Source organism: Physella acuta, unplaced genomic scaffold (assembly GCF_028476545.2).
Source record: "Physella acuta isolate Inbredline_101_S28 unplaced genomic scaffold, ASM2847654v3 ptg000508l, whole genome shotgun sequence".
In the NCBI taxonomy this organism is placed as follows: domain Eukaryota; kingdom Metazoa; phylum Mollusca; class Gastropoda; family Physidae; genus Physella; species Physella acuta.
This window is the reverse complement of record NW_026732027.1, coordinates 529,634-580,417: the sequence shown is the minus strand read 5'-3', so window position 1 is coordinate 580,417 and position 50,784 is coordinate 529,634. Positions and strand designations below refer to the sequence as shown.

Sequence of the window (50,784 nt, the reverse complement as noted above, 5' to 3'; positions counted from 1 at the left end):
CCGTCGCGGTGTGTAGTCTGTCTGTTGCTGTCATCGGTACTTTGGTACAACACACTGAACACAATACTGTCGCGGTGTGTAGTCTGTCTGTCTTTTAACACATTCAGCTGACACTGTTACAGCACACGGACTGTGTGTTCCTAGTGGTGTATGTTTTATATGAGTCTTTAGCTCTATAATTAAAGCTAGTCGGTTTAAGAAAGCAGGTATGTATTAAGCTTTAATTATTATTTTCAATTAATGATCCACAATTAATCTAGTGCCTATACAGTTTATACAAATTAATAGTCTGTTTATTGTGTGATTACTAATATGTACTTTATATATAATTTTAAATAACAACTGTTACAATTATAAATAGTGTTTCTTTATACATGCATTTAATTTAAATACGAAATCTTACATAGATTTGTTTTTTGACCTAACACATCAAAGCAGACTAACTATGTCACAATGTCAGGTGTTTCCAGTTTCAGTTTGACTTGTCAAATTTCCCGGAAAAACAGACATGACGTCCCAGAATTCCCAGCGACAAAACAACTTCATCCAACAGAAACTGGAGCTTCTGGAGACAGAGAAACATCATCTGCATCAGAAGATTGATGCAAGCGTCGACCAGGTGAGGGGGGGGGGGGGCGTTTAGGCTCAGGTTAGGTTAAGGTTAGTTGGTTGTGTCATCCATGTAAAGAAAGTTTAGTTAGGGTTAGTTGATTGTTATCCATGTAAATAAGGTTCACATATGGCTAGTTGACACATCTGTTAACCACGTATTGATAGTTAGGTTAAGGTTAGCTGACACTTAGCCAACACCTGGCTGACACCTGGCAGACACCTGGCTGACACATGGCCAACACCTGGCCAACACTTAGCTGACACCTGAATGACACCTGGCTGACTCCTAGCCAACACCTGGCTGACACCTGACTGACACCTGGCTGACACCTGGCCAACACCTGGCAGACACCTGGCAGACACCTATCCAACACTTGGCTGACACCTGGCCAACACCTGGCTGACACATGGCCTACACCTGCAGGGGTGAACTACCTCTTTCCAAGAGGCCCGGGAGATTTTTAAAAAAGGCCGCCAACACCATAAATTTTCATTGAGCATTTCATTCTATTCCATTTTATGACTTGTTAAAACAGAATTTAAATAAAGGAAGAAATACAAACAATAATTAAAAAAAAAAAGTATCGCTCCCACCGGGATATTATACTAGGGGAGGGGGGGGGGGCAGCGGGATTTTTCCACCCCTTGTCACCAGTGGCGTAACATCCATGTAACCATAACACCCACGGCGTAACATCCATGTAACCATAACACCAGTGGCGTAACATCCATTCAAGCATAACACCAGCGGCGTAACATATATGTAACTATTACACATGTGGCGTAACATATATGTAACTATTACACATGTGGCGTAACATCCACGTAACTATGACACATGTGGCGTAACATGCATGCAACTATGACACATGTGGCGTAACATCCACGTAACTATGACACCTGTTGCGTAACATCCATGTCACTAAGATAGACAAAGACCACGAACGCCCGTGCTGTTTAGGTAAAGAAATCAAGCCCTTGATATAACCGTCGCTCTTTGAAAGTTATTTTTACAATTACTAGTTATAGAAAGAAACGTGCGATCTAGCCCAATTATTTTTAAAACAAAGGATCTTTTATAAAGAAACGTGCGGTCTAGCTCGTTTATTTTTCATAACAACGACTGGTTTAAAGATGAGCGCTTTTAAAGTATATTGCGTCATTAAATGGAGCTACCATAACGGTTTTTTTTTAAATACTTTTATTTTCAAATAGAAATAATTAAATCAGCATTCAAATGAGTGTGAGTGTGAGCGTTAGTCTGTAACATAATTCAAACATTTACAAAAAATATTATTACATGAAAAAAATGGTGAACTGAACTAAAAAAAGGATTTGTCGATAAAGAATAAAGAAATACAAAAATGGTATTTTTACCATAATATTATTAAATGTTATTAGTTTTGTTAACAATTTTTACAATATAAACATCGTGAGAAATTAATAGGAATTATTAACAATATGAAAATAAAAAGGTAGAAAGTGACAGAGCAGAGATGCGTAGTAGATCGTAGTTGATAACAATTGGGAGGAGGGAGTGTTATCTTTTTTTTTTTTGAATGGAGGGAAAATAAAATAAACTTTCAGCGCAAATCAAACTTTTAAAAACTGTTGTATGAAGAGTGCAACATAATATCAATTTATTGTCTTTTAATTATGCCATGGTTAACAATTTTAGCATATATATAATAAATCTATTTAATTTTTAATGCAAAAAAATAAGTTTAAACAATTAATTAGCAAATAATTAATTTTATAAAATGTTATCAGTATATTCTTTAATTATATAAAAAAAGATGTAATCAAATATTTATACAAAACTGTTAAAGAATCTAAACTTACCTCCCCTACTTTTGAATCTGTCGCTCCCACTAATGCAGAATCCTTATGTCCATGGCCCCCTGCTGATCAGTTCCGCCACTGATGGACACCTGTGTTGGCCTTCATGAGGGTCAGTGTAACATTGTCTAGTTCCTAGTGTTGTTTATGGAGATTCTACTACACAAGGAATGTAGTCAAAAGCTGGTTCAGTGTAACATTGTCTAGTTCCTAGTGATGTTTATGGAGATTCTACTACACAAGGAATGTAGTCAAAAGCTGGGTCAGTGTAACATTGTCTAGTTCCTAGTTCCTAGTGATGTTTATGGAGATTTTACTACACAAGGAATGTAGTCAAAAGCTGGTTCAGTGTAACATTGTCTAGCTCCTAGTGATGTTTATGGAGATTCTACTACACAAGGAATGTAGTCAAAAGCTGGTTCAGTGTAACATTGTCTAGTTCCTAGTGATGTTTATGGAGATTCTACTACACAAGGAATGTAGTCAAAAGCTGGGTCAGTGTAACATTGTCTAGTTCCTAGTTCCTAGTGATGTTTATGGAGATTTTACTACACAAGGAATGTAGTCAAAAGCTGGTTCAGTGTAACATTGTCTAGTTCCTAGTGATGTTTATGGAGAGTTTACTACACAAGGAATGTAGTCAAAAGCTGGTTCAGTGTAACATTGTCTAGTTCCTAGTGATGTTTATGGAGAGTTTACTACACAAGGAATGTAGTCAAAAGCTGGGTCAGTGTAACATTGTCTAGTTCCTAGTTCCTAGTGATGTTTATGGAGATTTTACTACACAAGGAATGTAGTCAAAAGCTGGTTCAGTGTAACATTGTCTAGTTCCTAGTGATGTTTATGGAGAGTTTACTACACAAGGAATGTAGTCAAAAGCTGGTTCAGTGTAACATTGTCTAGTTCCTAGTGATGTTTATGGAGAGTTTACTACACAAGGAATGTAGTCAAAAGCTGGTTCAGTGTAACATTGTCTAGTTCCTAGTGATGTTTATGGAGATTTTACTACACAAGGAATGTAGTCAAAAGCTGGTTCAGTGTAACATTGTCTAGCTCCTAGTGATGTTTATGGAGATTCTACTACACAAGGAATGTAGTCAAAAGCTGGGTCAGTGTAACATTGTCTAGTTCCTAGTGATGTTTATGGAGATTTTACTACACAAGGAATGTAGTCAAAAGCTGGTTCAGTGTAACATTGTCTAGCTCCTAGTGATGTTTATGGAGATTTTACTACACAAGGAATGTAGTCAAAAGCTGGTTCAGTGTAACATTGTCTAGCTCCTAGTGATGTTTATGGAGATTCTACTACACAAGGAATGTAGTCAAAAGCTGGGTCAGTGTAACATTGTCTAGTTCCTAGTGTTGTTTATGGAGATTCTACTACACAAGGAATGTAGTCAAAAGCTGATTCAGTGTAACATTGTCTAGTTCCTAGTGATGTTTATGGAGATTCTACTACACAAGGAATGTAGTCAAAAGCTGGGTCAGTGTAACATTGTCTAGTTCCTAGTGATGTTTATGGAGATTTTACTACACAAGGAATGTAGTCAAAAGCTCTTCAAGCGATTTATTTGATGAGTACTCGGCTTGAAAAGTCTACGTAATCAGAGTTTCTTACAGGTTACCAGTGTCCGCCCCACCCCGGAAAAAAGTCTGGAAGAAACACTGTACGTAATTATAGTAAATTATTTTAAACAGTCTTTGAAAGATATGGCAAGTGACAAAATTATAGTTACATTTGAAAAAAATTAAAACCGTTTGGGGACCATCGATTACCCCCATTTTCATGTTTTGTATTGAATATAAATGCAGTTAAAAATCATCTTATCAATTCAAATATTAAAAACAAAGTTCCCAACCCCTCCTTGTAGTCAACCAGAGTGGCCAGGGATAGTAAAACAATGAAAGTCACAACAGTTGTTTTCCGTGATAAAATACACAATAGCGGTCAATGGGGTATAGCCTAGCAGTTTAATTATATTAAATAATACAACATCCCCCATATATATATATATATATACACAACACCTTACTTTACTAATCCAAATTAAAAATGACAGTTTCAGCTAAACTACTATTATATTGCAAGTAATTATTTGTTTGAATATTTCTAGCCTTAGGAAAACAGGAATTCATTTTGTACTTGTTTCTCAAATGTTTTAAAATATTCAATTTTGGTTGAAAAATATGCTTTCTGGCAACAACCATTTGGAATCAAATAGAACCAGCTTTTCAAGCTTATTACAGCATGAAAAACCACTATAGAGTGATGCTTGATAAGCATTAGAGCATTCTATCAAGTTCCCATAGTAGGGTGAATCCGTTAGAAAATGTGGGATTCGTTGGAAATAATTCGCGTCACCTTGTGATTAATTAACTATCGCAATTTTTAAAAGATGGCTGAAAATGTGAAGCAATGGTTGGAGGAGCATGACGGAAACCAGGCCAGATTTTTGGAAATCTGTAGCGAAATTGATGCCAGGGTGGCACAGTTGATCTCAGAGAATGACCAGTTTGTATCAGGTACGGCTGTTAGAAATTTCATTGGCAGGTAAAGTAAGCAATGACATTATTCCTAACGTAAATTCTCTGTTTCTTATGTATTTATTTTAGAAATAAATGATACATTGCATAAAGATGTAATTTAAATATTCATTGTTTTACCATTGTTGTATCTAAGTATAATCCCTTTTATTTAGTATATTTAATGCCTACTAACGTACAATTACTATAGGGATAAAGAAAATATTTTTTATTGACGTTGTTGAAATAATTTTATTAATTAATTAAACGTTAGTTTATTAAGGATGTAATAATATTGCAAATTCCATACCGTGTTGCAATTATCAATATTAAACTTTTAATTTTTTTTTTTCAGAAAACAATAAAGAATAACATTGATACATATATTTGTCACGTGTGATATTGGTGCTGAATTCGAAAGTAATCGTACAAAACATTGATCACAAAAAATGATTGTTTTAGTTTTCTGTTGGTTGTATGTTATAAGTTATATTATTAATTTTGCCCTGTTGTAACAATAGTATATTAAGTGTATGGATTTAGTGAAAGTATATCTTTTATTGAAAAATACACGTACAATATTTTCTTTTGAGAATATATATATATATATATATATATATATATATATATATATATATATATATATATATATATATATATATATATATATATATATATATATATATATGCCATAACTTGTACGAATAAAAATAACCTAACAACTTTAATAGAAATAAACTTTGATTTAATATTTAAGTCAGAGGTAAAATAAAATGTATACAAACCAAGTCTTGACACTGTTCAGCATTCGAAATAAAACAGACTGATAATGCAATCAAATTAACAGACCAACGTTTTAAACTAAAAAAACATCACCGTCTAATCCTTATAGCACTTAAATTAACACTGCTTAAAGCAAACATTATTGCGCCTGGTGTCAAACACATACATGAAATAAACAAATATTTAGATTTATTATTTTAAATATTTTTTTTTTCGATCCCGATAAGAAACATTAAAAAAGTTTATTACACTTGAGTGAATGTGTTTCTATTTTTAACTGGTTTCCCTAAAGTTAAACAATATAACTGTCTCATAGTTACACATTGTTTTTCGTTTATGTTACAAACATATTCATTTCTCAGAAATTTAAACACAATATGATGACATGCCTACTACATATATCAAACAATGCAAACTGGAATAATAAGCTAAGGTTTGTTAAGCATTAAAAATAATATTTAACTTAAAGTGGTGCATTTAAAAAAATACACCTTTAAAGATATACAATATTTTAAATTGTATTTTCATGATACAATTTGAAGAGGTCGACTGAAATATCTGCCTCCACGAGGCAAGTCTTTGTGTTTGCCGTGTGAGTTACTTTGGTATTTGATACAGTTATATTACACGCTGTGATATGTGCGGTGCTAGTTATGTAAGAAATAGTTTACATCTACAAGATGTTAACCCACTGACGCCCCAGTTTCTAATACTGTCACATTCAGGTACAGAATCATACACGACAACTGAACAATTGAAATACAGTCACATTCAGCTACTGAATCATACACGACAACTGAACAATTGAAATACAGTCACATTCAGGTACAGAATCATACACGACAACTGAACAATTGAAATATTGTCACATTCAGCTACTGAATCCACCAAGACAACTGAACAATGGAAATACTGATCAGTTTTGTGATGATTTTGTGATCTTTAGAAGCTGATTAATTTGTAAACCAACAAAAATCTATCAAAAAACGCAAACCACTTAATTTCATTAAGTAAATAATCGTATTGTCAAAAAAAATAAAAAGAAAAGAAGCATAACTAATTTTAAAAAAATTATTTTTGTATGAAATTTAAAAAAAATACTTACAAAGCTTAACAATAAAATGTATTTGCTTGAGCGATTATTTACTAATTTACAAAACATTGTGATCATTTCACCCAATACATATTTTTCTAAGAAGACATGAGATTTTATTAACAAGCGTTAAAATAACCTATCTGATAATATTTGGACGAAGAATATCTAAGTGGTTTCCTTTCATAATACAAAAGTAATGGTAGAACTAAACTATTTTTGGTAAAAGAAACCTCTGCTTTACATTTAACCAAAATATACATAATAAGCAAGCAATTTGAATAAGTGTATAGACTCTACTACTCATATCCAAAAAGTTTTTTAAACGGCCAGGAAACAAAATTCACGACCTTGGTAAAAAAGCCCTCATCATTCTTCTCTTTAGCCTCCAAGTATTTCCGCTCTAGTTCTTCTGCCCTCTCTTTTTGCCTCTTCAAAACCTTTTGAATCTCCTCCTGGTACTCCCTCTCCCTCTTCTCCTTCTCCTGCCTAAACAACTTCTCCATCTCCTCTCTCTTTCTCTCCTGTTCTCGCTGGACTTCTCGGCGTCGTTGCTCTTCAAGTTTTTCTTCTTTCAGACGTTTCTCATACGCCTCCTTCTGTTTCCTCAACTCTTCCTCAAACATTTTCTTCCTTTCTTCTTCTCTTTGCCTCATTTTTTTCCTTTCCTCGGTAATTCTCTGAGAAAATTCGCTCTCATCGGAGATAGTTTTCTGTAAGGATTCGACCGTCTTGGCTAGGTCATGAAGTGCTCCAGTGCCTTTATCTAGCATTGAGATCTTGTCATGGAGACACATGACACGAACCAGCAGCTCGTCTAGCGGGGTTATCCTGTCCTCTGGCTCAACAGTGTTCTGTATGATCTGCAGCTTGTGAATGACCAGGCTAGTTTCTCTCATCGTCTCTTCATTGATCATCGGTTTCTTGGCTTCGATCATCAGACGTTCTCTTGCTTGCGCCGCTTTGTTAAATGTTTCATCCGTGTATCTGCGGCCGTGGTACTTCAGATCATCCACTACTTTGATTAGATCATCCAACTGTTTTGTTTTCTCATGTTCATCTTTAACCCTATTATTAAACAAGACAATTCTGTTGTTGCATTCTGTCAGCAGATCTTGGAAAACACCTTGCTGCTCCTTACACCAATCCTGAAAGCTGATGCCTCTTTCTTCTCTCTCATGTTCAAAATTATCCCCGCATGTCATGACTAAAATACAAAAGTTTTTGATGAAATTCTTGCCAAATATTTTCTTCAAGAAATCCAGCGTGTCTTTATCTTCAGCAGTGAACCGACCACCAAATTTGACAACTAACAGAAAAGCGTGATAGCCTTTTGGATTGGCAGAAATAGCGTACTGCATGGCATCCGCCACCAACTCTACTGCCTCCTTGTTGTCCATTCTTGTATCACCTACACCTGGTCCATCCACGACCTTGATCTTGCGATTCCTGTGTTCCCCAAACTCGTATTTGACCGCTTTCGTGACCGACGATGAACTTGATTTGCTCTCGAAAGCTTTCTTTCCTAAAATAGTATTTCCTGTTGCACTTTTGCCATTTCCTGTTTTCCCAATCAACAGGAGGTCGATATCTGAGGACTGGTCCATTCTCTATGAAAGAAAAAAAATGTTTAAAAATCAAGAATAAATAAAAATTGCCGATACTTCTCAATTTAAAATAACGATCAACATTGATGTTGGTTATATGATTTATTTGTATGAAACATCTCAAGAATGGGAGAAGTTGCCAAAGGAAAGTGTTCTTTTTCAAAATATTACTCTGCAGGACTGAGTCTACCCAGCCCTGATGGGTACCTGACTCACGTTAAGGAAGTAAATGCGGCTGGGCATAGTTCTGACCAAAACATCTTTTCATATGCAGAGGTCAAGATAATATAAAGTCTACTTTATTCGTTTGGTCTGAAAGGGGGACTTTACATTTGTTTCTTTAAATTATTCTCAGTCATCCAAAAACAAAACACAATAGTTTTTGGATTGCCCGATTGCAGTATACGATTGCTAGGACGAAAATCAAAGTTATAGACCGGCGTTTAAGGACTTTATACGACACAAAGACAACTCCACTGTGATGGCAAATAAAAGGTGCCTGGGCATAACTCGGTGTCTAAAGACAGGGCACTAAGGCTAATAGAAGGACTGTGTGGCTAATGGTAGGACTGTGGCTAATGGTAGGACTGTGTGGCTAATGGTAGGACTGTGGCTAATGGTAGGACTGTGGCTAATGGTAGGACTATGGCTAATGGTAGGACTGTGGCTAATGGTAGGACTGTGGCTAATGGTAGGACTGTGGCTAATGGTATGACTGTGTGGCTAATAGTAGGACTATGTGGTTAATGATAAGATTGTGTGGCTAATGGTAGGGCTGTGGCTAATGATAAGATTGTGTGGCTAATGGTATGACTGTGTGGCTAATGATAAGATTGTGTGGCTAATGGTAGGGCTGTGTGGCTAATGATAAGATTGTGTGGCTAATGGTATGACTGTGTGGCTAATGATAAGATTGTGTGGCTAATGGTATGACTGTGTGGCTAATGATAAGATTGTGTGGCTAATGGTAGGACTGTGTGGCTAATGATAAGATTGTGTGGCTAATGGTAGGGCTGTGTGGCTAATGATAAGATTGTGTGGCTAATGGTAGGGCTGTGTGGCTAATGATAAGATTGTGTGGCTAATGGTATGACTGTGTGGCTAATGATAAGATTGTGTGGCTAATGGTATGACTGTGTGGCTAATGATAAGATTGTGTGGCTAATGGTAGGACTGTGTGGCTAATGATAAGATTGTGTGGCTAATGGTAGGACTGTGTGGCTAATGGTAGGACTGTGGCTAATGTGTGGCTAATGATAAGATTGTGTGGCTAATGGTAGGACTGTGTGGCTAATGGTAGGACTGTGGCTAATGGTAGGACTGTGGCTAATGGTAGAACGGTGTGACTTGTGGCTTGGCTGTTACATCTTGCATACTGCTAGCATTTATATGTGTAAAATGTCGAAAATAGGGTTATAGGACTTACCTGCTCCGTAGCCATTTGTTTCGAATTTGTTTCAATATGTTGGTCTCTCGCTTTTGTAATAGTTCTGAAAGAGTGGTAAAAACACATCTTTATATAATTAGATTAATTTCACAAATTTTATGTTTATGAAGCTTTATTTCAAACTTTCATTATAAACAATGCGAGTGCATACACACGCAAAATATGGTTCCATGAGAAATAAACTCAGACAAAATATCCCAGATAAAATATCTTATGGACAAATGATCTAAGGTCAAATGATCTCAGGACAAATGATCTCACGGACAAAAGATACCAGTACAAAATATATCAGGACAAACGATATCATGGACTAATGATCTCAGACAAAATATCTCAGGAAGAATATCACAACGAAAAAAAAATACTTTAAAAAAAATAGGTTTGTCGTATAGGTGTGTCACATTCCATTAAACGTATTAAAAGTGCAATTTCAAATATAATATTTATTGTAGATTACAAATAATTTTCGCTGGACAGTGTATGTGGCCTTGTCGATCATGATACAATCCTACCAATATAGGTCGTCGAACCTAGATCAAAGGGTTAGCACATCCATTGATGAAAGGGCTATGACAACACACCTTCGTAGCGGACATGTTCTTATGGAAAAGAACTCCGCCCTCCGTGGACAAAACTAGTCCTTCTTAAGTCAGTCGTTATATTTCGGTCACACCTTAGTGATCATGCGACAAATGCTTACTTAAACGACAGTGGTCATTGCGGAGCTAAGTTGTTCGTTATAGTGTGCATACAAACGAAGCTGTATATACAAACATACACACACACACACATATATATATATATATATATATATATATATATATATATATATATATATATGTATATATATATATATATATATATATATATATATATATATATATATATATATATATATATATATATATATATATATATATATATATATATATATATATATATATGTATATATATATATATATATATATATATATATATATATATATATATATATATATATATATGTATATATATGTATATATATGTATATATATATATATATATATATATATATATATATATATATATATATATATATATATATATATATATATATATATATATATATATATATATATATATATATATAATATATATACATATATTTATATAAAGAAATATTTTTTAATTTGTTACCTCTGCACATGTATGATCACGCAGTCTGTTCTTATCTAGATCTAAAAATTAGAAATATAATTTAAAATTTATCTAGACCATATCTGTAGATCACAATTCACAAAGCGAAAAACATATATTTACGCTTACCACGATAGTCAATTGCTGCAAACAGTGTGTATTAGCTGTCCGTTAAAACCGTAACGTTTTGTAGATAGGAATAAAGAAATCCCTATCATTGATTGGCTGTGTATATGAATAGAACACACGAACCAGCACACACCCGCATCAGCTGTGTTACTGCATTTAGAAAACAAGAAAACCTCTATAGCGATTAGGTAATTTCGGGAAAATCCGATATTCGTTTTGATGCCGTTTACGCCTAGCGGGTGTGTAAAAAACACGTAGTTCCTTCCCTGGAAAACCTTATCTGACGTTTTCGGGAAAACTGGTTGGACCTGACGTCAATTATTTTCTGGCATTTGTTTAAAAGTGTGTACATTTGGCTGAAAATAGTGTTCATTTTTGACTGCTGTTGATTTTCTCACATACTTGTATATGCTTACAGAGTACGCCTTCTACAGTAGCTAATCTACGACGTACATTGTTTACGATATTCAGGTACGTTCTGTTAGTTTATTACTTGCTGTTAGCTAACGTAGCAGTATGCAAGTGGTTTGTATGAACCCGTATTGCTCCCGTTTACCAAGCTGTTATGTTAGTGTTAGTGTCAGTGTATCATATTAGCCATAACGGAAAGATAGGTTCGATGACAGTGTGTGTGGTTCTAAACTGGCTTTTACTAAATGACATCCTCCAGTTTCAGACGATGTTTACACAGCATAATCCATACTTAATCATCTCATAATCCACAGTTAATCATCTCATAATCCACAGTTAATCATCTCATAATACACACTTAATCATCTCATAATCCACAGTTAATCATCTCATAATCTACAGTTAATCATCTCATAATTCACAGTTAATCATCTCATAATCCACAGTTAATCATCTCATAATCCACACTTAATCATCCCATAATCCACACTTTTTCATTTCTTTTTTATACGTAAAGCGTGAGGTACCCCTCCCCCACCCCCCCCTAAAAAAACATTGGTTAAAAAATGACTAGATTTCTGACGTCATTTAAGGAAACTCCTCTTTAACCCCGCCGCCACCAATAATCTAGTACTGTGTTTAAGTGTCATTTATACTTTTATATTTCGTTTTGAGTAATATATTCGTTGAATGTTATTTAAAATTTTATATTTTGGGCGTATCTTGTAGGCAAATAGATTTATACCAAGCCACAGACAAATTATAAATGGTTAGCCAACCGATGATAGATAAAGAGGCGATGAGAGAAACTAGACCGTTTAGTACGATAACTGGACAGAGATACAGAGTTATAGAATGAAAGAGACCTATTGAGTTTTACGATAAGTGTTACTTCAACTCACTTAATAAAACAATAAACAGATAATTGTTACACGGTGGCTCGGCTTATCTGTGCCTTAACAGATACAGTGGCCACTTTAGGATTTACCAGATACAGTGGCAACTTTAGGATCTACCAGATACAGTGGCCACTTTAGGATCTATCAGATACAGTGGCCACTTTAGGATCTACCAGATACAGTGGCCACTTTAGGATCTACCAGATACAGTGGCCACTTTAGGATCTACCAGATACAGTGGCCACTTTAGGATCTACCAGATACAGTGGCCACTTTAGGATCTACCAGATAGAGTGGCCACTTTAGGATCTATCAGATACAGTGGTCACTGTAGGATCTATCAGATACAGTGGCCACTTTAGGATCTATCAGATACAGTTTCCACTTTAGGATCTACCAGATACAGTGGCCACTTTAGGATCTATCAGATACAGTGGCCACTTTAGGATCTACCAGATACAGTGGCTACTTTAGGATCTATCAGATATAGTGGCCACTTTAGGATCTACCAGATACAGTGGCCACTTTAGGATCTACCAGATACAGTGGCCACTTTAGGATCTATCAGATACAGTGGCCACTTTAGGATCTACCAGATAGAGTGAAGTGGCTCTACCTCGCGTTAGAGGTTAACAGTGTCCGCCTCCCCCCACCCCCGAAGAAAGTCTACCGCCCCCCCCCCCCCCGCGCTCGAAAATTTTAAGTTCCGCCCGAAAAAAGTCTGGAAGAAACAGTGGACCCATTCCGACCCATATCACATTTTCGCCTCACCGCGTACGTGGGTAATTTAGTTTATCTTGTTGGCAAATACTATGATATCAGAAAGTTGATACAGAAAACAGTTATATCAGACAGGAAAGTAAAGTACTAGTCTATTTTCTTAGCTTTGCTGAGTATAATGCAGTAATGAAGCTCAAAACGAGCTTTTCCCCCAACCCCTTTAAGTGCCCTCCCCCCACCCCCATCAAGTCTGAGCTCTTGACGGCCGCCCCACCCACCCTCCACACGCTACCCTCTGCCTCGCATCTGGCCTGGAGGGGAGATGTTGAACAACACAACGCTGCACGCTCGTGCTACACGAAGTAACAATAACACATTCGCGCTAGATTGCACGTTTGATGTTTTGTGTAGTCAGCTTTTATTTTTATCTGGTGACCCCGTATAGGCTTTTATAACTTCACAATAAGAGCCTTGACACATTGCATATCCATCTTTTTCCTTTCGTGCCCAAGACACAGAAAAGCAGATGAAGTAGAATTTATGTTTCAGTGACCTTGCCATGCAGGTGGGGGAGGGGGGGAGGGGGGGGGGGGGGTTGTAACGTAGTCTGCACGCCGACATTTGATTATTAATCTAGCTTTAATTTAATATAAGAAGTTTGTACATGCTTTAAATAGGGCTGGTAAGTAGGTCATCAACCAGTTCTATGGCTAATGCGGTGTTTATTGAGCCGTAGATCTTGTTGGTGACCTACTTACCAGCCGTATTCCAATGTAGTCTTACGTATTTGTACACATTAATCGGCAATATGTACAAGAGAGTTTGTACATGAACTTGTATACACACCACAGTTCTAGCACAGGGGTCGGCAACCTTTTGAAGCGGAAGAGCCAAAAGTTACAATTTTCAAAATTTCCCTGGTTTTAAAGAGCCACTAACATTTTTTTTATTTGAAAAATATTATTTTTTTATTAAGATTATTAGTATTTGTGCAAGGAGCCGGAGAGCCGCATCTTGACATCAAAAGAGCCGCATGCGGCTCGCGAGCCGCAGGTTGCCGACCCCTGTTCTAGCATTAGATAGACTTGTCTAGTGATAGAGCAATCTACAGCTTGGCCAAAAGTCTTGAGTTCACATCGTGGACGTCATTCTGTTCATTAAATCTGTGTCTACCTCAGCTCTGACGAGATACTTTTTTTCCGGGTTGCATTTGAAACTTCCGTAAAGGGGCGTATTTAAAATTTCCGGGGTGCAATGGGGAGGTGGCGTATATTGGTTAAAATGTATCTATATATATAAAGCAAAGTGGTCAAGTGCCCGATAGGGCACTTCCCGGCGCCGCAGGCGCGTCAAATTTGGCACGATGGTGTCTGGGGGCAATAGAACACGAGGGACGGTGACGGATCGCCGAAAAGTCCACGGGGAGGGGGTCAAAACTGACCTCGACTGACCGGCGCCTTATATGGGCTATATTACGAAAAAAAATTTCCTCCGACGACCCCCCTTGAAATTTTGTGAGGTGGTAGGAGAACGCCTTGCGGTGTCACAAAAAAACTCGGCATATCTGGGAAAACTTGGGAAAGGGATCAAAACTGACCAGTTGTATTTTCCTATATGATCTTTGTATTTTATGGGAAAAACAGAGGGTCATTTCAAAACTGATTTTAGGGCACTTACCCTCTTTACATCTGGCTAATTTTTGGCATACTTATAGGTTTGACTCAAAGCCCTCGACGAGGGCTAAAAAGTGACCGCGAGTGAAATTCTCTTTATATGAGCTCTATTACGAAAAAAAATTTCCTCCGACGACCCCCCTTGAAATTTTGTGAGGTGGTAGGAGAACGCCTTGGGGTGTCACAAAAAACTCGGCATATCTGGGAAAACTTCGTAAAGGGGTCAAAACTGACCAGTTGTATTTCCCTATATAATCTTTGTATTTTATGGGAAAAACAGAGGGTCATTTCAACTCAGACTTTAGGGTACTTAAACTCAGTATATCTGGCTAATGTTTTGCATACTCTTAGATAAATGGCTTGACCTTGAGGGAAAACTGTCGGTTTCACTCAAAGCCCTCGACGAGGGCTAAAAAGTGACCGCGAGTGAAATTCTCTTTATATGAGCTCTATTACGAAAAAAAAATTCCTCCGACGATCCCCCTTGATATTTTGTGAGGTGGTAGGAGAACGCCTTGGGGTGTCACAAAAAACTCGCGATGTCCGGGAAAAGTCGGGAAATGGGTAAAAACTGACCAGTCGTATTTCCCTATATAATCTTTGTATTTTATGGGAAAAACAGGGAATTATCAACACAATTTTTAGGTTACTTAACCTCTGTACATCATGCTACATTTTGCATACACTTCTATAGATGACTAGGCCGTATGGAAAAACTGTTGGTCAGATTCAAAGCCCTCGACCAAGCCTAAAAGATGACCGCGAGTGAAATTCTCCTTATGTGAGATATATATAAATAAATTGACGAACAATCTCCTTAATATTTTTTGAGGTCGTAGATCGACCCTGGAGGATAACAAAAAAACTTTATTCCCGTCTGAAAAAGCCATTGTAGTCGTAAAATATGTTCATATTTCGTATTTTCTTATATAAGCATAGCAACTGTTTGTTTAAAAAAAAAGCAAAGAAATACGTCATAGGTCCATTTTCAAGGGAGGTAACTTTTATAAAATAATTATTTTTCAAATAATTGTATACTATTTTAAACAGAAACAGAAAATGACAAAGTATAGCATTTGTTTTAGTAAAAAATTAAGTTGTTAAATAAGCTACGTATCATAATTAAATTTTAAAAAATAATTTTAAAAGTCAATGTAGTATAAATTATTAGATATATTGTTAATGGAACCTCTGTAGTTTTAATTCCATTTTAGTCATACATTGCGTACTTTCAGATATTTTCTCTGAAAACTTACACAACATACAACAACATCTTCTCTAAAATTAGCATTACTGTTTAAATTCAAGCACTCCACACCTCATCCATCACTAAATAATTAGTATTCAAATTATTATGATTTTGAAAACCTAAGCGAAGCTAGGCAGTATGCCTAGTTATTTATATAATTTCTGAATTTTTTCGATTACTTCCAGTGGAAGAAGGGGGAGGGGGGAGGAGATGCCTGATAGATATTGGCTTTGACAAGAAGCTGGTTGAATACACTGAAAAAACAAAATGGCTGGTCAATATTTTCAAATGTTCTGTGGACGGTCAATTCTAAAATAGCATTTTATCTTTACTTGTTTATAAATATTAATCTACACCTCTAATATTTTAATCTTTTTATTTGCACATTCACAGAGAAAACAATGGCAAACCGCAACGTTGATTTACTTCTGATTGGGAAAACCGGAAATGGCAAAAGCGCAACCGGAAACGCAATTCTTCGACGGAGGGTGTTCAAGTCGGTACCTAGTCCCAACTCTGTAACAAAAAACATCCAGATGGATTACTCCAACTTTAACGGTCGTGTCATCAAGGTGGTAGACGGACCTGGTGTTGGGGACACTGACCTTAACGAAGAAAACGGCGTCAAGCTTGTTCTGGACACCATGAAATTAGCTATCGCGGCCAACCCAGAGGGCTACCACGCTTTTCTGCTGGTTGTCCGGTTTGGGGGTAGGTTCACAAAGGAGGACAGGCAGACCATCCGTGTACTGAAGGCTTGCTTTGGTGACGACTTTGTGTCCAAGTTTTGTATCCTGGTGGTGACGTGTGGCGACAACTTTGATCCGGAGGAAACGGGAACAAATTCTTTTGACGAGTGGTGGCGTCAGCAGACTGGGGTGTTCAGAGAACTGGTCAAGGAATGTGGAAATAGGGTTGTCCTGTTTGATAACAAGACAAAAGATGAAAACAAGTTGAATTACCAGCAGAGTATCCTTATCCAAATGGTTGATGGGTTAAGTGCCCTTGGCATACGGTATTCCGATAAGCATTTTGAAATGGCTCAAATCACTCGAAACCGCCTTCTTGTAGAGTCTAAGCTACCCATGATCCGTGAAGACAGTATGAGAGAGACGAGCCTCATCATTCAACAGCTGGCAAAGATCCAGCTTGACGAGCCAGAGAAACAGCTGGCAGACCTGCATGAGCTGAAGAAACGCGCTGATGTCTTGCTCAAATCTATCCAGGAAAACGACAAAGGAACCGGTGCTCTAAGCGCAATGATTAAAAATGCCAGACACATTGTGAGCTGTGTGGAGGACCAAATCACCAACACCAAGACCGCCGTAGAACTCAACGAGAAACGGAAACAGCAAGCGGCGGAGATTGAGAGGATGAAAATTGAAAGGGAACAGCGTCAAAAGGAACTTGACGAGGAACATCGACTGGAACTGGAGCGTAAAATCCAACAGATGGAAATGGAACAGCAGGAGTACAGGTGTAGGATGGAATCGATGGTGACCGGCCTAAAGTCAGAGTCCCAGAAACTGGAGCAGGAGTACACAGAGGTCAGGAACAACCAGACGTGGGAGATTGTCAAATATGTTGGTGCTGCTGTTGGCGCTGTGTTCGTTGAGCACATCCTCCCTGTCATTATGGATGGGATTAAGGGCCTCATGTACACCGACACAAAGGACAAGAAATACCTGGAGGCTAAGAAATATGACAGCGATGACGATGATGATAACAAATCAAAGGGCACTCCAAAACTACGGGAACTTTAGGTTCACTCCCTGTACTAATTGTTGTAATTCTTTGATGACAAGCAGAAATATTTCCACATATTTTATTATATTGTGATCATTTCTTATAATCCATTACAACTTTTAAATTTTCTTAATTTTGATAAAAATACATTCATTCATCAGTTTCGGATTTAGTCTTGACAAGGCCGTAAGTTATTTGAGATATGAGGTCCCTTATACATCCGGCTATTTTACGATAGTGCTAAATATTTGCATTTTTTCAAAAGAAGATTGCCGACATTTTTTTAGCTGAAAAAGAAAAACTCGGCCTCCACGGCGGCTTGAAAACAAAATATAAATTTGGCAAATGCTAAAAATAAAAAACTTTTGAGAGGCTCGCAAGTTTTATCTGAGATGACAACGTCGCCAGGAAGCTTTAGACTGGAATCCTAAGGGGGTGGGGAATGGCCAAGGAAATCACCAAGAAAGGCCCTAGAAAATAAAGCATGGGCTGCCAGCCTTACATGGGCGCAAAATAAAGAGAGATGTCCAAATCCAGGTCAGATACAGAGGTGTTGCTGTAGCCCTTTGCTCCCCAAAAGAGGTGTGTCTGCAACCATTTCCTCCTAAGGAGAGGTATGTCTGCAGCCCTTTGCTCCCCAGGAGAGGTGTTGCTGTAGCACTTTGCTCCCCAGGAGAGGTGTGGCTGTATCCCTTTGATCTCCAGGAGATGTGTTGTTGTAGCACTTTGCTCCCCAGTAGAAGTTTGTCTGTACCTTTTGCTCCCCAGGAGAAGTGTGTCTGCATCCCTTCGCTCCCCAGTTGATACAAGGGTATAAGTGAAGTGCAAGTTAAATCTTGTTTTGCTTATACTTATCTCCGGAACTGTTAGTCACTTAAAACCTACATTACACTTTTATGAAGTAACTGATGAGTTTGTTTACGCCTCATACTGTATATAAAATGAATTCTTGTTTTTTGCTAAATGGCATTTAAGTATACATCCGTTTTGTAAAAATGATTGTGGGGATACAACATTCGCCCAACTTTGTAAGTTTTAATTAAAGAATTAAAATAATAATCAATTAATTTGTATTGTATTTTTCCATTGGCTTTTAATTAACAATTATTTGTCCTAATACATTTTGATGCCATGATAAATTTGTATTGGTGAAAGAACGTTCATTCTAAAGTTTTAAATAAAATTTCATTTTCCAAAACGGTAGCAATGTTGTTTAATTAATCCATTCCCATAGATTTCCACACTCTGATTACAATCATTACTCACGCCAAAAGCAAACAAGTCTACACTTTCTTCAAGTACACAATAAAGTGCGTAATTGCCCTAGGGTTCTCTTATTCAAACAAATCATTGGCTTCAGCTATAGAACATATTGTTATTAGTAGTAGGAAAATAGAGATTTATGCACCAAAATGTCTTATTTAATGATACATCTAATACTACTAAAACTCAACTTTGTTTACATGTTTGAATATTTATTTGTTTGTCTGATTTACTATATCAAATGGTTCTACTCATCGTGGAGAGCTGTAAAATAGTATGTAGGTAGAGAACAATTTTTGTTTTAAGACAGACTGTTAATCACAAATTTATTTAAAGACGTTAATTAATTTATTGATTTATTCATAGGTAGATTAACCACATTTTTTTAAAAGATTAGAAAAACCACTAGACTCGACGAAACAGTGACGTCACATTTTTTTTACGTTTTATTACAATAAAATGGCGGCTTCTATCATAGGCCCATTCAAAAGTTTAACGCTTTCTAAATCTAAATTTCTGTCGGCCATAACTTTAACAATACGTCCGTTTGCTGTTTTTATTACGTTCCAACACTTATATAAAATTTCAACTGTCTTTTTCATTTAGTTTTACAATAAATTTCTCTACAATCTGCACAAGAAAGTTATTTATAGATCTATCATGTGGCCAAGCAAGTTATTTATAGATCTAGATCTAGAACCTAGGTCAAACAAAAGATTAATTAGATACATAGCAAAGATTAAGTAAATAAAAATACAATCCATTTTATAATCATAATACATTTTTAGTCCTTAAATACTTGATATAAATCTTTGTGATATATCTATCTAGATTTAGATTCTAGATCTAGAATTTCTAGATCTAGACCTAGATCTAGATCTAGCAAGAGTTTCGCTAATAGATCTAGATTCTAGATCTACTAGATTCTATACTTAAGCAAACGAGTCGTAGAATCTAGATCTAGATCTAGATAATTTCAGACCTTCTTTATTTTATATAAATCTTTGTTTGTCTAATTTAAGATAAAATTTAATTTGAAAGTTACTACTACTCTAGACTTAGATCTAGATCTATGCGCGTAACTCAAGTTGCATAAGGAGACTCAAAGTATTAAAGTATAGTATAAAAATTCATCTGTGACGTCACGAGTAAATAGCTAAGTTGATAGTGTAATCGGTTCTCCTGCGGGTGGCACAGGTTCTAGACCAATACGTCAATGATGATTTTTTTTTCAATTTTTATTTTTTTTTTTTAGATGTGAATGATAAAGTTGCCTATCTGAACTTGGCGGGATACAGGGCAGGTGAAGTAGAGTTCATCTGTTTCTTTGTCCTAAGCATATGAAGGTATAGTGTGGTCAGAGACATGCTCGGCTGGAATAATTTTTGAACCGATAAAAACATGTTGTCTGAGACTTGGCGGGACACTGGGCAGGTGAAGTAGAGTTGAGTAGGTCACCTGTGACGTCAGTATATGAAGGGATAGTCCGAAATCGGTGTTTTCGGTGTTTTTAAAAGATAAAAAACATATTTTTGAATGTGGGATCTGTTTTTTTGTGACGATAAGTGACACTGCAGTAGTGTAGCGAGGGGGGGGGGGACACATGTCCACGGGCGCCGACCTTAGGGGGCGCCAAAATGGGTTGGAAAAATAAATTGAAAGGTTGAGGGGGGTGCAAATCGAAAGTTTGATGAGGGGGGTGCAAATCGAAATCTTGAGGGGGGTGGGTGCACATCAAGTTTGAGGGGGGGGGTTGCAAATCGAAATCTTGCGGGGGGGGGGGGGGTTCAAATCGAAAAGTTTGTCCCCGGGCGCCGGGAAGGGTCGCTACGCCTCTGATTGACAGACGTGATGTTTTTTTATGGATGACCCCGAAACCCACAGTTATCCAACGGATGACGGGTAGTCTAGTAAGAATTAAAGATCCTCTTTTTTTCTCTTTCGACAAGGTAAATTTAATATTTAGACAGCCAATATTGTAATTATAATTAAATCTGATAATCACAGTATATAGGTAGCTAATATTGTTCTTATAACTAAATATGGTATACTCTATGTATAAGCCAATTTACAGTCAGGAAAATGGAAAATATCTCAGGGGGTTTTGACCTTTAAAGTTGTATATCCCTCATTTGAAACAACAACCAAACATAAACTGACTTGGTGCCCACATTCTGGGATACTGCAGATAAAATTAAATCAAAGATGGATCATATATAAAAATCACAACCCACAGATATCGCTTTTTTTTTGTTAACTATTAAATTGTTTTAAACTACACAGGAATACATTTAAAAAATTCCAGTCGAATTCTAGATTTTACAATTTCTAAAGAGAATAATAATGTGAGAAATGTTTGAAGTTATTCAGTCGGTTGTTGAACAGTTTTGTTAAATACAGAGAAACCCACCAAAGAAAAGATTATTTTTTATTTTTTATTTTATTTTATTTTTATTTTTTTCTCCTAAAAAGTAGAACTATGGAATTCAAACTTTTACAAGAGTAATGAAAACGATAATCAATGAAAGCCATCTACAAATACAATAAAGAAAGATAAAGCAAAAAGGTGATAAATAAAGCTTGAAGAGATGCTCATTTAATATACCTTACCACTAAAAAACTTAGATCGGGGTTGAATATACAGGTCTACCTTTATGATATGATCTACACAATCATAGTTTCTTTCAGTGTGTGGGGGAGGAGATGGGGGGCACAGTTTCAAGTGCCTTCCCCGTATAAACACGTGTAAAAGAAATACTGTACACGATTTATGAATTGAAACCCAGATACAATTTGGTTAACAAAAAAAATTGAAGATGCTACAGAGTACTATCAAGTCATGTTGTCATAAAGTTGCAAATGGAGCCTACACTAGTGTCTGATATTAGGTCATGGAACATAATATAGAGCCTACACTAGTGTCTGATATTAGGTCATGGAACATAATATAGAGCCTACACTAGTGTCTGATATTAGGTCACGGAACATAATATAGAGCCTACACTAGTGTCTGATATAAATTCATGGAACATAATATAGAGCCTGCACTAGTGTCTGATATTAGGTCATGGAACATAATATAGAGCCTACACTAGTGTCTGATATTAGGTCATGGAACATAATATAGAGCCTACACTAGTGTCTGATATTAGGTCATGGAACATAATATAGAGCCTACACTAGTGTCTGATATTAGGTCATGGAACATAATATAGAGCCTACACTAGTGTCTGATATTAGGTCATGGAACATAATATAGAGCCTACACTAGTGTCTGATATAAATTCATGGAACATAATATAGAGCCTACACTAGTGTCTGATATTAGGTGATGGAACATTTTATCGGGAGCCATTTTGTCGAAGGTCAGTTCTTTTTTTCAAACGCGCTTTATACAGTTAAGCCCTGAAACTGAAGTTGTACTTTGAAGTGAAAGTAGGGACGAAGACAAACACTCAACTACTGACTCACACTTTCAAGCGGTGTTAAAATGTCAACAATTAAAGTCAACCAAAGTAAAAGTAGACAGAAAAGCTTTTATTTGAATTTTTAAAATTAAAAATTTTGTTTTTCTCTTATTGTAATTTAAAAACAGTATAAAAAGTATTAAAGTATTAGTACAATTCATTTTTTTTCCTAAATAGTTTAGCTAGAATAGACTTATTACAATAACTTAAGTTAAAAACAATTTCAACAAACTGAGAAAAAAATCACTAAGTCTCAATGCTATAAAATTACTGTTTAACAGTTGTAATAAAACATCTAATACATTAGCTATTTTAAATTAAATTAAACTTAAAAATAAATTATAATTTTATAAATTTAACTTTAATTGCGTTTTGATTTTATTTTAATTCAATTTTGATTCTGATCATTAAAAACATTGCTGTAATTTTAATTGTGACTTGATATTATTTTGATTTTATAATTTTTATCTCTTTCGCGGAACATCATGGTAATAAAAAATAAGAAATGTATCCAGAATTATTGTAGTAAATAGCACGCATGGTCTACTTTCATAAGATCACAAAAATATAGGACTAGTTTCATTGTAACATAAACGTGTACATAATTATGTAAACTGTTACTCAAGTAAAATAGGATTTTAGCCAGATTTTCTAGAAAACAACACAATCGTTGCTACTTTGATGAAGTTGGTGATACACAGCCTGTTGTCTTGCCAACGTTTCTCTCTGCTGAGCTTCAGCCAGAGCTTGTTGAGCTGCCTGAAGCTCCTGAGCTCTACTAGCTTCCTCCTGTCTCCTGCGCTCCTCCGCCTCTCTCATCTGCGCCCCCAGCAACTGTCTCTGTCTCTCTGCCTCCTCACGCTCCGCTCTCTGTCTCTCTCTCTCTCAGCTCTCATCTGTTCACATGAAGTTATTTCGTTTCGGATTCTCCGTAGAACAGAGTCGGCTGTTTCTTTCAGATTGTTCAAGACTCCGGTGTTTTTATCTTCAGAACTCACCAGATTTAGGATTTGTTGTACTGTAGGAACCAGCTGCATCAACTGTACCAGCTTGTGGTCAACATCCAGGTTACTTAATCTCAGAAGGCTGATATTGACGGAACTGATTTGTCTCATGACGTTTTCAGTGACAGCTGGTGCCCTGGACTCGACTAGAAATGACAGCTGGTGCCCTGGACTCTACCAGAAACGACAGCTGGTGCCCTGGACTCTACCAGAAACGACAGCTGGTGCCCTGGACTCTACCAGAAACGCCAGCTGGTGCCCTGGACTCTACCAGAAACGACCGCTGGTGCCCTGGACTCGACCAGAAACGCATCACGTGACGTCTTAGCCAGCTCAAAGTTGTGTCTGGAATATTTGAGCTCTTGTCGCCTTAAGTCGTCTACCGTGGAGATGAGACTCGCTATCTGCTCGTCTATCTTGGACTCGTCCCTCGTGAGGTTGTCAAACAGATGTATCCTGCTCGCACACTCCTGAACTAAAACACCGAAAGAACCATTTTGTCAGACTGGACGCTCAGGGTCACAGAACTCATGCTGAACTCGGATTTGAAAGCTTTGTTTCCCAGAATCAAATTGGCAGTTGTACTTTTTCCATTTCCGGTTTTGCCAATCAATAGGGGGTTAAGATTTCCAGACATCTGATTGAATAAAAATGTATTTAAATATTTTTCAGAAATATCCTGTTGTAAATTGCTTTTTTTCACCAATTTATTAATGTAAGATTTATATATATATATATATATATATATATATATATATATATATATATATATATATATATATATATATATATATATATATATATATATATATATATATATATATATATATATAATTATTGTACAGCTTAAGCACTAGGCTGCTTGCAGATGTAGACGGAGATTATTTTAGATTCGTCTTTTTATTTCTATAGAAAACCATATTTTCCCGTGCATTGCTAAAGACAAAGGGCCTACGCTTTTCAAACGTTTTCATTTATTTATGGAACAAGATTAAGGTTGTTGTTTTTTTGAAAGCCATTACTAGACTGCGTATTCGAATACAAGTTTAGTTAAAACCAGCTAGCTTCATAATCATCCAACCTGCTTACTTACATTTTGTTTACGTTCCAATAAGTTATTCTTATGTGATAAATATGGAGTAAGTAAATGGAACATATATTCTTACCTTATGTTAATTACTAAATCTGGACGAACAATGTTTCGAGTATAATTAATTGCTCCTCTTAACTGGATTCTGAGTTCACAAACGGGTTTTTTCCCCATCAAATATATTACGTGGTTTTCGTTGGTGATCTGGTAGAAAACATTTTCCTGAAAAATTTGACAGAATCAGACAGGATCCTGCTTTATATTTAGGCGAAGTAGTAACTAGTAGAGGGAGATAAGTGTTGCGTAGTATAGAGTTAACGAAATATGTTCCCAAAATGTCTAAAGTGAAACATATTTTCCTACGTATCAAAATTGATAAATATGCCTATACATGAGCTCTTGACAATGATTCCATGTTAATATCACTCATCCGGAAATTAGTCACCAGTTAATTTACCACCTCTGATTATTATCCCTTTGATAAATTAATCTGTGAATTAACCTTGCTCATTACCTACACATACTTTAATTAATTACTCCTATCATTAGTCCATTCCTATTTACTAGCTACTGTCAATTATAACCCTATTACTATACACCCCCCCCCCCCGACCCCAGAGGCATAGCGACCCACTACCTGAACACTAGGCCATTGTACAAAAACATCAAATTGACAGTGTATTTTTACATTGGACGGCCAAATCGCGAACTGACCAGGATAACTTCGCCAATGTCACATGTGCGTGATTGCGTTTGATGCGCTAACATTGTGAGTAATGTATTGCTGGGCTTGTGAATGATTTAGTTTCGTAGCTTGAAATGATTTTTTTGGGTTCTTTTTAGCCTCCCCTAATGGTTTGACAAAACGCCTGCGTGGTCAAACCCCCTATAGTTAAATGCTCTATGGTCAAACCACTTGTGGTCAAAGCAACGATTTCCAAATTATAATTAACATATAGTAGCTTTTTAATATAAAATGCTGGATCTGGTGTTCAAGCAAAAATAAAAACTTTATGTATTTAAGTATCATTTTATAATGGTTTTCAAAGTAAAACTCTTCTGTTGTCGAGTCCTCGGCATCAAATACAAATGTCTGCTACTAGACAGGTTGATTGTAACACTATTTGCTCATGTGCCGAGCATTGCTGCTAGTGCCTGGAAACTACGTACAACTTGTATACATTCCTACCAAATTAATGAACTTATTTTAATTACAACCCGACTTTTTCAACAAAGCTGGGTCTGTCCAAATCTAGACTGGTTGAGCACAACAATACACACAACTATAATAACTTGATAACACACATGTGGTTTTTTAATATATATTTAAAGTTTATTGATAATATTAACACAAACGTGAAACGTTTAATGTTTAAAACTTTTCACAAGGAAAAAACTATTTTGAACCTTTACATCTGTCGCCACAGGATACAGATATACTGCTGAATGAAAAATACCTCATCGTAGAACCACACCAGTCAGTGGCGTAGGCAAGGGGGGGGGCGGGGTTAGGGGGTTAAACCCCTCCCATGGACCCCCACCCCTAATATATATAGCCTATATATATATATATATATATATATATATATATATATATATATATATATATATATATATATATATATATATATATATATATAGTTGTATATATATGGAAGCAAATTTTGAACCCCTCCCATGACCAATTCCTGGCTATGCCACTGACACCAGTCATCACAGAACAGCTGAAAAATAGCTCAATAAATGCATAATCTCACTACTTTCAAATACAATTTCCAGTAGAGTCTAGCTAATCTCCAAAACTACCGTGCTACCTTTTATTTACATTTGTTTTTACATTAGTTATTCGAAAACTGTCCAGAAAAAAAGAAAATATTATTACATAATATGTAAAATGTTGTCTATCAAGTACACATGTGTTAAAGTAACTATCAGCCATTGCACATTGATTAGATGAGAGACAGCACAGTGATGCTATAATCCAGGATGGTTAAATAAACATTTCAAATGGCGTTAGAGAAAAGTATTTACAACAGTTCGAACAATGAAAAACCAAAATACATACGATTTCCACATTTTATGTAGTCTAAGCTCTTAAATTATTTTTGCTTACCTTTTTTGACTAATTTTGTGCAGTTCCTTTTAGACATGTTTTACGTGTGGGTTCAACTCTAATACTCTAGTGTGTTTGATATATCGTTAGCAAACTTATTTTTTTCCTATCCGATTTGTACTTTCAATATTTCTTTCTAAAATGTCGGTTGCCGACACATCTGCTGAATTTTTTTTTATAATATTATATCTTGCTATTGATTTTTTTAAAACATTAGGCTTTATTATAATGGAATTAGAGGTTTAGAAATAAAAATAAGCTAGAAAACACGTTTTGAAATGCTAGTTTCATATCCCATAAACATTTATCAAGATATTTTAATTTAAATTAGAAAAAAGTACTCATTAAATCTGTTTAAACGTATGGAATTAACTGAAATTGAAAACATGTTAATGCTCAAATTTAAGAAAATTTATGCACTTCGTATTGCTTAGAAATACAGAAATAAGTTAAATTGGCAAAATTTAAGCCAAAAAAACACGCAATGATATAAATACATTTGTTTTTTATAAACATGAGTAAAATAAAAATTTAAAAAAAATACAACTAAAATCCAAAAATCAGAATAGTATTAACGTAAATCCAACGAACTTGACTTTGCTTCTTAAGGAACACAGGGCCTCCACCATTTCCTTCCATTTCACCCGATCCCCGGCTATGAATTTTGTCATCTCCCAAGACATCCCTGTTGGCTTCAATTCTTCAAGAAGACTCCGCCTCCAGGTCTGTAATGAGCGCCCTCTATACCGTTTTCCCTGGGGGTTCCACTCAAGCGCTTGGCGTGTCACACTTGGGTGAGCCTTTCGCAGTGTGTGACCCACCCAGCGCCACTTCATCTTTCTTATTTTCACATTCATAGGCTCCTGCCTTGCTTTTCTCAAGTCCGATGAAAGAGATAGATAAAAAATAAATTAAACTAAAAAAGATTTTCCATTTGCACGATTATTGTTTAAAAAATTTGGAATCGCGTTAAACATCTTTGTCAAACAAGATTTAAGAGACCGAAATGTGTTTTTTAAATGTGCCTTAATTAGAGATTTTGAGGTTTTAGAGTATTCACTATACTCATACGATGCATTTTTAGGCAAAAAATCAAATGTGTGGTCATAGTCCATGCCCCTGTATTCATGTGGGTCGGTAAACGATGACGTTCCTTGCTGCGCATTGTCTTGTTCAGAGTGCTTTTGCAGCTTTTCATGTGTAGAATACTGATATTTACTAGCTGCAGGTTTCGTTTCGCTACCACCCGGTGAGCTTTTCATGTTTGTAAACTGACTTGATTGGAAATGTAGCTTTAATTTGGACTCGATCTGGAACTGTACAGCCTTGACCTGATCAATCAGAAACAGTGCGGCTTCTTGGCCACAGATTTGCGAAAGATTCTTTATCGATTGTTTCAGCTCATCTGTCAACGTTTTCAAACCGTTTTCGAACTCTTCAGGGTTTGAATTTTTGTTTATTTCCAATTCGTTCATCTTTTCTCTGACGTTTGTTAAAAATTCCGTCGTTTGCTTTTGTATATCAGGTAGAGCAGCTTCCAGCAACAAACTCTTCCTGTCTTTGTCGGCTTTCATAAATTCTTCTAGTGAATATCGATGATCTGTATTCACTAATGATAGGAGTGTGTTGACTTGAGTGTTTCTGACATTTTGATCCTTTGTTCTGTTATCAAACAACACACACCTGTAGTCACATTCTTTAAAGACTTCTGCCAGATCACCACTTTGCTTTCTGCACCAACTGTCAAAAGTCATTTTCTCATCGTCTTCAGCATCCATCATCTCGTTTTCAAAATCATCGCCGTGAGTGAGGATACAAATCCCGTAGTTCTTAAAGACCTCCGTGCCAAAGATGGCTTTGATGACCTTGATGGCATCGCTCTCCTGTTGCGTGAACCGGGAGCCGAACTTGAGCACGATGAGGAGAGCCGTGAAGCTGTAGCTGGTCAGCTCTAGCGCCTGCTCCACTGTGTCAATGACCATCTCGAGGTTCTCACGTTTGCTCTTCTCCGTGTCGTTGACGCCGGGCCCGTCCACGACATTGACCGTCAGTCCGTTGATTGTTGTCGTCTGTTTCTCAATGGCCGTGGTCACTGAAGACATGCTTGGTGTAGACTTGAAGACCTGACGTCCCAGTATAGAGTTACCTGTGGCACTTTTGCCGTTGCCAGTTTTGCCGATCAGTAGCAAGTCTATGGTTTTCTCAGTCTCAGTTTGTTCTTTATTTAACTCCTGATCCGCATGCTTGACGTCTTCTGTCGTTTTCATCTAAATAAAAATGTTAGTGTAAAATATGATTTAAACAACAAATGTATACTGTATACTCTATAATATACATTCATTATATTGTACAGTGTACATACATAATTTAGTTTACCTATTTAAGAACTATCTATAGACATGTCTATACCATAATACAACTCCAAGCAAAATACAACATATTTTGCTTTTTTTTTTGTCTAAACTTATTATATATTTTACCTTTTTGCTGCTTGATTCTAGCCCTGTATCGCTAGAATTTGCCCCTTTTCCTAAACTGTCCTGGCCAGTTTTCATAATACTTTGACCAGATTCCGCTTTATCAAATCTGCCCAGCAAACTTTCGAGTTCTGCCAGTGTGGATATTTCTTTAATTTTCTTTTCAAAATCTTCAACTTTCTTAACGTCAACCTTCTTATCTGTACAAGATTCTTTCATTGTATGTAAACAATCTAAATATTTCTGGCAAGCTGAAATAATTTCTTTGGAAAAATGTTTAGCCATTGACGCGACATCAGTGTGCGGTAAACTTTGGTTGTTGTCTTCTAAGGTTGAGTTAACTTCACTAGCATCCAGCATTACAAAGTCCTCCTGCTGATGTTCTTGCCTGTCTTCAGACTTGTCTGTACGTTTAATCTTGGATTTTATTTCCACCAATAATACATCAACTTCTGTGTTGAGGGAATCAGCTGCCTGACACTGATTGCCGAGATTTTCACTGATATATTTCTTGTGGTCTTCAAGGTTTTTGACGAGTGATTGTAACATTGAGACGTTGTCACTTTTGTTTTCTTTAATCCTAAGAAACTCCTGTCTAATTTCGATAAGCAATTGACGAGTTTTCTGTTCCACTTCCGGTTGATATTTCATGGCTGTAAAAACAGAACGACCTTCACTAGCTTCTATATAATCTTTGTGAGTGTAGTTAAACTTTAACTTTTTGACTTGCTGGAGAAGTCTTTCCACCTGGTCCACCTTTTGTTGTTCTACCTTTGTTCTGTTGTTGAACAACACGACCCTGAGTCCACACTCCTCATACAAATCTTTTATCCCCTGGTGTTGGGCGGCCACCCAGTCCTCAATGGCTGAGTACTTCTCATCGTCTGAGTCTTCCATCTGATGCTCAAAGTCATCTCCGTGTGTGAAGACACACACGCCAAACTTCTTGAAGACATCCTGTCCAAATATTGTTCTGGCAGCCTCTAAGACTACACGCTCCTCCTCAGTAAACCGCTGACCGAACTTGATCACGATCAGAAAGGCTGAGAAACTTTGTGTGAATGTAAAACACTGCTCTACAGGCCTGCAGTCGCTTGTTTTAAAACAGTGGACAATGTCCAGACCATCGATGACCTGCAACTGTTTCCCTTGGAACTCAGAGCTTTCAAGTCTAGGCTCTCTAGCTGTGGAGGTATTGTTGGAGCTGGTGTCGAATGCACGTCTTCTTAGAATAGAGTTCGCTGTAGAGCTTTTACCATTGCCTGTTTTTCCCAGGAGGGCTAATGTATAATTCAAGCTGGTTGCCATTGTCTTGAGGGGATAAATACACTGCAGAGTATTTAAAAACACATAGGTATACATACATACATATATATATATATATATATATATATATATATATATATATATATATATATATATATATATATATATATATATATATCCATTTATACGAATATAATCACAAGTTGCCTTGCTCCCCTTCCCCCTCTCCCGTGGATGTGATAAATTAAAGACCCAAGAGGGATGGATGAAAAAAAAATCAGGTGTATTGTTATTTGGTGTGAAGAGTTATTATATGGGTGAGAGTGAGAAGGGCGTTATGGGATACTAGTTTATTTTGCACGCAGCAATCGAGATATAGTTTTCCAATGGGAATAAAAATAAATAACACAAAAACTGCTTTGAAATGTTCCTCATACAATTCAATAAAAATAACACAACAAATTTAATCTTATTATAACGAGTGTCCGGGAGTTCTTCTAGGGTCACAGCAACACGGGTTCTCTAGTAAAGTATGAAATCACAAAGTACAAAAAAAGTCGTTTATTCAAACTTTAATAGAAATTGTAAAATCAGCAGAATTATTTTTTAAAATATATAATGTATATACAAATATATATACACTAGCTGCATCCCGTGCTCCGCCACGGTAAATCTTTTTTAAATGTACCAACTTGGGAACAGAACAAAACTAAACACAACACAAACGAACGCAAAAAAAAAAACGAAAAAACAAACACAACACTCATAACATAAACACAATTTAAATGCAATCATAAAGGCATATTGCTCACAGTCTAGCCCGTAGCGCCAAAATCGCGCCCTTTCCACCCCCCTCAAACTTTCGATTTGCACCCCTTTCCCCCCCCCCCCCCCCCCGCCCTAAAACTTTCGATTTCCACCCACCCCCCCCCCCCTCGCAAATTTTTTCCAATGCACTTTGGCGCCCCCTAAGGTCGGCACCCGGGGACATATGCCCCCCCCCCCTCGCTACGCCTCTCCTATAAAACCCGAAAGATAGAATAATAATTAGAAAACAGTAAAAATAATAGGCAGTATTTAAAATATCCGTGTTTTACCTACAATATTTCACTTTATCCATTCACGCATTTTTTTCCAGTACTTTAAATTTTTAAAATTTACAATAGAGTTTCATAACTAAAACCATTGCGCACCACATGAACGTGATGACGCGTCTATAATAGAGCTGAATAGTTGATTAAAAATTATAAGTAATAAACAGTAGGGCCTACATTCAGTGAATAAAATAAATAAAAGATTGCCTTTTATCAATCCATGCTAATTATAATTTTCTAACAGTAATTTCCTCTTATACATCCGAATAATTTGCATTCACATTTTGCTAATTATATTATTGCAACACTAATTCCTTCTATGACGAACGTATATTTGCATTTTTTATTAGCGTGAGTTTAATGTATTTTTAAATTACCTCCTTTGTCAAAATTAGAAAATAGTTAAATTAATTTGATTTTTCTACCCTACTGTTATTATGTTATTAAAATGTATCAACTTTTTCTGGGAACCTAAACGAAAATGATATTTGACATTAATCTTTTTAATACGTTTTAGCAATTTGCGTGTATTTAATATTTTCTTGACGTTATGCGAAAGAGTAAAAACCGTGGCAATTATAAAATAGCTCTATGCCGCTATATAAACAAACCCTACTCTAATACTTATAATAAGACACTGCGGTGCACTGAAAAGCACAGCATGGTGCGAATGTTTACTTTTATGGTTCCAAAAGCTATAGCGATGACAGAAGGAAGGAAGGAAGGAAGGAAGGACTGACACACGCTCAGCCCGCTTATATTATAGATATATAAATATAAACATAAACATATATATATATATATATATATATATATATATATATATATATATATATATATATATATATATATAATATATATTTATATATATATGAATGTCTGTGTGTGTGTGTGTTGATAAATTGTGAGTGAGTACCGTGTAACTTTAAGACATGAACATAATCTTTATACTTACCACACAAAGCCTGTTACACAGAAAGTTCGGATGTTTAAAACAATCTTACCTCGTGAACTAACCGCTGGTAGACACTGATCGTGGGACGAATTGAGTGGGACGATACAAGTTAATGACGTGTAAACTTTTCCCCGAAAACTCACACACAGAACTTATAAAACTTGTAACAGCGAGAAAATCAATTCGGGAAATCCCCGAATTTTTCTAGGTTTAGATTTAGAGACAGCGTTATTTTTAGTGTGCTGCTAGGGGGAGTTGGTGGCTGTTTAGTTCGGCATTTGCCTTGACCTACATTTGCAACGTTATGAATCACGTGATCTTTATCTTTGTCCTAATTGTTTGTGTTTGTGTGTGCTGGAGGGGGGGAGGGGTGGCTTTTGTTGTTACCATTTTAAGATATAACAAGACTATCCTAATAGTTTTAAAATGCACAGACCACAGACTTATTTTTTATTTATCTATTTAGCGAGGGATTGTGTGTGTGTGTGTGTGTGTGTGTGCGTGTGTGTGTGTTTGTGTGTGGAAAAGGGATGGGGGCAAAATTGAAAGAGTATGTATTCATAGATCCACACAATTGTGGCTATGAAATATAGTTATTGCTTTCTATAACATCTGCACTTCGTGTTGATGTGTGATTATGCTTTTCAGATGTCGCGCAATGCTTATCAGTAAATATACTTGTATGTATCACGTGGTATAAATTTTCCAGAAAAATCTTCGCGTAATGAAATATTTTTTTAGAGAATATCATCGTACAGAAGTTGGCAAGAGCAAATCAAGGCCTTTGTTAGTCAGTTTAATTGTTAATGTTAACACATTGGGGTGTTAATCGTGCTTTAGCTTAGTTTCGATAACTTGTTAAAATATTTTTTACATATGCATGTTATATCCAGTCTATCCAAACGCTTTTCAACACTTAAAATTTTATTAATAATGTGTGCATGGTAATGGAATTCACGTAAATATTTAATATGAGTTAGCTGTTTGGAATCTATTTACAATGTAAATAAATAACTTAATTCCGGGAAAATCCGTAACTTAGGTAACAGGTGTTCTTTAGGAAAACAGTTATTGTGTTTTTCGTGAAAATCTGTTACCTTGACACTAGCATTTTTTTTTTGTTACGTACAAAAGATTAAACAGCATTTGTTCCACTTTTTGTAATAAAATTTGCTTTCAACTGCGTCGGTTAGAAAATATATAGAGAATGTGTAATTTGTTTATTTGTTATAGTCAAGCTTCATAGGAAAATCTTTTTCTAAATCAAGCAATTTACTCTCCAACAAATGAGAAAGTAAAAGTGTCCGAAAATTGACCAAGAGTGACCGCGATCATATAAAAAAAATGCTTGTAGATTTGAAAAATATACCCCTATATTTGGTAAAGGCACCTGGGGATTTTTTTTTAAATTCTTAGATGTAAAATTAATGGGTTGAAAATGGTCCCGCTGTTCAATCTATTAATGGGACGTACTTGAACTTATAATTTCTTTGTAAAAAAAAAACAACAGGAGAATAAATCATTTCAATCAAACGAAATTCCTTTATTAATATGAGAAAATGTTTCTCAAATAGTTGTGAAAATATTTAAAAATAATGACTAAAACATATTACGTGTGTTATCGACCAGCTAAAAAGGGCAGAAACATTTATACTGAACAGTCTGTCATCTGTTAGCTCGACATAGTGTGAAATATTTCGTGTCATCTAATATGTTAACTTTCGAACAGCATTATGAAAATTTACTCTAAACGCGTTAGGGTTTTGAATCAGTTAGGTGGGTAATAAAAAACATTAAATGAAAGAAAAGTTAAAACTGCTTCACCAAAATATCTTAGGTTAAACACTTTATTATTTTAATTTTTATGCGTCGAAAGAATGTTATGTGGTATTTAAGAGAACACAAAAGTTACAATTTTATGATGATCAGTTACCCAAGTAGGGCTAGAGATCACCACTGTTCATAGATCCTGCATGTGCTATACAATACACGTATGGTAGTTTTGTGATATAGCTATGCTTTCATTCTCTTCCATTCTGTAACCCTCGCGTTTACCTCTATCATAACCCTTACCACAAACCTAGCCTTAACCCCACTATAATCCACTATAGGTTAAGATCAAAATCATCGTTTGAAATTTATTCTTGGATGTAGGCTTGTAATGACCATTATATTTAGCTTATGACTTAGGTTTGATATGGATAAACTGTTGTTCAAATTGTAATTGCATCTTTAATATAAATGTATGCATGTTAAGGTATCGACTTTGATGCGGGCATTGGTTTTTATTTAGATTTTTTTTACAGTTGTTGCTTTTAAATACTTTTTGAAGATTTTTCTGATTAATTTTTTTTTTTAAGTTTAATTTGTTTTAATTTAAAAACATGTGTATTTTAAAGTTAACAATTAAAATTGACGTGGTTTTTTTTTGCTTAAGCAAGGTCTAGCCGACGCATATATATATATATATATATATATATATATATATATATATATATATATATATATATATATATATATATATATTGTTACGACCCCAAGTGATCTTTACCTGGGTTTGGTCCCATCGAGGAGGGCCAGGTAATTAAAATGAAATGCTTAGGCATGTTAATGCACTGACCAGTGCTGGTCGTGAGAATCTTTGGGCCGTGATGGCCACACCGGATTAGATTCCACGCGTGTAGGCGTGGCAGACTTGGTGTCTTGGGGACTCGGCTGGTAACGACCAACGGGCCGTGATTTATGGCTGGGAAAGCTTTTCTGGACGGACGGAGCCGAGGGGACGGTCATGTCCTGACCTGACCTGACCTGGGGGTCAGGCCTTAATTAAAATCGTTCCCACGGTGTAGAACGGGGGACGAGTACTTTAGGAGGGTAGACCGGAGAACGGGGGACTCACACACGGACACTCGGGACAGACACACGGAGACGGACGGACGTCTCGGATAGCTAGGCTTAGAGGAGACAGACCTGGGTCGTCTCTGTGAGCTGGTGGAAAGCCACGACATGTTTTAGACTTAGGCTAGGCTAGACGGTTAGGGACAAGTAGATTAGTCAAATTAAGGACTGTAGTTGTAGTACTTAGTTGTGTATATTTCTGATTGTTGTACTTCGGTGGCGGGTTAATGTTAGATGTTGTATTTTGTGGCGAATAAATAGAGATTACTGAAGTTGGCTTTTATTTATTTTTATTTTTCTTCTTCTTGTTTACGATCCCCTGACTAGTTCGAAAGGATTAGAGAAGGGGGTACGTAACAATTGGTGGCTAGAGTCCGGGATAGTACAGACAACGAGTTGAATAGTTTCTTTTGATGCCATTTTCAGTTGGGGGCTCACGAGCTAGTGTTTGATTTTAAGTTTTATGAGTAGTGAGAGTAAAGTTGTTCACGGAATCAGGAGAGTTTTCCAAACATTGAGTAAGTAGCGAGCTTATCACCTTTGTATTGACACTGAGTTTATTTTGCTTGATTTTTATGTTGGTCCAGTAGAGCTGGAATTTTTTTTGTTGATTCAGTATAGCTGGAGGGATTAATGCCCAGTATACTCGAATAGTTTTGTGTGGTCCAGTGGAACTGGAGTGTTCGGGTTTATTCAGTACAGCTGGAGGGTCATTCCCAGGTACGTGAATAAATTCGTAATTTTTATTTGGTTTGCTCAGTATAGCTGGAGGGTCAATTCCCAGTATACGTGAGTGAATCGTTTGTGATCCAGTGTAGCTGGATATCTTAGTTTGGTTGGCCCAGTATAGCTGGTGTCTACCTGTTCAAGTGTCAAAGGTGATAGCCGTACTTGTAATGTTTAAGTTAAAGAGTTTGTTGTAAGCCACATTTTCTTAGTAGTTAACCGCCACCATTTAGCTGGATAAGTTCCGTAAGTGTGAATCATGGACGTAATGAGTTTTATTGAGTGTCCAACTCTAGAAGTTTTAGACAGGTTTTGTCGCGTAGATTTGTTGCGACTAGTTGAGGAGCTAGGACTAGAGGTTGATGTCTCGGATAGAGATAGAGTTCTACGAGATCATATTTGTGTTGAGTTGGTAAATACAGGTAGATTAGAGGAGGAGTGTCTAGACTCGATAGAATATTATGAGATAGGACGTATTAGAGTAGAAGAAATTGAGAGAAAGTTTCAAGCTAAGTTGTTAGAGATCGCGAGAGAAAAAGAGGATAAGTTGTTAGAGATCAGGAGGGATATATTCATGTCGGAATCTTGGAAGGAAATTGACATTAAAAGTTTAGAGAAACTGTTCGGACATGAAGTTAAACTATTAGAGATCAGGAGGGAACGGGATTTACTTAGGCTATGGGAGGAGGCGCAGCTTAGTGGGTTGTTTGACTTTCCAGAATCTGTCTCTGTTTTCTCTCAGGCTAGTGTAGTAGTTTCCGAGGATCGGTATAGAGATGAAGATAGTTTGTTGTCTGATAGAGTAGGTAGTGAGTTTTGTCAGTCTCAGACTAAGGCTGCCACTAGCTTTGGCTCAGTCCCTGAAGTCGACTCTAACCTAGCACAACCAGCACAAACGTCAAAACGTGCTGATAGCTTACGAGTCGAGAGTTGTGTGCCGACAAGTACTGAAGGCAGTCAGCAAGTTATTGGTTTAGATAAAATCACGGCGACCACTCTAATGTTGACCAGTCATGAAAAGGGGCTGTCAATATCTGACCCAGTGGATACAACCACCGATGATATAACGGCAACCACTCTGATGTTGACCAGTCATGAAAAGGGGCAGTCAATATCAGAACCAGTGGTTACAACCACCGCTGAAATCACGGTAACCACCGAGAGAGTGAATACCCATGAGAACAGGCTGTCCTCGTCTGATCCTGAACCAGTAACTGCATCTGATCAAGACCTTACTACTTGTGGTCTTGAAGGCGTCATGACCTTAACTGGAGGTCATGTGAATGGTGACCCACACCTTCGGGTAGACGAGTCAACAAATCTTCTGCTAGCATCAGTAACGAACAAAATCGTTACCCATTGTCTTGGAGGTGAGCCTAACACGGGCTGTCCTCCCATGATCACAGCCGTGTTTAATTTCTCCCCGACCAAATCCAGCAACCCAGAGGCCATGACCTCACCTGGAGGTCACGTGGATGGTGTTCTACATCCAGAGATCGAGGAGTCGGTGAATCTTTTGTCAGCGGTGACGAGCAAAGTCGTTACCTTTTGTTTAGGAAATGAGCCTAACTCAGGCTTCCCTCCCCTTATCTCGGAGGTGATTTATTGTTCTCTGACCGACCCGGTCAAGACCAGCAACCTGGAGGCCATGACCTCACCTGGAGGTCACGCGGATGGTGTTCTACATCCCGAGTTTGAGGAGACGACGAATCTTTTGTCAACGTCGGTGACAAGCGTAGTTGTTACCTCTTGTTTAGGAGTTGAGCCTAACTCAGGCTTCCCTCCCCTTATCACGGAGGTGATTTATTGTTCTCTGACCGACCCGGTCAAAACCAACAACCCGGAGACGGTGACCTCAGCGGGTCACGCTACTTCTCTCAACCGAGGGTGCGTACAAGCGAGCGCACACCCCATTGCTTTCACGGAGACGGGGCGTGTACTCGTTCCCTCTTTGTGTGACACGGTGTTCAGGATTAACATCGTGTCAAAACATGGCATTAGTGCAAGCAGTCCTGTGAAACCACGCCTTATGTGCGAGTTGTTGTTGTGGTGGACGGACAATAACTCCGTCACTAAAATTGTGCTGCGCCGTTATAAAGTTCGGCTTAAGTTTTATGTTTACGGACTCATGATGACCCGAAAGACGGAAAACTAATTTGTGTTTCAAACCTACTAGAACTGTTCCCAAGATAGATTGTTTCATGTTTTCCCAGGATGCAAGTGTTCTAATCAAAATGAACTGTTTTCAGGCTTAAAGAATGTACCTTTTACATGTCTTGTTTAAAAAAAAAAATGTGTTATTGATGTTTTACATGATGATGAATTCGTGACAGTTTTTAATTGTATTGACAGGTTTTGTTGACTGATGACGTAACTATCAGTAAAACGAAGACTGTTGGTTTCAACATTGAGATTATGTGCGACAGTGACATATGTGTTGCAGATTTGCGGTTTTATTAACTTTGATGTCTATGTTTGATGACATTGTGTTTGGGGTATTTGGTCAAACTTGTTATTGTGACTAAATCATCCACTTTTCTTATCTTTTTGATGATGATGATGTTAAACTGTTTTAGTCCTATTTAGGTTTATTCTGGGACTTTTGAGGAGTTGTGAGATTGGGCTGGTGGTCTAATAAGAAATGTTCAATTAATTCACCAAGTGGCGAATTAATTTCTTGAAGGGGGGTGGTGTTACGACCCCAAGTGATCTTTACCTGGGTTTGGTCCCATCGAGGAGGGCCAGGTAATTAAAATGAAATGCTTAGGCATGTTAATGCACTGACCAGTGCTGGTCGTGAGAATCTTTGGGCCGTGATGGCCACACCGGATTAGATTCCACGCGTGTAGGCGTGGCAGACTTGGTGTCTTGGGGACTCGGCTGGTAACGACCAACGGGCCGTGATTTATGGCTGGGAAAGCTTTTCTGGACGGACGGAGCCGAGGGGACGGTCATGTCCTGACCTGACCTGACCTGGGGGTCAGGCCTTAATTAAAATCGTTCCCACGGTGTAGAACGGGGGACGAGTACTTTAGGAGGGTAGACCGGAGAACGGGGGACTCACACACGGACACTCGGGACAGACACACGGAGACGGACGGACGTCTCGGATAGCTAGGCTTAGAGGAGACAGACCTGGGTCGTCTCTGTGAGCTGGTGGAAAGCCACGACATGTTTTAGACTTAGGCTAGGCTAGACGGTTAGGGACAAGTAGATTAGTCAAATTAAGGACTGTAGTTGTAGTACTTAGTTGTGTATATTTCTGATTGTTGTACTTCGGTGGCGGGTTAATGTTAGATGTTGTATTTTGTGGCGAATAAATAGAGATTACTGAAGTTGGCTTTTATTTATTTTTATTTTTCTTCTTCTTGTTTACGATCCCCTGACTAGTTCGAAAGGATTAGAGAAGGGGGTACGTAACAATATATATATATATATATATATATATATATATACGTGTGTGTGTATCAGCCTGTGTGTGGGTATGTGTGTGCGTGTGTGTGTAGCTACAAAGCTATAAAGTTGTAAAACCGATACAAATCAAAGCAAAACACGAAACAATGCTTTACACAAAAAATAAAAACACAAGAGTAGACAAAACTGATTTTGTGATCCTTATAAAATAAATTTTAATCTCACTTCTGATAAATTCCTGCAGACTCGCATTTTAACATTTTTTTTTAAATTATGGGCTATATCATTGTATTGTTTACACATATCTTTTAAAAACTAGTAGTTTCAAGAACAATATGGCATCCCAAACGCTTTAATTTTTTTATTGCAAGAGTAAAATACTAGTTATTCTTTTTCTTCAGTTTGATGGTTCACCTATTGAAAGTAGTTTGACGTTTTCCCTCCATATCTTCTATTCTTCTACTAAAATTAATCGTCGTATTTAATTATGTTTTCCAAGAGTATCTTCACACAGTGTTTTTTTTTCATTAAGTCGTAGTGAAACAAAGAATTGTATTAAAATTATCCGCACCATCTTTACTCTTAGTGATCCTCATAAAGTTGTATGAGAATGTTATTTTCTTGACATTTATTTATTTAATTTCTCCAAAAATATTTGCTCATAATTTCTAAAACAACTTTTATCAAACGAACATCTGTAGAAAAAGCCATAGAAACACCAGAAATTCACATGTCAACTAAATATGACTGTCACAGGCCTTTCTCCTACCTTTTATATTACACATACAAAATCAAAAGACAAGCCTTCATCTTGCAAGTTTTCATATTTATTTTGTTTCCCACAGTCATCGTGTCCACTCAGACCTCGCCATTTTCTCGCCTCTCCTCCTTTCTCTCTTGTTTTTTTCGCACATGCGCACTCCCACTGTCTCCCTGATGCAACATCGCCTTATACAACTCACACACTCCCAAGATACAATCCACCAACATTTCACTGTTATAATGACACATATGCTAAATATGACAGCTCAAGCTAAAGTTACGCTTGGGAAGATCTGAGGTTTACATCAACTGCAGTAGGCACGAAAGGTCTATGTAATAATTTTTTTTTAAATATGGCAAGCGATCAAGTTAGTTGCATATGAAAAAAAGTCGTCTGGCAACTATCGATTACACTGATTTTTATATCGAATATAATCCGTTGAAAAGCAGTTTAGAACTATTTTACCAATTCAAATATTTTCAAAAACCGACCTTATCTTCTTCTTGGAGTCAACCGACCGCAATGGTCAGGGAGAGTAAAACATTAAAAGTCAGTACAATTGTTTTCCATGATAAAAATACACAACAGTGCATTGTATATTAAGTAATAAAACATCCCCAAACACCACTACTAATCCAAATTAAAAATAAAGGTGTTTGCTAAATTACTATTATATTACTAGCGATTATTTCTTTGTTTCTAGCCTTAATGACAGCGAAAGTAATTTTGTTCTTATTATACATGTTATAAAATATTCGATTTTTTTTAAAGATCTGCTTTCTGTCAACACAAATTTGCAACCATTTGGAACCAGCTTTTCAAGCCTATTGCACAAAAAAAAAGGTTAAAGACATTGCACTAAAATAGTATCACGTACTGTCTTTCGATTAACTAAGCGTTGAGAAGTATTACAGGCAGTGATAGTCTTGCAATTCATTAAAAATTAGATATTTAAATAACAAAAAATTGACCAATAACATTTTGAGTTCGTAGTTCCTACAGGATTAGTTCGTATGTTTGTTGGAACTTAATTTTGCTTTATAATTAATCTCCGAGAAAAAAAAACTATCCTAAAAATGGTTCTGTATGGAGCAGCCTCTCCCCCGTCTCGTGTCCTTCGTGGGCCTCTGGTGGGTCCTGGTCAGACCTCTGGTGTGAAAATGTAAAAACGGACTTCATCATCTCAAAACTATAACGCAAGCAATTGGCAAGTTTTGAGAAAATACCGTCATCATTTTCAGCTTTTGCCTTCTTATAATCTTTTTCAAGCTTCTCAGCTCGCTCTTGGAGTTTTTTCATTTGTTCCATCATTTTCTTATTAAATTCCTTTTCTCGTTCTTTTTCTTTTCGTGCTCTCTCCTGCTCCATATCGTCCATTCTTTTCTGGTGAATGCGCTCAATTTCACGTCTTTTCTGCTCGTCATTTTTAAGATCTGCAATCATTTTTTCGTACTCGTTTCTTTGGTATTTCAGCTCATTTTCAAAGCATTTTTTTATTTCATCCTCCTGAAGTCTAAATCGTTTTCTTTCTTCTGTTACTCTTTTCGAGAACGAAATCTCATCAGCGATTGTTTTATGTAGCGATTCCACTGTTGTCGTCAGGTCGTGAAACGCCCCTGTCCCTTTGTCTATTTCTGTTAGTTTGTCCAGCAAGGCTTTAGCGCGACATAGCAGCTTATTAAGGGGGGCTACTCTTTCTTCTGTTTCAACTGTATTCTGTATGCGATAAAGGTTGTCAAAGATTAAACTAGTTTCTCGCTTGGTTTCTTCAGTAATCATAGGCTTGTTCGACTCAACTAAAAGTCTGTCTCTAGTTTTCTGAGCGCTTTTAAAATGATTATCAGTGTATCGTCTATCACGAAGTCTCAACTCATCAACCATTCGAATTAAATTATCGATTTGTTCGTTTTTCTTTTTCTCGTCTTTGGTTCTGTTATCAAACAAAATCACTCTATGGCAGCACTCCTCGAGCAAAGCCTTAAAGGCGCCATCTTGTTTTTCGCACCACTCTTTGAAGGCCAATCCTTCTGAAGCTCTTTCCTCCTGGTCTTGCAAGAAAATATCCCCACAGGTCATGAGTAAAATACAAAAATCGCGTACAAAATCCTCTCCGAATATTTTCTTTAAAAAGTCTACCACGTCATTTTCTTCCATAGTAAACCTATTCCCGAACTTGACAACCAGGATAAAAGCGTGGTATCCGTCAGGATGGGCTGCAATGGCAAGTTCCATCGCCTGTAGCATTAGCTCAACTGACTTTTGGCTGTCAAGCCTTGTATCACACACTCCAGGACCATCCACGACTTTAATCTGACGACCGTTGTATTCTCCAAATTCATAGTCAATATTTTTGGTCACTGATGATGTACTAGACTCGCTAGCAAATTTCTTTCTCCGTAAAATTGAATTTCCTGTTGCACTTTTGCCGTTTCCGGTTTTTCCTATTAGTAAAAGATCGACGTTGGATTGTACTTTCACATTCATCCTCTATAGAAAAAGAAAACATAACGTAAAAGAAGCACATATATTATTCACAAATGCTAGCAGTTTTTTTAGAAAGTACTGGTGAAGTGACGAAATTTTCTCTAATACAAAAATATAAAATGAATGCTCATTAGCTAGACACTTCGCAACAACGTAGGAATTAAACTATTATGATAAGGTGTGAGGGTAGCGTCCGGACGATGAGCTAAATACTAGCCGTATTGGCCAGGCGTTGCACTAACCATTAGGAACCATGAATACATTTGAAGATAATTTGATATTCCGCTAAGTAAAATGTGTATACTTACCAAAAGCAAACACTTACAAGTGTTTTGCTTTGTTTAAACGTAAACAAATATTTCTAGTTTAATCTAGTTGTGATGTGAGAAACAGACCTCTTTTTTTCTGAAAATTCAACTAGAAAAGAAAACACATTTTAACAGACAGAAATATCACATCGGGAAATCCATGGATTAAATTGAGCTATTTATAGACGCTGCTACACGTGTGCTGGCGTGACGTGTTGATGCAGTAATCTCCCACTACAGTCTGGCTGTTCGCTTGACCTAGTTAGCGCAATTATTTATTGTTTACATAAAAACAATTTTTATGAATTATATACTTTATAATCATCAATTTGTAATAAATAAATGAAAATTATCCCCCTGTTTTACCTAATTAATAATTGTCATTCCAATTTATTTATTTTTATTTAGTCATCAAATTTACATTTTTTATTCTTTCTATTTTTGTAAAGCATAAATTTTCATTTCAAAGGTTACAATGAAAATAAATATCGAACATTTTTTGGAGATGTCCTCATTAAAAAATTATTATAAATGTATTTGTTAGAACTAGGGATTCCATTTTCTTCACATAACCAACAGCTGTTTCATTGCATGGGTGTAGTATGTAGACATCGTGAAGGGTTGGGGGTAGGATGGGGGTGGGGTAATTTTAATTTTTATATTAATTTTAAAATGTCGGTAAAAATATTTTTACGTCAGGTTGGTTTTAAACACCTTGTGGATTAATATTTTTTTCAAAGATTTTGTTCAATGTGCATCTTTTATAAAATTTTAAAATGTTAATAATTATTTATTTATTTAGAGCATTTTTTGTTTGCCGACAGTTCACAAATAGATGGTGTTAGTGTAAAGCGTGGACAAAGTAGTCCTGGTTCACGGTTTTGTTTGTGGCCATTACAGCCCAAGTGCATTATTTTGTTGTGGCAAACATTCAGTGGCGTAGCTACCGTAAAGCTATCGTAAGCAAGGCATAGGGACCCAAGGCTAATAGGGGCCCTTTTTCGAAAGTTTGGGGGGGGGGGTGTGCAAATCGAAAGTTTGAGTGGGGGGGGGGGGGGTGTGCAAATCGAAAGTCTGAGAGGGGGTGCAAATCGAAAGTTTGTCCCCGGTCGCCGGGAAGGGTCGCTACGCCTCTGAGGGACCCACTAAAACACTTTTTGCATTAGGGGCCCAAAAATCCTAGCTACGCCACTGCTAACATTCCTCAACCAAATACACTGTACTGTCCCCAGCCAACACGGACATAATACACTACTTTAAAGATGGTCTGTATGGACTTAATGACGCATCTAATGTAACACTATTTGTAACTCAACTATAGCGCCTAAGTGTCTCACATAAGTCGTTGTGTTTTTGCCATACCGAAATTAACATTTTTAAATAATCGTATCACTGCTTTAGACATTGTTTGCCAATCATCTAGCGATAAAGTACTTAATTATTTCCAAAATTTTGTACCATGTATAACTCAATGAGTTTTGCTTTTCCTTAACGTTTTTTTTTGTCTTTATTTTATCACACATTTACTGCAAGACAAACACAAATAATCACAGATGAATGTGAAGATATACAGTAAACAACAATAGGAATAGTGATGTATATGTTTAATGTGTTGAGCGATAGAAGAAACACATGGAAACTTTCATGTACATGCATTTGATATTACAGGCGTATAACACATAGAATATGGAATGTTAGCAGCCATATATAGTGGGTTGGTTTAAAATTAAAAATAGAATATTGTTTACCTACAACAAAACATTTTAGAACGTCATAGAATAACTGTAAAATACTGTTATCACAGTGTGATAGAGAAATCTACCTAAGGACAGTTTATTTACTTCAGTTACAGTAAAAACAATGTCACATTAACATAATTTCAGCAGAAGTTACTTATATACACAGGAAGCAAGATAAGTCAGAGGCGTAGCGACCCTTCCCGGCGCCCGGGGACAAACTTTCGATTTGCACCCCCCCCCCCCCCTCAAACTTTCGATTTGCAACCCCCATCGAACTTTTGAATTGCACACCCCCCCTCAAACATTCAATTTGTTTTTCAAACCCATTTTGGCGCCCCCCCTAAGGTCGGCGCCAGGGGACATATGTCGCCCCCGCCCCCCCCCCCCCTCTAGCTACGCCTCTGAGATAAGTGACGAAGATTTGTCCTGCTTTTGTTAACATCAGATGCTAAATGAGGAAAAACTACATTGTATATTAATATTAAATGCAATGGTACAACTTTGAGAAAAACGTTATCCAATATCTTTGCGGATATATTGGAAAAATATATCAGGGATCTTTATTTCATGTTCAAGACAATTAAAAAGTGATATTTTGTTTCATATAATGCCATTAGAATCTGACATTTAACGCCATTAAATGTAACATTAAAGTGATATCAGTTTTCACATAATACAATTAAATTGACATAGTTTCACAGAATGCCATTATAATGTGACATCAATTTTCACATATTTAAGTTTCACATTAAAATATCGGGCTTAAATTTGAATCTGTATATAGCGTGACAAATTGCAAGCACTTCATCAGATTAAAATTTTCTGTTTTATATGGGTCAAATATTTTCCCCACTTCTGAGCATAGAATTCGAGGATTTTCGCTTGTATGCCATTATGTTAACGTAGCTAAAGTACCCATTTACCGTTTCAAAACAACCTTGCCGAGGAGTTTAATTAGCGCAGGAACAGCGGATGTGAGAATCATCGAACCTACAGACTTAAACGTCTCCCACATAGCATTGTCCTTAGTTTCGATATATTCCTGCTGCACAACTTCCGTCTCCTGTTTCATCTTGTTGAGTATTTCTTCCATCTTGGCCTGAGCTACCCTGTCTTCCTCCTCCATCTGAGCGATCTTGTGCTCTATCTCCTGCCTGTACTGAAGGTCCAGCTCCTGCTGCTTGCGTTCCTTCTCCAGCCTCATCTGCTGCAGTTGACGCTTATGCTCTTCCCGTGATGCCTTCATCTCCGCGGCAAACTCCGTACTGCGGATCTGCTCCTCCACGCACGTGCGGATGTTGCTCACGTTCTTGATGATCTCTCTTAGAGCCCCGGTTCCTCTATCCTGCTCACGTATCCTGTCTAGCAGCGTCTCAGCACGCGACTGAAGACTACGCAACAGCTGCAGCTGTTTCTGTAGGTCGTCCAGCTGTATCTTCCCCAGCAGCTGGATGATCAGACTCGCCTCTTTCATGCTCTCTTCCTCTACCATGGGTTTCCTCGCCTCCACCATGATAATCTCCCTCTGATGCTGAGCGGCCTTGAAATGATCATCAGTGTATCTTAGACCTAAATGACTAATTGAGTTGACCATTGTAATCAACTGTTCCACCTGGCTGTCCATTTTCTCTTGGTCCTTCGTCCTGTTATCAAACAAAATCACCCGTTTTCCGCACTCCTCAACCAAGGTTCTAAACGTACCCTCTTGTTGAAGGCACCACTCGTAAAAAGACTCCACCCCCGTCTCATCTGGGCTGTAATTATCTCCCCCTGTTACAACTAAAATGCAATGTTTCGATACAAAATGTTCACCAAAAACATGTTTCAGTAAATGTATCGTCTGCACGTCTTCATCAGTGAACCTTCCACCAAACTTAACGACCAGAAGAAAAGCGTGGTAGCCTTCAGGACTTGCAGCAATGGCGTTGTTCATCGCGTCGATGACCAGCATCAGAGCGTCCTCCTTGGACAGGTCAGTGTCGCCGATTCCTGGCCCGTCCACCACTTTAAGGGTGTAGCCGTTCCTCTGAGAGTAATCCACCTGTGCCTGTTTCGTCACGGAGGTAAAACTGGGGCTACTTTTGAAGCATTTCCTCCCCAAGATTGTGTTTCCTGTTGCGCTTTTACCATTTCCGGTTTTCCCAATGAGAAGCAGATCTAAGCTTTTACCGTTTGAGGGTTTAGAGACTGAAATCAAACAAAATTGAGAGATTGGGCTTTAAGAGTAAACTAGTTTTTACTTTCTCTTATACAGAATATAGAGAAAGCAGTGTTTCTTTCAGAATTTTTTGTCCGGAAGGGGGGGGGGGTATTGTTAAATAGCATATATGGGAAGGGGCGATGCATGGAAAAAATTCTGAGAGAAAGCATTTTTATCGTGCAAAAAATTAAAATGAAGATTTTGACAAATCTCGACCTTTTACACCTTCCTGAGTGGGAAAAACTTAAATTTGCAATATTTTCTGTGTGTCTGTCTGTTTGTCAGTGTGTGTATATGAAATGAACACAACTTGCGTACCATTTCAGTTCTTTTAGATGATTTTTTTTAAAAATGTATTTCATCCAATCTGTAGTTTTTAGCCTTATCTACCTATTCAGTTTAAATCTGTTAGACGAGAGATGTAAATAAAGTTATGTGGTTTATTTCCCTACCAATACATTGAGTTACATACATCGAGTGATAGATTATCTTACCCAGTACAATCTTTAAGATAACATTTATCTTTCATGTTCCGTTGTGGCGGTCAAAAGACTAATGGACTAGAGTTTATCTGTGTTTGTCACCTTGGCATTTGGGCGTACAGTGTGCTGTGTTATATGACCAGCCGGCTTTGCTTTCCCTAACGTAAATTATGTGGGACAGAGTAGGCTCAGAGACGTACTAAAGATTTGAGTCCGGGATCTGAACTCGAGACTTTTGGAAAGGAGGTGTGCGCATTATCCCACAACCTCTGCCCTCCCACACACATACTTTCAAAAACTTAGCTTCAGTAAACCGATTAGAAAATTAGTGTAACTGCAAAATAAGGAAATCTCTCGCTCTTTAAGTGTTTAAAATGTTGGTGTTCAATTATGTATTGCGAAGTATTAGTATAGATTTTACGTAAAGGCTTTAGATTTTAGACATAATTTTATTTTTCGAAAACTTAAACAAAGCTAGGCAGAATCCCGAATAAACACAGACACACACACATGTATATATATATATATATATATATATATATATATATATATATATATATATATATATATATATATATATATATATATATATATATATATATATATATATATATATATATACATAAAGTAAAGTACACAGAAAATTGTAAGTCGTCAAGGATTCGCTATTGGTCTCAGACAATTTTACAACAAATACTTTTCACAAGTGATACTGTGCTTTATGACGCCTTTGTTCTACCATTCAGTTTAACTATCATTAAACAGTATCATCATGTATCTTCATCTTCTCCTTCTTCTTCGCTCTTAATTATTAGTGTTGAAGGGGATCGAGATTTATCTGCCAGTGGGTTTGAACTCGAGACTTTGTTCGAATTTATCAACCATCAGCTTTTTGCCGACTCGACCACGCCTCCAACACAATTAAGCGTTACGTGTCAACTGGTTATGCGCCATTGAGGCCATTGACTCCGATTTCAGCCTGCTTTTTTTTTTGGATTTGCTTCCACAGCCTTTGTCCAACCAAGAACAAAATACAATGTATCTTCATGATAAGCTTGGGTTTTAATTGCCAATCGTCACGTAATGTTTTTATATTTTTCCCATTATCTGGGAACCAAAATTTGATATCTAGATTCTTCTAAATCAAAATAAAATTATGATTTATTAATCTTAATTATAGGATTATTTTTCAAGTAAGTCTAAAGTGTGTCAATTAAAATCAAAAATTTATTTCAAATATCAGTTAAAAAACTATTAAGACATTTAGACGTTTTACTGTAGTAAGTACATACTGTTTATGAATAGTAACATTATTTGCAAATAAAAGTTACTCATTGTTACTTGCGTATATTTTACATTTTTGATACAGATTTTTAAAACTTTTAAGTAAATTATCTCCCTTATTACTTTAAAATAGTTTTGAAACCTACTCTTTTTTATTCCACCACTAGTCGGAGCATATACGGGAAAATTAAAGGGAGCTCACTCCCGCTTTATTTAAAATTACTTAGGAATTCAAGTCTTCTGGTAGAGCATGCGACTGCAGGTTTAAAAAAAAACTCAAATTCCGTTCAACGGCTAATCGGATATCGCCCCTGAGTCGTCCCAGCTCAAATGTGTACCTAATTACCTGACTAGTCGGATACAGATTTTTGTGATGTGAGTTGTGTACACGATATGTCAGAATTCAAGGAAACAGGTGAACTCTACTTCATCTGCACAATTGAAGGTCAGATTAGCAATGCTGCACTAGTATTTTTAGTAAAAAAGGACATAAAATAATTCCAATAAATCCTCATATTAAATGCACGGTTTATAAAATCAAAATCAAAGTTTTCATACTAAATATCACTTCACTGAATGTTGTTACAAGACTTTAAGTAACGCTGTAGGTTATATGAATAAACAAAGAAAGCCTCCAAATTAGGTCACGCAAGGTCATCCAATCGATTCTAAATATTCTAAACCATTCGGTTTGTGTTCTAATCCTTTAGTAAATAAGCTGGAAAAAAAAACAATTACTTACATGACATTTTTGTTTTCTTACTACAACATGTAGGTTAAAAGAAGTAGCTGGTTGTCATTCCAACCCTCGTCGGTGTATGTTTAGTGTATCTATCTTCGTGCCCAACAAGCGAACACAGCAGCACACTGCCTTTATCGCAACATAGGTCAATTTGATTCAGTCATTTGCGGGAATTTCCGAAATTCTCTAAATCCAGAGAAAACCGTTTTCCCATAAAAGCGGTCTAAATAGCCTAGTGTTTCCCACTCAATAAAAAAACAAGATTTGTTATTAGGTGTTGACAGATTAATCAAAGATAGGTTGTTCTATTTTTAGCTCCGTGAAATCGTTGTTTTAACAGCATTTACTGTAAATGTGATGCCAATCAAAATAAGAATAAAATAATTATTATTTACTTTAAAAAGATGAGACTGTTTTTTTTTAATTTAAATTAAAAGTTGTACTACGACTTTTTTTAGAAAACTTCCTTGAATGTACAGCGAGTGACTCTAAATGTTGTAATTATTTTATATTATCGGTAAAGGGGTGGGGTGGGAGATTTTAACACAGAACGCAGATTGTGCATTTCTTTGAAACAAGAAAACTAATTTTTACTAAGAATGACAGGATGTTGAGTAGCGTGGGATTTTATTTGGAGAGTCTGATGTTTTATCGCGATAAGTTCTCTTTTGTGTTGGTGGACAGTGGATTAATCTTGCGTGTTAATGTCGTTAATGAACTCTTGGCCACCCACCGTCAGTGTTTCTTCCAGACTTTTCTCCGGGGGTGCACTTGAAATTTTCGGGGGGGGGGGGGGGGGGCGGACTCAAATTTCCGGGGGGGGGGGGGGCGGACACTGTTAAAAGTATATATTTTCTATATAAATTCCATTTCGTTAGAAGGGGGGGGGGTAGACTTTCTTCGGGGGGGGGGGGGGGGGGACAGAGCCACCCCGAAGAGATGCCTGGAAGAAACTCTGACCACCGTTATTAATGAGCTATTGGCCAGCCACCGTCGTTATTGAACTCTCGGCCACCTGTACTGTTTTACATTTTAAAGACATAAAAACGATTGGGAACGTAACGTACATTGTCTATACAATTCGCCAACATATGCGACCCATGTAAAG

General features: G+C 36.9%; 5 protein-coding genes across 6 annotated transcripts; 1 reads left to right on the top strand and 4 right to left on the bottom strand.

Moving 5' to 3' along the window:
- Nucleotides 1–5,684: 5,684 nt before the first annotated feature.
- On the bottom strand, nt 5,685–11,374 carry LOC131944772 (uncharacterized). Of its 2 annotated transcripts, XM_059305583.1 has the most exons (4): nt 11,210–11,374; nt 11,081–11,121; nt 9,884–9,947; nt 5,685–8,460 (listed from the first exon to the last, which is right to left on the bottom strand). In XM_059305583.1, exons 3-4 carry the CDS (start codon nt 9,896–9,898, stop codon nt 7,150–7,152), a joined length of 1,326 nt encoding a protein of 441 aa, XP_059161566.1. In that variant the 5' UTR covers nt 9,899–9,947; nt 11,081–11,121; nt 11,210–11,374; the 3' UTR covers nt 5,685–7,149. The 2 variants fall into 2 exon arrangements, with proteins under 2 accessions (XP_059161566.1, XP_059161567.1); XM_059305584.1 differs by lacking the exon at nt 11,081–11,121.
- Nucleotides 11,375–11,463: 89 nt separating this feature from the next.
- Nucleotides 11,464–19,109, top strand: LOC131944771 (uncharacterized). The gene is made up of 2 exons (XM_059305582.1): nt 11,464–11,680; nt 16,555–19,109. Exon 2 carries the CDS (start codon nt 16,563–16,565, stop codon nt 17,922–17,924), a length of 1,362 nt encoding a protein of 453 aa, XP_059161565.1. The 5' UTR covers nt 11,464–11,680; nt 16,555–16,562; the 3' UTR covers nt 17,925–19,109.
- Nucleotides 19,110–26,324: 7,215 nt separating this feature from the next.
- On the bottom strand, nt 26,325–32,699 carry LOC131944779 (GTPase IMAP family member 8). The gene is made up of 3 exons (XM_059305593.1): nt 32,637–32,699; nt 29,325–30,650; nt 26,325–29,111 (listed from the first exon to the last, which is right to left on the bottom strand). Exons 2-3 carry the CDS (start codon nt 30,627–30,629, stop codon nt 27,756–27,758), a joined length of 2,661 nt encoding a protein of 886 aa, XP_059161576.1. The 5' UTR covers nt 30,630–30,650; nt 32,637–32,699; the 3' UTR covers nt 26,325–27,755.
- Nucleotides 32,700–40,412: 7,713 nt separating this feature from the next.
- LOC131944803 (GTPase IMAP family member 7) lies at nt 40,413–43,379 on the bottom strand. The gene is made up of 2 exons (XM_059305620.1): nt 43,230–43,379; nt 40,413–42,924 (listed from the first exon to the last, which is right to left on the bottom strand). The coding sequence occupies exon 2, from the start codon at nt 42,919–42,921 to the stop codon at nt 41,503–41,505; it is 1,419 nt and encodes a 472-aa protein (XP_059161603.1). The 5' UTR covers nt 42,922–42,924; nt 43,230–43,379; the 3' UTR covers nt 40,413–41,502.
- A 1,984-nt stretch (nt 43,380–45,363) lies between these two features.
- On the bottom strand, nt 45,364–49,818 carry LOC131944806 (GTPase IMAP family member 7-like). The gene is made up of 2 exons (XM_059305624.1): nt 49,677–49,818; nt 45,364–47,155 (listed from the first exon to the last, which is right to left on the bottom strand). The coding sequence occupies exons 1-2, from the start codon at nt 49,681–49,683 to the stop codon at nt 45,888–45,890; spliced, it is 1,275 nt and encodes a 424-aa protein (XP_059161607.1). The 5' UTR covers nt 49,684–49,818; the 3' UTR covers nt 45,364–45,887.
- Between the last annotated feature and the right edge of the window lie 966 nt (nt 49,819–50,784).

Excerpts from the sequence above, each read along its gene's own strand:
- LOC131944779 (XM_059305593.1), bottom strand. The coding sequence starts at position 30,629 with ATGGCAACCAGCTTGAATTATACATTAGCCCTCCTGGGAAAAACAGGC. Across the intron at positions 29,112-29,324 it reads TAGAATCAAGCAGCAAAAAG|ATGAAAACGACAGAAGACGT; the intron begins GTAAAATATATA and ends ATTTTTATTTAG.
- LOC131944803 (XM_059305620.1), bottom strand. The coding sequence starts at position 42,921 with ATGAATGTGAAAGTACAATCCAACGTCGATCTTTTACTAATAGGAAAA.
- LOC131944771 (XM_059305582.1), top strand. The coding sequence starts at position 16,563 with ATGGCAAACCGCAACGTTGATTTACTTCTGATTGGGAAAACCGGAAAT.